This window comes from Phlebotomus papatasi, chromosome 1, assembly GCF_024763615.1.
Source record: "Phlebotomus papatasi isolate M1 chromosome 1, Ppap_2.1, whole genome shotgun sequence".
In the NCBI taxonomy this organism is placed as follows: domain Eukaryota; kingdom Metazoa; phylum Arthropoda; class Insecta; order Diptera; family Psychodidae; genus Phlebotomus; species Phlebotomus papatasi.
The window spans coordinates 71,023,786-71,095,874 of NC_077222.1; the positions used below are offsets into that span (position 1 = coordinate 71,023,786).

General features: G+C 33.0%; 3 protein-coding genes across 8 annotated transcripts; 1 reads left to right on the top strand and 2 right to left on the bottom strand.

The window, feature by feature from the left end:
* Positions 1-3,187: 3,187 nt before the first annotated feature.
* On the bottom strand, positions 3,188-34,869 carry LOC129799969 (potassium channel subfamily K member 4). 2 transcript variants are annotated; one of them, XM_055844298.1, is made up of 10 exons: positions 34,698-34,869; positions 16,119-16,559; positions 12,262-12,409; positions 12,010-12,155; positions 11,091-11,192; positions 10,179-10,318; positions 9,926-10,071; positions 9,332-9,455; positions 4,301-4,405; positions 3,188-3,679 (listed from the first exon to the last, which is right to left on the bottom strand). In XM_055844298.1, exons 2-10 carry the CDS (start codon positions 16,261-16,263, stop codon positions 3,611-3,613), a joined length of 1,125 nt encoding a protein of 374 aa, XP_055700273.1. In that variant the 5' UTR covers positions 16,264-16,559; positions 34,698-34,869; the 3' UTR covers positions 3,188-3,610. The 2 variants fall into 2 exon arrangements, with proteins under 2 accessions (XP_055700273.1, XP_055700281.1); XM_055844306.1 differs by having other exon boundaries at positions 34,826-34,860.
* A 9,807-nt stretch (positions 34,870-44,676) lies between these two features.
* LOC129800033 (uncharacterized) lies at positions 44,677-69,823 on the bottom strand. 5 transcript variants are annotated; one of them, XM_055844426.1, is made up of 9 exons: positions 69,759-69,823; positions 60,299-60,557; positions 60,141-60,215; positions 59,518-59,764; positions 48,769-48,895; positions 48,542-48,643; positions 46,339-47,039; positions 45,714-45,974; positions 44,677-45,600 (listed from the first exon to the last, which is right to left on the bottom strand). In XM_055844426.1, exons 2-9 carry the CDS (start codon positions 60,431-60,433, stop codon positions 45,404-45,406), a joined length of 1,845 nt encoding a protein of 614 aa, XP_055700401.1. In that variant the 5' UTR covers positions 60,434-60,557; positions 69,759-69,823; the 3' UTR covers positions 44,677-45,403. The 5 variants fall into 5 exon arrangements, with proteins under 5 accessions (XP_055700401.1, XP_055700367.1, XP_055700392.1 ...); XM_055844392.1 differs by having other exon boundaries at positions 69,264-69,823; XM_055844417.1 differs by having other exon boundaries at positions 69,564-69,807.
* LOC129800106 (uncharacterized) lies at positions 54,451-56,849 on the top strand. The gene is made up of 4 exons (XM_055844488.1): positions 54,451-54,546; positions 55,217-55,373; positions 55,499-55,754; positions 56,083-56,849. Exons 2-4 carry the CDS (start codon positions 55,364-55,366, stop codon positions 56,735-56,737), a joined length of 921 nt encoding a protein of 306 aa, XP_055700463.1. The 5' UTR covers positions 54,451-54,546; positions 55,217-55,363; the 3' UTR covers positions 56,738-56,849.
* Positions 69,824-72,089: the final 2,266 nt, after the last annotated feature.

A 72,089-nucleotide genomic window follows, 5' to 3' on the forward strand; every position in this document is an offset into this window, starting at 1 on the left:
GTTTGAGTGATGTATAAAGCGGTTCGAAGTTCGAATCGGTAAAAAAATGTCGTCTATGCTGACTATGGGAGTCATAATACATTTCGACTTTACGCAATAATGCTATACGGTATTATTATGTTACGACTGACTGTAAATGTCAATTTTTTAGAATAATAATTTGAAGTTGATATGTATAATCATATGCTTAAGTGAGTCATGTCATAAGTATCATAAGGATCATAAAATACTTGGCTGAATGACGGGTAAAACAGGGAAAGAGAACGAAATGTAAAAGAAACTAAAACAGTTTCCAACTAATTTTACAATTCGCCAATTAAACCGATATTTCTTAAGATTTTTCTATATCTTTTCGATCCCAGGTGGGTATTTTACATATTTTCGCACTTTATTAAATATTTCCATGGTCTTACAGCCCTATCGTCCGATTTTGGTATTAAACTTTATGATACTACATCAGTTCGTAAAATCTTTATAAATAATTTCGCTGCTTTTTTGCCTATACAGGGTATATAGGCTATTCAGCCGGGTAATTCATGGCTTAGTTATCATACCCTGAAGCTGATGTTGCTTAGGATATCGATTTTGATTAGTTTGAAAGGCTATCCAATAGTTTTTCACCCAAATACAGCAATAAATGGTAATAAACTGTGATTGGAGCCCGGATTTGATAGTCCTACCACTGGATCACGCTTAGTCTAATCTCTGTGACATGGCCTACGTCATGTTTTGCAGCCATTTTGTTGGACAAAAATCACTTATTGATACACTTTTTTCATATAAAAGCGTATTTTACTCAAATATACCATTACTTAGGTTAAAAGTGAAACAATTCCGGCAGTGTTCATGCAAAATGCATTAATAACAGCAGGAAGTCATTATATTAAATTCCTTTTTACGTAAATAGTTCATTAAATAAAATTTTACAACAAAAAGTAGCGTTTAGGTACATGTGACAAAATTGTACCAATGCATTTTTTTTAAAGTTCTATAAAAATATTAGTCCTTCTCCTAAAAAATTCTAATAAGGCACAATTTGTAGCTTTATAATAAAGCTCTATAAGAAAAAAAGTTTCAGTCAAAATATTAATTAGATCTTCAGATATTAAATCCTTTATAGAGAGTTTTTAAGCATTGGTACAATTTTGTCCGGCACTGCATATAACCCATGACGCTAATAACATTAATGAGATTCTCCTGAAAATACTTACCAAAAAATGATAAATGTCGTTTCTATGAAAAATATTATATATAGTTTCTGTAGTTTCTAGTGTCAAAAGGTTATTAACCAAAAAATGAAAATATAAAAAAATATTCTTTTTAATTCCTAAATTAATTAAATTTTTGAGCTTAAAAATTTACTGTATAGCAAATAACTGAAGATTTGCAACAAAATATCCTGGTTTTCTACAACCTTCCTACTTCGTGATTATAAACTTTGGAAAAATTAGCTTTAAATATTCTGGAAAATTATTTTCTTGCAAGAGGCACCGGTTTTGGGTCGTTTTTCCTAGCGCGCTCGGTCAAATGACAAACCGCGGTAGGGTAGGCTACTCAACAAATTTTTCTTGGAAAAGATGCAAAAATTAAATTCAAACAATGAAAAATATATTACTTATTTTGAGAAATTCATAAAGTTTGATAGAGACATTATACCGTTTAAATATGTGTTAATTTTAAAAAGTTTTGAGCTGATCAATTTAACCGGGTCTTGGTGGGTTTAGTGTTAAAAGTTAATAGGGGAAAGTGACCATGCTTGATACGATCCAAGCTTAATAATAACTATTTATTTTCTATGGTAATCAATAGTTATGACTTATCGCAATATATTTCAATAGCTAGTGCTAAGCCTCACATTTCCTAAAAAAAAATAGGATCCTAGGTCTTTTTTCCTAGTTTCCCGAAGCAAAAAAACAAAAATAGGTCCAAAACTGTAATTTTGATACATGATATTTTATAAGTATTTCTTAATTAATGTCGCTGTTCAGGAAAACTACTATCATAGGCACATAGAGGGTTCATCAGTATCAATATTTATGTAAAAATATTTTTACTTGGGGACACTGTTTTTGTGGGTGGTGACAAATTCATAAATTCTACCTGTGTCCATCCTATATTTTAAGAAGGGTCCATGAATGATAATTTAATTGTGGCAACTCTATCGTTAGATGTGATTCTTTCATAATTACACCTATTGTAAACCGCCAATTATATCGACAATTGACATAGCCTTCAACCCTGTTGCCTGAATTTTATGGTTGCAGAGTGACATTTTCATGGGCTCAGAGTGAAAAAATGGTTTTCGATAGTGCCCTAATGTCATAAAAACACAGCTTAGAAAAATTACATAAAAGTGATTTAAAAACTAATAACCAGTCGTACAAACGGTTTAAGCAGATAGATTAGAGTTCCGTCTAAATATTGATGTGCAATTTTTTGTATCCGGTGAAATTTTTACAGTGAAAATAGGCCTCCGATTTGTCGAATCAATTATTATACAGGAAGGCCCCGGACCCGACTTGTATAAAAGTCGCCACTGAATTTTCATTTTCTTCTTGAGGAAACTCTAAGGATTTCCAGGAACTATTTGAGGTAGGACTATGAACCTAATAAGTGAGACATTTTTTTGTCATAGTGGAAGAATCGCTTCGGTTTGTGTGTTAATCAGAAAAAAATCACAAACCTTGGACATAATTTTACAGTATCAAGCATGGTCACTTTCCCCTACGCATATTTATAACTTTTCAGACATTTCAATCAAGATTTAACTAGCTTTATTTATTTATTTTTTAATATTATAACTGGAGAGTTTTAATTTTTGTCCTAGGAGTCTTACTTATACGATTCAAATATCTTACGTCAATGAATTTTAATAGGATATTAATTAAAATAACTTTAAAAAAATCAATTAGTTTTTTAGATCCTAAAATATTTTTTTGGTAAGATTGCAAAAATTAGATTGTAAAGAATATCAGCTAATACGAATTTAATTTTATTCATAAATTCGTAATTAAAAATTACCTCTTTACATTACGATTGAATTTCATGTATTATTCTGGTAAAGCACCATCCAAATAACATGGCTTTTATTTTCAAACCATGATTTATAACGCCACAAACCTTGCTGACTCAAGCGACGAAATGCCAAATATAAATTGAGTTTGATGTCCAGCAATAAAGTAGACAAAATTCAAATGGTCTTTATTAATGGAATGTTACTTACACTCTGGGTCTGATTTTAATTAAAATTGATTTTAATTTTTTTTATCCCTGAACTCAGAACATTCTTAGCAAGGATGGGCATTCTGTGTCGCATTTTTTTACCCCCACTATGCCAGAGTGAATAAATAGAAGATATAAAAAAAACGACCAGCTAATGAATCTTGGCAGTGCTGTTCTCCATGGTAGTCCTATATACGCGAAGACTCAAAAGCAGAATGCACCATGGAGTATTTGTGGTGACGATGAAAAGGGGCTTAATGGGACTAAATTGTCCTCACGACCTGGTTGTATGAAATACGTCACGAACACATGAACCTCTTTCACGGTTCATTCTGGATTGTTTATTGATGAATCAGGAGTTCCCTGTTGTCCTTGACTGTATACATCATCACCTGTCGCAGTGGAAGCACCGTCGTATACATCGCCTGAATGCCCTCATCTTGTGAATTACTTGTTCCTGTGTGAGGAGATATTATTAAATATTACACCATATCCAAGAGCCATTGCAAATCCTATCAATTAAGGTAAGTTCAATGTGAGATACTTAAGGATAGGTTTTACTTCACAATGTTCATGAAAATCATAGCATATTCGAAAAGGTCTAAAGAGAAATCGGGAAAGCATCCGATCAATTTATTATGAAATTCACTATTCATAAAGCCAGAGTGTTCCAAATACCTTTTTGAATTCAAGCAAAATTAGTAAATTGATCCTTTGAACATAAAATACTTCTGTGGAAATCAATATGTCTACTGACTTCTGTGAAACTAAAAAAAAAGTGGAAAACGAATTTTACTTGCCACATGCTGAAACTAACCCGCTGTCAATCGGTTTAATTGTAAAATCGATTCCTAGTGATTTTAGTTGGGTTTCCCCCTTTCTCTCACCCTTCTGAATTATCCGTAAAACTCTATACCAATCCTTTTACCAACTAACATGGGATTCATCTTGTAAATAATTCAATGTTCAACTTAATTTTCTCCGCACCAGAATATGTGCAATAGGTACAGGAAAAGAATAATTCGATTTAGAAAAAAGGAGGTGAGAAAGTGCTTCATTTAAAAATCGTATGGCTCACCTGCATCAAATTGAAACACATTGCAATTAGTGCCATTCCAAGCAGCAAATAAATTGCACAGAGGATAAAGCTCAACTCCACGCCAGTTCCTTCGAAGCCAGTTATCTGTGTAAAAAAATTAAGTTTTTTTTGTATGTGCACGAAAACATAAAACGTTGAAACATAACAAGAATTTTGCAAAGAACCTGAAGCTACAAACTACACATTTGTATCTCATAATTCTCTTTCTCTTAACAAAACTTAACAAACTTAACAAATCAAAATAACATAAATAAACCTACTTATATCTTGAGAAAAAGTCATGGATAAGCTTACAGTAGGGTCACTGAAAATCTCAAATACCTACGACTAACCGTTTAACCTGAGTAGGATTACTAAATGATGGACGAAGGTTGAAATGATGTTTAATGTGTTTGTTGTTCTTATTTTTTCCGCAAAATTATTTTATGCTAAAATGATATTATCATTTATCAAAATGTTAGGGAGTTGTGCCAAATTTCGGACAGTTGACTTATAAGCACGAATGTTCTATATATAAAGTGTCATACCAATTCAAATATTTTATTACTTCCCTCTCAGGAGAGTTTTTCACAACCTTAAAAATAGTTCATTGCCTTTATTTTCACTTAAATAATTCTCATCATATTAAGAATTAATAAAAATCTGGATATTGCTTTGTGTGCAATATCGGACACCAAGTTTCTAGAGTTTTCTTCTCTAAATACCTACACACTAAATACTTCTTCTACGGCATCTCGTTCGCTTTAGGAAAAAAAACTTAAAATTTGCAGAATTTTTAGGAAATAAAAGTGTACGATATTGCAAGCTGATACAAAATTACCCACTTCCCCTAGTACTAAAATTGAAAGATTATAAATTTTGCATTTCTATTGCAGTTGAACTGAGTTGAACTCTAAAAAAAATTAATTATATAGAGATTTCTGCTTACGTTTAAATTAACTTTCCAAAAAAAATCTGCATGGGGCCTCCAAATTAAACCCCTCCATTTCGCATGAATTTGAGCAAATAAAAAAGTGATATCTGACAGATATATAAAATAATTTTCTGTGTTTCCTGCATAACACTGAATTTAAATAAATGTGCATATCACAATATGGTGACACATTTTGAACTTTGATGCAAATGCAATTTTGACATCCAAACCTGAAATATATATAATTTAGCACAAAACAAACAGATATATGTATGCGCACATTTTTTCCCATTTAATTATGTATATGAATTTTAAAACGCAATAATATATATTTCTGTTTTATCCATTCCCAAATTAATTTGTCAGATTCAGTGGAACCTTAACTAAGTACTGAAAAATCTTCGTCCTTTGAAAATTTATCACCTGTAAAATATGCAATGCGATCTCGTAAAAAAGGAAATTTATGCTCTTAACATCGCATCATAAATATGGAAGAATTCCTGACCATAAAATACCACTCCTCTCGGGAACAGTTACTATACTACCACTTTTTACATTGCATTGGGCAATATTATAAAATCTCGTCTATTGTAATCGTCACAATATTGCATGTCTCTGCATTACTCTTATACTTCTCCCAGTAATTCTTTTTGGACTTTCATTCTAACAAAAATAAGATTGGCGAAAATTTGATCTTTTGAGTAATCATTTTCGGTTACTCTTCAGAATTTAACGGAGAGAGAACGATTAGAGATAACGTTGTAAGGGTTTTCTTGTAGTTGTAGGGCGATAGTCTTTTTACTAATTGCAGAATTTTAAAGTGAGCTTTTTTAAAGTTTACATATTAATTAGGAAATAATAAAAACTTTACATCATAATGCAATATGAAATGTTTCTATCCTTAGTTGGACTAAAAAGATTAGAGCTCCTTTACAACAAAGCTTATTAACGATTTCTAGAAATATTTTGAAAAAATACTTATAGGGCAAACAATATTTTTTGGCAGTTTCGTCAAAATATTGAAATTATTTAATGTCTCTAATAAAATTCAAGAAGATCTATATAATATGTTTTATTTAATCTATCCTTTCCTATAAAGCGAAGTGTTTAAAGTGCCAAAAGGCCATGACGGAAATTCTTAAATTGTCAATAGGTGTTCTTCTCACCCTATTTGAGTAGAACTACAGTTTAATTAAACACATAAAAATTCTTCATTCAAACAATTAAATGCATTCCCATAAAAATTGTATTTCATAGTACCCGTCACTGAGAATCACACATTCCATAAGCTCAAAGCCCATATCTTTGGCTCAGATAAGTCATAAAAGAGGAAACCCTCATGATTATTCAATAAAATGCCATACAGCTGAAAATATACATTTGGACAAAATACCCACATTAACCACTATACCCAGTAATTTTCAGATAGCAACTTGAATAAACTTGCAAGCATGTTTCTTCTGTTACTGCAATAGTCTCAAGAAAAGCACTGAATTTATTGGGGGAAGATGGAGACGCCTGGTGGATATTTTATGAGATCTTTTGGAAATGTATTATTATGTGGTGCAATATAAGCAGAAACGTAGCCCCGAAACCACTTACAGAGGCGTCCGAATGTGCAGCCAACAGAACACCACAGAGATCACAGTGAGATTCCCCAACTATGGGGTAGAGTCGTCTTCGTTTTGCTAAATAAAGTCACCCAAATTCTTCATAAAACGTACAATAGTAAAAAGCTAATAGATCTTCCAAATGGTTTTCATATGAACTGTTTTATTTGACTGAGCCAAAATGGTTTGCTATATACTGCACCAAGATTGAAGATCCTTAAATTTTCATTGGCTCCTAAAACAAAATTTATCGCCTAACTTTTTTGAAGAATTTAAGATTGACTATCGATTTTTCAAATTTGGCATTATTGTATAAATCCTATTGGTCACGAGTATTTGAACGAATTCGTGTTATAACAAAAGGATAGATTAACCATTTTACGGTCTCCTTAACATCACTTAAAGAAAAAAATAGGGTAGTGGCACCACTTTGTGCTATGTCCCATTTTAATGATATCTTAAATCGTATGTTCTATTAATCTAATAATTAGAAAACTTATTCAAAACATCTAATAGAGTTATTTACATACTTTAATTACCTGTGCTTTTTTTCGATTTTTATGCTTTTTAGGTTTAAAAATATTATTCATTTTGAGAAAGTAAATGTTAAAAATGTTGTGGATAAAAATCTTTATTCTTTTATGGCCTCTACACACTAAAGAAATTTATGTCCATATTGAGGAAAATTCCCTATGCTTGTGTAGGAAAACTCCTCAATATGGACATAAATTTCTCTAGTATGCAGAAGCCATTATGCTGTGCGCGACCCGAACTCACAACTATGATAGTTAAGCCAGAACTTTCCTTACTCAAGAGCTGAACGCTCTTATCAATTAAAATTAAACAATGGAACCCCGTTGTTCAAAATTAAATTTTTTGAAGTAAATAATGCATATTTCGAGAATGGCCAAAAATAGCCGGAAATTACTATGTTTCAAAATACAATATCAAAATCGTTTTAAAAACCAATTAAAAACTAGTTTTAGAAAAATTATTAATACGAAATATTGCGAAGGAAGCCATATATATTGTAGATGCGAGTGACTTAGCCTCCGGGAGATGCTTTGCGCCCCCTCCTCCTTTTCGTACGCTTTTTTTAAATTCTAGCACTTAACTTTTTAAGGACAAAGGGAACACCGGTTTCCTTGATAAATCTTGCCTAGATAAATCTTGCATCTAACCATGGAAACTCCAACAGAGTCTGATTCGATCTATATTGTGTTTCTAAGAACCATAAGGAGAAAAATAGCCCAAAAATTTGATTAATTTTTCTGACAATATCAATGAATAATATTTTTCGCTTTAATGAAAATTATTACGTATGAGTATTGTAGTTTTTATTGCCAAAAGGGTTTTGCTTAAAAAAATTGGAAGTATAAAAAATAAATAAAATCGATTATGAATTTGAGAATTTAAAAATTCGCAATTTTTGAGCTTAAATATTTACTACATAACGAATAGCTAGAGACTTGCAAAAATATTCTAGATTTCTTCAACCTTCTACTTTACAATTACAGTAGAATCTCGCTATAGTCCATATTTGGTTTCAGATTTGACACTTGGGTCGCACTATTTTTTAAAATTATCAACGACATTTAGTATTGACATTGCTCGATGACTTCCACTTTCTTTGTTATTGTGGTACTTGTCCTCGCTCTCTTCAATATGTATCACAATTATCACAACTACTCAATAAACTTTATCAAAAATATTAAAATAATTAAGACAACATTGCATGTCGCGTACTAAAAAACATAACCCAACTTAAAATCAGTGTTTTACAATCAACGGTCGATAAATTGTGGACTATAGAGCGATGGCCTATAGCGAGACTCTACTGTATATACAGACATAATAAAAAATAATTTAAGGTATTCAGGAAAAATTATTTTCTTTATGGAACACCGGTGTTCCAATCGTTCTTAAATGGTTAAGGATGACCTTGACTTGGCAGAACAGATATCGTAGATCGGACCGGTGAAGATTATCCTACAGTACTAGAATTAAAGAAAAGCTTACGAACGGAAGGCGAGCAAAGTCACCCGTATCTACAGTATTTAATTTAAAAAACAATCATAATGGCCTATATATACTAGAGCAATTTATGTCCATATTGAAGCAAGTTTCCTATACTTGTGTAAGAGAAACTCTTCAATATGGACATTAATGTCTCTAGTGTGTAGAGGCCATAAGACAACTCTCTTCAAACCGGACCAGAGACGGCGCAAATTTCTATAAAAGAATAATCATAACTAATTTATTTCAAAGTTTCAAAAATTTCTGAAAATTTCCTAATGTTGCAAAATGATAATAAATTTCGATGCATCTCAAAATATAGAATGATTCTTACTTGGCGACAAATTGTCGTATCATTTCTTGAGGTAGAGAAAAAGTAACCACAAAAACGCCAGAGTGTCTGACATTGCAAAAATTAATTGCCTCCTACCCAATGGCAACCCATGCAAGTAATAGCACCGAAGAACATACCTTAAATCCCGGCACCATATCACCGAAACCGATGCTGCTGAGAGATATAAAACAGAAGTAGCTCCCCTCTAGGCTATCCCAGTCCTCCCAGTGGCCAAAGAGTGTAGCTCCAAAGAGGATATATCTGCAATTGAGACGCCTTTTATTGCCAAATGTATAGTGACGCTTTGGTATTATGTTTTTCATATACAACCCAGCAATTGAAAGTGCCCATGAGCTTTCACGAGCAACCCCTCTGCTATTTTTGCTATTTTTATTGTGTCCAACCATCCGGTGTAAAATGAGAAAGGGTATGCAAATGCGGGGGGGTTAACTATGCTACGGGTGTTGAAAAAGAGCGTTACAGTGATGTAAAATGTCTGTTTTAGATTCTTTTTTTTTGCTATGGAGAAGCCTGTGCTTGTATATAGGATATGTAGTAGTGTTTATGGTACTTTATTCAGTGTTTATAAAGTAATAACATTATTGACGATGGTGAAAGGTTCTATGGGGTTGCAATACAAAATAAAACCACTCATTTCACTTTATACCATTCTCTTACATCCACATGAAATTGAGTTACTAAGTCGATTGTAAATTTCCCTTTTCACTTACCCAATCATAATAATGACACAAATTGTTAAAGGCACTATCACGGTCTGCGTATCTGTAGCAATTTCTTCCTCTTCGCTCGATTCATTCATGTCAACGGAGGAATTTGATATGGTCTCCAGTTCTCCGCCCTCGATAAAGTAACCCTCCTAATGAATGCAAGAAAATTATCATATTTTGTGTGATGGAAATATTATATGCATTTGGATATGAAATATAATCCCCATGTTCATGGTATATGTGCAAATATACAAACTGGTAGATTATCCCGTTCAATAGTCAAAGCTCTAGCTTTTCGACGTTCCCTCGCAGCTCTACGTCTTGTCACACCGGGACAAATTCTGCAGAGACACACTTTAGCATAAATCCACTTAAATGACTTGGCGAGAATGTCTCCTTTCAATAATAATTAAAATAAATTAAACAATATAAGATAATCCAGGACAACTTATTCATTGTACATTAAAAGGGAATCTAATGGGGCAAAATGTGTCAAGTGGAAAATTTTAAAATTCCATGTGTTCAAAGGATTCAAAGACGTACAAAGATCTTTCATAGCTTTGATTGAAAAATACCAAAAGGCTTAAAAAATAAAAAAATTATAAAACTTAGAGCCTAATTTCAAAATATATATTTTTACAAGAGATATCAATTTTGACCATTTTTTTTCAAAATTTGCCTGCATTAATGAATTTTTTTCCGAAAATATTTAGTGACTTAAAAAGATATTTTCCATTAGATAAAAGCGGTCTACGATAAATTTTTAGAAAATAAAACTTCTGGTAAAATATATCAAATGGATATTTTCGTCATTTGAAAACACTTGAAAAAAAGTATTGGATTAACCAGGGGGGTGACATTAGCTCTGAAAAATGCGACCGGTTTTAGTGTAATTTTATCTCTGTTTTTGTACACATTTCACGAGATATCTCCAAAACTACGTAGGTTGATAATTTAGGGTTTTCGGTTGCCTTTTCGTTATTAAATTGGCTTTTATTTTGTATTAGTATTTTTTGCTAATTCATTCTACAATGACAGAAAACAGCTAATAAACTCAAAAGTTTTTTTCGACTAGAAACATATGGGAAACATAGGAAATATCATGCCCCAGGGATTAACCACATTTGGCCCCAGATTACCCTATATACTTTTCTTTCTTTAAACTTACCGATGTTGGAAAGATAGAGAAGGAAAAGTGGCATTCCAATTATTGCATATACAATAGTAGCAATTTTTCCCCACTTAGTGCGTGGAATTAAATTACCATATCCTGCAATGAAGAGGAAAAAATTCTTTTATACGAATGTTCAACCCCTTTTGGGTGATTGCCATTCTAGGTTCTCATTCAATTTCTTCTTCCATCCTTCGTAAGATTTGTGTTATGCTTCTTAGTGCCATTTAATTAAAATAAAATTCAAATGCCATGAACAGAATTTAATGTAAATCTCTTACTTTGCATTCCCCAACTACCTTTTTCATAATGGGAAAGCATCACAAATAATATGTAGAGATATATATGCTCTATACTCTTGCCGTCAACTCTTAAAATAAGCTTTGACACTGAAAAGCACAAGCCAGAAGAATGTTCTCAAACATAATACTCTGCCTCATCATCTAATAGCTTTTAAATCCAATTGAATTACATTTTCGACATTTTGTGCGTATTTGAGATATTTTACCCATGCAACATCCTTTCAGCTGATATCGTGAGGAAAAATTATTTTCGCTAATTATCATACTCGGTTTGGAGGGGGGGGGAGGGGAAGAAAGTTTTCATTAACCGCAGTGCCATCGTCAATGTATGTCTCATTGAAGGACACAGCGGAAATGGTGCCAGAAATGGAGAAAATTGCGAAATGGAGAAAAAGGGAGAGAAATGTTCTCGTGTAGAAAATGATAAATACGATTTTAATTAGCTTACAACGAACACTCTTTGCAAATTAACTTTCAATTAACAGTGGAAGCTAAAAGGACACTGCATAGGGCTGGGGGCTAGGGATGACAAAGAAGTTTGCCTAGAAGGAGTAAAATAGAATGGAAAGGAAGTTGAAGACATTTACATGACAAAACGAACATAATTCATTTACCAATTGTCGTGATTACGGTCAATGAGTAGAGAAATGCCCCAGAGAATGTCCATTTATTGCTGGTTTTAGTTTTTGTCGTCTCGGTAATACCGCCTTTGGCTGCCCTCACTATATTATGTTGATGGTGCAGAACTTGCTGACCAACTCTATAATAAAATTTCAGAGAACGAAATTAAAATGACAATTTAAATTTTTGGTTTAGTCAAAATTTGTGATTGTTAGTATGTTCATATTTTTATTTGGTCGACTAACAACTCTATAAATGCTGACTTATTGAAAATGTTTGCTTCACAACACGAGATATTCCACAATTTTGCCGCCACGGACTTTCGGTGTCTCGCTAATTCGGCAGATCTCTCCAAATCACCATCACCCTCAATTGCTATGAACATGAAGGCACCTACAAACATGAACAAAACAGAGAAATTAATTAACTTTATCTATTGTTTGTTGTCATTCCTCCATTTTCCACCCATCGTGACTCTTTCACTTCTCTTGCAGATGGTTGAAAGTTGCACAAAGTTTCACCCTCACCCTATATCTTCTAGAAAACTTTCAATAAAGTTATCGCGACATTCAACATCGTCGCTCTTCTGTCATATCATTATATTATACAAAAACTTCAAATCTCCAATGGCAATCAATCATTTTAATGGTACGTAAGATGCAGCTATCGTCATTAACAAAGAAATGATGACACAAATGCACAAACATTTTTACGCCCAAAGAATTCCTTTAATCTTTTAAGGATAAAAATGTTGACATGGAACCAGACAAATTAATTGATTAAAAAAACCATAAGATAAGCCATTGATAAGAACCAGTGACTCGGAATTGATTCAACAAATTCGATTATAGTCGTATCGAATTTATGAATGAGGATGTGAACAGAGGTTCCTCAACAACTTCATGACTATTAAACAGTGTGATCAAAGGCAAACGACAAAAGCCTTACAGAATTAGAACTCTATTGAAATTTCATTATAATGTATGAAAAAATTAAGATCTAATTGAGGTTAGCATTTTAAGACTCTAAGAGGATAAATAAATCATTATGCAATGGAACAACTATGGACGTCGATATATCTTAATGTATGGCCTCCACGCCGATAACAAAATAAACACCGCGGAACGATTTTTTCTCGAAAATTTCAATTTCCAAAATTTTGCCAAAAACTTAATATCTTGGAAGGTGAAGATTCAAAGTACCATATAAAATTTTATAATACGAAGTTTGAGCAATAAGAACAATTAACTTTATCAGAAAAGAATAGTTTTCTTATGGGTCAACAATAACCAAATCTTCTTTAAAGGGTTAAAAAAAACATCCACGTCACACAAAATCTCCGAATATGCACATTATAACGTAGATTTTAGAGACAGATAAATATACTCTTCTGCACATTACCAAATGAATTTGTTTTTACAAGTTTTCCTGTATGTTTGTAGTGTGGCTTAAAAGTTTCAGAATTCTTTCCACCGTGAAATGTTGAACAACAAACAGATAAAATTTCAGAAAGGAACTTTTATATAAATTTTTCCGCAATAGCATATGTTACCCATGTATATGAGGTTCACAGTTATATGCACAAGTATTAAAAGTTCATCTTGGAGGCATTGGGATGGCTAATAAAAATTATATTGAAAGTATACCTTGAATATCTCCTCGGATATAGTCTATTTGGAAGCTTGTCGAACGATGTGAGAAGAAAGGTGAATTCGGAAGGAATTCCATACGGTTCAATAAAAAATGTCCCATTAGCTATAAATTTTATAGAAAAAGAATCTTGCATTAGGTCTTGGAATTTATCCTGAAAAATTCTGATACTTTCCAAACTATACTACTAAGACCAGCAATAAAAGTGATTTAGACAGAAAAAACATTGTAAGCACAAGATTCCAAATAAAGAAAACAATAACATAATTGTCTAATAGAAATAGACACTTGCATCATCTAGTATCGTATTTACATTTTATTAACTAGTTAGATCAAGAAGTTTCAGCAAGAGTTTCAGGTTAAAATATTTATTCTTTCCACCAAATGAATATTTAAGTTAAAATGTAGAAAGCATTTTTAATAGGTTTTATGTTTGATATTCTTGTAATTCTTGTAATTTTTGTAAAAATTAAATAAAATGTTGTGTACAACATACCTTTATATCTCTCTTAAATAAAATCTTCTATATAATAACTACTGACTATAAAACGATAGTGTATTTAATATTCTTTCATGTCGTTTTAATTTGAGATTTCTACTTTAATCCGTTTATCCGCAATAATTTTATTAAAACGCAAATGCGCGTGAAAGGCTTACAACACATCCACAAAATATTCCTACTTTTCTATGACTCTGTTTAACCCGTTTAACCTACTAAAGATCCCCTCGCATTTTTGCATGAAAGTCAATTCAAAAGAAGGTTATTGGGCGGACAGCTTATACAATTTTCGTATTAGATTATATATTTTTATATGAATTTTATCAGATGAAGATTATCCACTAAAAGACAAAGCTTTGCAAGTGCGCATAAAAATTTTTAATATTTTACGTCCGTCTGTCTGTCCGTCCATCCGTCCAGAGTGCTAAGGCGAGGTACTTCTGTGAATTCCTTTAGTCAAGCATTTTGTAATATATTTTAAATATAAATATCCAAAAAAGTCGCGAAGTGCAGCTACCTTTTGGCCTCCTAATTAGAAGAACCGCCTTAAGTGTGAGCAAAACGGTGTTAAATAGTTGTCCTCCATGTGGAGGAATTCCTGTGGCCAGAGATATAAACATTCACAAACTTCCAAGACCTGCGGAGAAGTTCCTTATTAAACCGAGAAACTAATACTCTGGAAGTTCAGGTTTTGCACCCCAAAATAACTTGAAATTAACAGGGACAAAAGTCGCACCATGGAACCAACCGATTTGGACTTCATCGCTACCGTAAGAGGATCCTATTCCTAGTGATTAGATTGGTGAACTATTGATTTAGGGATTCTTTTGGAATGATGAAGAAAGTCGATCCTGGGCCCCTCAATGGATTCACCCCCTGATGAAAACAGTCAGGGATATCAGGGAATGTCTACGCCTCACCTCTCTCATGATAAACCTTCTTTTTCATTCCAAAATGAGAGTAGGGGAGACTGGGGCAAAAAGTCACAAATCGAAGAATTCAAAATTCAATATCTTCCAAGGTAAAAAAGATAGCGGCTCAAATTTTTTTCTATAGATAGCCTCCATAGGTCTTCTTCAATGTCGTAAGTTTCTTAGAATTCGAACAAGGAATTTAGAAAATAAAAATATCGAAATTTTTAGCCCTATATTTGAAATATTTTCCTTGCAGAAAATAACAATTATTACCAACTTATTTTCCAAAATTGATGCACTGGTGAATATTTTTCAAATAATTTGGATTTTTTGAATACAAATCCGCTATCTATTTTAGAATTTCACAAAAGTTCTTTTCTCCAGAAATCCTTTTATTAAAAATGGCCACTTGGGGCAAAAAGTAACAAAAGGTATAGAGCAAAAGGTAACAAAAAAGCGAAGCAATTTCTGATGTCTCACGGCGAAAAGAAACGTCATTACCATGTCTCGCCACTTGTTGTATCCATTGGTCAAACGATTTGCAGTCTTTTATGTGTTTTTTTCTAAAATAGCTTGAAAAGTGATTTTCTCGTTTTCTCACTTTTCTCGCAGAGAAAACGGTGTTTTACAAACAAATGAAACATGAAAAATTAGTAAAATATAACTGAATATAATAAATTTAAAAAAAAGACCGAAAATACTTGTACAATATTATGGGATAGAAGCAACAAAAGAAAATAAGAGAACACTAACCTACAGTTTCTTTTTGAGGCAAGATTGAACATAAAATTCTCATTCAATATCTCTTTTGGACCTCCTCGATGAAAATATAATGAACTCACATAAAAGATATAGGAATAACTCTGTCAAATCTATGGGCACCATTCCATTTTATTGTCGGAAACTTTGGTTAAGTTCTTGTTTGAAACTGAATATTGCATATCCACCCACCTTATGAACTAATGAATAGAGATGGGTGAATTTGGGACTTCTTGGGCACTCGGCAATTTTCAACCAAAGTCATTCATGTGCAACTTACCAGCAATTGTGTAGAGCACCACTAGCAAAATGATTCCGACATTGCTGAACATAAATGCCGTAAACTTCCGGCAATGATCCTTCGCGCGTTCAGCAAAAGGCAACTTTTGGCTCTGGCGCCGTCTCACCGATCTCTTACGTTCCATTTATTTATAACAAATTGAAGTTTTTTTTTTCTTCCTATTGCCTTTCCTGTGTATTTATTTATCTCCGACAACTATTGCTTCGTGTGTTTTCTAATAACACTGCGTGAATATGGAATTAATTCACGGGAGCATATCACGTGTGATTGTATTCACAGTGAGTTGCGAAAATAAATGAACCAGTCTGACTTCCATCCAAATGAAAATTGTACTAATTGGCAATGGGATGTCTTTTTGCTCCATCAATTGATGGAGATGACACTTCAACACCACTGGATTCATCCGATTCCACGATATTCCTGCAATTCATTAAAATATGTTTCTTTTAGATTTATATGCCATGCTTTTGGAAAAAGATCAAAATGAACCAAGGAAAAAAAATCAGTCTGACAGGGGAATAAATAAAATCTTCAACTGAAGAAATATATAAATAGAAGTCAAAATAAAAGAAATTTCTGAGTGACACTTGAAGATTTTTCATGGGAAATGAGGAAAATTTTTCACTCTCAGCATTCTTTACTCGATTCTTCATAAACACAAGAAATATACTTCATTTTCACTTTAATAAGAAACATGAGAATCTCAGAAAGACTGCTTTGGGGGAGAATTGCGGTGTCAAATTGAGAAAAATACCATCACCCATTTGTGGATACATATACCAAATGTTTTCTGAAAATTGTTTCTATACATTGTACATGAAATTCTTATGTCTTTTGTACCATACAAACATTCAGAAAACATTGTGACGATATTTTCAGCAATTCCATTTGCAAAATGTGCAACGATTGGAAGAAAGGACATTTTAATAGCTGAATGGAAAAATAGTAAAAAAAAAACGAATTAAGATGATATCAACGTCGCGAATGCATAAATTATAAGCAACAATGTTATTGAACATAAAGTTCCTTTGTAAAATTCACATTTAAAATCTAAACTGATTTACTGCGCTTTCTTTTGCATTAAATGATGACTCTATTATAGAACAGCAACTTTTAAACAATTTTCTCAAACATAGTAATCTACTGTAGCTTACAGCAACGATAGAAACTCTACGAAAGAACTTTTCACATATACACAAATAATTCATCCATAAATCACTCATATAGTCGGAAGTTCAATCTTATCCTTCATGAGAAAGTATTCTGAAAGTTTTTCCGCATCTCTGCAAGACTATATGTAATGTACATAATATCTGTGTGCACTTTAGATGGAAATTGTCAAGGATTTAGAGGAATTTTCTGCAGCTATATTAGAAACATCAACATTTGTTAATGTGGCTTACGAACAATCTACATAAATCGCTTATCATAAAAGTTGATCATTCATTTTTCTCAACAGGAAAATCGTAATATCCTCTGATCAATTTTATGGCATGTTATCAATTTTTTTCGTAAATCAAAGGATGGACGTTCAACTGCACGTGACGCTTCTTTTGATATGGAATTTTATAATCTCCCACCAACATCAAAAAGTTTTCTTTTCATTCAAAAGCAATTGAGAAAAAATTTGATGAAACCATAATTAATAATTTCAAACACACAATTACATTATATACTTCACTGATGTGGTGATTTACGGGTATTTGCTATTCTAAGAGGTAAACTCTAACCCTAATTTTCTCTTTATATTAGATTATCTTTACATAAAAACTGATTCAAAAATTTATGTTTCTTTGGGGAACTTCTAAATAATTTTCAATGAATGGTAAATTAATTGTATATTGACATAGACTATTTCTTTTTTAATTCATTAATGAATTCTTTAATCCAAAAGTCAAAATATCTCTTGATTTACTGGTTACATTTTATCTCCATCTCAAACCAATCTCTTCATTTTGGTTCCCACTCTATTTGACACTACAAAACCTTTGGCTTTGTCAGCAATTTAGTTTTAACGTGAGACGGGAAGAATGTTTGGACAACACACAATCAATTAATGGATTAGGTGAGGTTTTACCAAGGGAATCACAACATTTCATGTCACCTGTCGTAATTTATAAAGAATCACCGTGGTGAAGGAACAAAAATACATTCCCAAGCTATTTTGTCCACACATAGGGGAAAGCAGGGATGTTTTAGACAGGGGTGGTTAAAACACCACGATCTTTTCTTCTGTTATTGAACTATGTGGATACACTAACATATTCGAGAAATGTATCAGAAATATCGAAGATGGAACGTTTATATTTTAAAATTTGTTGCTTCCAGATTAATAAATGATTATTTCTGAAAGAAAAAAAACGAGGGGAGACCGGGATAGAAAGTAGGGTGTTATAATTTTCCATAGAAAGAATAAAAAACAAACAATTTTTTTATCTAGAGTAAGTAACTCTCTCACTATTCATTGAAATATTTATCAGTATAATTCCATCATGTTTTTTTCACAAAATATAGGTAACGAAGAATTTCTTTTGCTGGCTTGTTTTGCTCCGGTATTCCCTATTAAAGTAGCACAAAGAGACACTATGAGGCACACATTTTCACTGTAACTGAATTTTAATCCTTTTTACATTATTAAAAATTAAATCTTTAGATACACCATTTATTTATAAAGTGTAAGTAATTTAAGAAAAACATATGTAACCTAGAATTCTAATAAGGTAGGAAAATAAAATAAAGGAAAATATTATGAATATCAAACTATCTATACGTAACTTCAACGTGAATTTCGGACGATCTTCCGCGAAGCGTGAAAAATTCAGCAAAATGTATGACTTGGTATATACGGCCTGCGACCTAGGGTTTCTGGCGTTTACCTGGTGACGCCGGTAATGGTAAGACGGCGGCAGACGCAACCACAAAACAGAAAAATAGGATAATAAAAATCTTATCTTATCTTATTTCTATGTCTGGCGAACTATTTTTCCTACCTAATTAAAGAACTAAAGCAGCAGGGTAAGCAAGAACCATTTGAAACCGAAAAAACGTCAAAATAAGTTTGTCTCGTCTAGGTCTAGGTAGCGTTTTGACCATTGACGTACAATTTTCATATGACATTTGTTCGGTTTCAATTTCAAACGATTCTTGCTCACCTCTGAACTAAAGTAACAAAAAATACTTTCCCAGCACTTATAATGATATCAATTGCGCAGAAATAAATTATCAAAAATGGTCTAGTTTGGGATTTATGAGATAGATGGGACAGGCTTAAGTAAATTCACGTAACATCGAATTACTACTGCTCGATAATCAAAAGTCTGAACATTTAAGTAAAAGAACTTAAACGTAGAATGAAAATTTAAATCGGTAAAATTATTATTATTAATCGTGCCGAGGCTAAAAAAAATTAGATATTTCTTGTTAAAAAACAGGCCAAGTCAATGGCAAGCGGACTTGACGATATCAAATGGGGCAGAAGACAACGGACAAACACAAAAGTGGGGGGTGGTTTGGATCACAATTGGAAAAAACCCCATCGTTGCCTATTGTATCTCGAACGCGCTACGCCGCTTCTCAAACGATTGAGAGACTTCCAGCGGTAAAAGCGGTAAAATCGGTAAAATCGGTAAAATCGGTAAAATAAATGCCCCAAATTACAACATTTTTGTCTCAATCTACCCCGCAGAAGACTTTTGGTGACAAATTCCATTAGACTTCGCATTCTCAGAAAAAACTAATTTGTTTTACAGATCACAAATAAAATTTATTTATAAAATCACTTTTTATAAAATCAATACGTAAGAAAACATCACAGACTACACATAATTCCTATATATTTTCTGGATTTTCGAAATGGTATTCCAACATTTGAATAAATATAAAAAGTGCCCGAAATATTCCCGTTCACCCCTATATTATAATGTATAGTCTGCATTTTCATGATGCATTTAGACGAATACCTCCAAAAGTTCTATATTGGGATACTCTTTGAAGATTGTTAGTGAAAACTTTACGGATTTGCTCCTGTCACTTGGTTGGAGGTGCAATTTTGTGCATGCAAAAACCACTGGCATTTTGTTTTCCCACAACTAAGCCACACATAGTATATACAATACTATATATGCATTACATATCATTCGGACTCTTACAACTGACCGTATCCTTCTTGCTTTCATTCCACACTGTCAGTCTGGATAGGTCTGGAACATTGATATTGCACTTCGTCCTAGAAATACATTTATATAACTCTAACTTCTTGGGGTATATATACTGTCGTAGCTCTTACAGACAAATTTAACATACAAAATGATGGGGTCAGAGTTTACTTCCCCCAGTATGCCACAAGAACGGAAAGTCTCTCTCTCTTTCTCTCTCTACCGTGACACAAAGTTGTTGCTATGTGTATCTATTTGTTTAGGAAACTATGTCCATTCGCAATTTACTATTGTTCAAACTTTTATAGAGATATAGAGTGTCTTGGAACTTTTCATCAAAGTTGAACTTGAGGATTTTAATATTATTACAGTGTTTCAACTCATTTGGAATCTAATTGAAGTTCAAATGAGTCGAAATTGAAATTGGCAAGATGGTACGTGGCTTGTATATATAGATAGATTGTATAAAACATATATATATACAGATCTGTATTGAACTCAGGCTCGTTATCGTTCCTAAATGCTTGGCATTAAGTGCAATAAAATTTTTGTGACAACGTGTTACGATGAAAATCAGTAGGGGGAGGTGGGGCTACTTTGAGCTGTGGGGCTACATTGTTATACGATGTTTTCGCATATTTCTAATGGAAACTTAGTTTTAACATGATGTGAGTTATAATAATAATAATGCTGGCACAACATTCCATGAAGGAACTAGGCCTTCCCGCAAGGGGATTTGTAGACACGCATTATTATTTTTTCATTTTTTTCTTATACGGGATGAGGTTGTCAGTCCCATGCCCAAGTGCAGTGTACCTCACTGGATGCAATCCGAACACCACTAACGCCACAAAAAATCCTGATGACCTAAAGAGGATTCGAACCCGAGATACTTGCATCATAGAGCGAGTGCTCTACCACTTGACCCATTGAGTTCCCTACATGATATAAGTTGGATAGACAAAATAATTGTGGGTTCTAAATAAAATAATTTTAAGCACCAGCTTCATTTAGAAATAGGTGAAAAAGACGTATAACTATGTAGCCCCACAGCTCAAAGTAGCCCCACCTCCCACTATTATGAGATTTTTATTCTTCTAATGCAAAAGCAATATAAAAACACGATCGCATCATTTCATACTGTTCTATTTCAAAATTACAACATTTCCGGAAATCCATTTTAAATATGATAAATTCATATACAGTGGCGGCCAAAATAATAGAATCACTTTGCAAAGCTTATATTTTTTTAACTTTTGTTTTTCTTCCCAATTTGTTGATATAGTTCTGAAGTGGAAATCTTCAAATTATTAGAATCGTAGAACAAGGGTTATTTTGGTCGCTAGAGGTCTCTATTTTACGCAGAGTACGCCAATAATGAAATTTATTTCGGCCAAAAAAATTGGAAAACCGTCATTTATAGTTTCTAAATATGGCTTTATTTAAACTTATTCGATTTATAGACCACATTCTTTAATTTAAATGAAAGTGGTCCTATCGTGTTGTTCAAACCAAATTTAACTATTGATGTATTCTGTGAAAAATATAGACCTCTAGCGCCCAAAACAATACTTATTTGACGTAAGGTAATTATTTGAACATTTCAATATCAAAATTATTTCAACGAATTGGAATTAACAAAAACGCTAAAGGTAAAATAGTGGTCTTTGCGAAGTTGATTCTATTATTTTGGCCGCCACTATATGTTGAAACTGAAGTTCTTGTGAAATAAAATATCGTAAATGCAGGCTCAGAAAAGAGCTCCTTGGAAACAGCTCTTAATTTAGTTCTTGAAATAAGATCGGGCATTTGTGTGTTGAGCCTAAGACAATTTTACTTGAGGGAAAGCATTTATTTTAGAATATGCTTTGACTCAAGAACGTACAGTCTTTGAATTTTCTTAGATGGAAAAAATAATCTCTGAAAGAATTTTAAGTACTGGAGCAGTTCTTGAAGCAAAGCATAACGAGTTTTGATTCTAGTATCAAATTTTCTCTGCCGTATTGCAAAAAAAATCGACGTATACTCACAATTAAAAATAGCATTTGAATTTTACGTTTTTTAGTGAACTATCACCGTATATTCTTTTAAAACTAAATTTTTTCATATTCACTAATTTTCTACTACAATCTAAAAGCGAACTTGATCAATTTTTTGTACAATTTAAAACTCACATTTGGGAAGATTTTTTCCGTCTGACTATTGCTGAGCGAGCTGCCCGACATTCCCGACATGTTTACATTTTTTTGACATGAACCACCTCGCAACTTTTTTCTTAATATTTCACTATATAATTTCCTTAAATAAAAAATCACTGCAGCACAACACTCCCAGAGACTCGAGTGATTTTGTGAGCCACAATATTTTATTTTTCAGAAAAAAATATTTTACTATTTTTCCAACATTAATTCACCAAATTTCCACATAATTCTTATCGGCACTGTATTTTTTTTTCCAAAAGACATTTCACTACTTGTAGAGGCTTCTCCCCACAATTCTCACTATATTTTTATTGGGAAAACTCGCGAAAACAATCACAACTTTGCGAATTAATTCCACTGTGAATTATTTTGTCTGCCATTTGACAGCACTGGAAGCCACTGGAAATTTTCTAGTGAGACGGTACTTCGCTCAAGTCACACCCTGTCTTAGTTGTTCTGTTTTAGAACACAGATCTTAATTCAAAGCACGGCATGTTTAGGTTGATTCGGCTCTGAAAATATTCTTACAGACAAGAGCTGTATTTTTGCAAATCCCATACATAGTTAGAACTGCCTTTTTCTGAGTGTGCCTTTGCATTCGGAGGGTGACTTTGCATCCCTATTTATTCGTAAGCTTTTTTTAATTCTAGAACTTAAGGAAGAGCTTTGAAGCATCCTTAAGGACCGTTATGGTCACTGGACCATCCTCAAGCCCTAGAATTACAGCAAAGCTTGCGGAAAGCTAGGATGCAAAGGCACCCTCGGAGTGCAAAGTCACCCGTATCTACGGTAATACGTTTACCAAGTTTTGTTTAAAATAAGGTTATATTCTTTACAATTTTATCTTGAGTGATACGAGGATAAAATCCAAACTTATTAGATCGTTCCTAAACTCGATAAATTAACAAACTCATCTATTACAATCATCACAAAATTTCATGCTTGATCTCATGTCCTCCGATCGGCTCCAAACTTTGCCAAAATGTATTTGGTCACTTCCTAATCACGAATATGGCTAAAAACGTTCAGAAAGTATATTGTTCAACTGATCAAATTTATTTGATTCGATATAAAATATTAATTGTAATTCCACGATATGATTATTTATACAGTGCCCACTTCGTTATTCGAATGATTGGGAGACAATATGACAGATGTCCGCTTCGTAATCCGGATGGATTTTCTTGAATTTGTCCAACGTCTCGAAAATATAATACAAGGTTTTTTTGTAGAATTAGAATAAAGGTTTTAAAGATAGAGAATTCTATACTATTATACTTCATTTATTAAACAAAAACATCACAGGATAATTAATTTTCTTTGCTGAACAGATATGCATACATGACTTTAAAATTATTTTAAACGTAACTGTCGATAACTCGTCCGGATTTCGTCGATCCGGATTAGAGAGCGGGCACTGTACATATCGTCGTTTGCATCAATTATTGTCGTATCTGCATTTAGCGTGAACAACTGTGCGCGAACGAAATGTTCCATTTTACATTAAAATGCTGACGCAAAAATGCAGAGAGGACAACTATATCATGATCAACGCTAAGACGGCAATGTCCACTTTGAGAGTGGGACAAAAACAGAGATGAATAATAAATCAATCCAATTTAATTTCCGTGAAATAATCAATGTTGAATACTTTTACGGGATATGAATCAAATCACGAACATTCCGCAAAGTCTAGTCTACTTGACATCCCCATCTATAACCTACTATTCCAATCCCTGGAGAGAACACATGGTTGGTAGAGTGCACAAATGCGCGAAGCATTCATCTACTAATTTTCTCCCTCATCTGGTGTGAGTAAAAGTGGGTAGAACACAATAAATGCTTGTCGTTCATTTCCCATTTGCTATGCAATTACACACATTCCACTATTCGTTCATCAATCTACTCAGTGGACATGAAAGACACCCTATACGGACATTTAGAGGCCACAGAAAACTCATGGATTCCAGAACCTATGGAAGTATGCACACAAAGTCAAAATTTATTTAGTAATCGGGTCACTGAACACTGACCTGTGGAGCTTTGCTCCATCACTTGGGATATTCTTCCTTTAAACACTGTTTGCATTCCAAATGAAAAACTTTAGATGTATGTGTGTTCCTTTTTTTTAAGGTACAAAAAATTTCGAAACAGCTTCGAGCTATCAATACTGAAGCATTAGGTGATGACACCACTCATAATTTGGCAACGTCAATCATAAGTTGTGAATTCATTGAAGATTACTCTGCCACCGATACATTAGTGAAACCTGACGACTTTGAAGTTTCGGCGATGTAGCCAATTTATTTTACTTGACTCGCCATGAAAATCCATTAAGCAGAATGTATAAGGAATATATTGAAGAGAAAGGGGATATTTTGCACACGATAATCGCCATATTTTCCTATGTAATGCACAAGTATGCAAGCTAACAAAAGTTTTAAGCTAAATTGAAGCAAATTTTACTATATACAAGAGTATAACAATACACATCAGTGGCAAGAAACTTTTCTCTTTGACTTCTCTCTCAGGCACACGAACTTCAGATATTTTACCGCCCCTTATCCTATGTGCATGTTTTTCATATGGTTAGGAAAACTTATACACTGAATGATGGAGAATTTTCCCAACGCATCTCAACTTTGTAATTATGTGTGAAATTACACGAAGGTGCCGATTTACTAACAACTACATGCTCAATAATTTTGTACATCCCCATGTAGGGAAGAGCTAGGTTGATTGAAACAAATTTAGGCAGCAAGACAAATGTAGGGGAACTTAGGGCAAAATATGATAAGACGGATTATTCATTAGATAAGACCGAGACAAATAAAATTTTTCTTTGCATAAGTGAAAAAAATACTTTAACCCATTCCTTACCATGGTATTATACATCATACGCAAATTGAGTGATTTTAAATGATTTATTCCTGGGCAACTGATACTCGAATTGCTGTCGGGAATGGATTTTTAGTAACTTTAGTTCTTTAATTACTTGGGAAAAATAGTCCGACAGAGATGAAAATACATTTTGTTATAGTTTTCTTGCTTCGCGAACGGTTATGCAAAATTTTTGCTCAAAATGGCGAACGGAAAATTCGACATCCCGTCAAATTTATTAAAATTGGCCTCTTTCCTGACTTGAATTCTGCTTACCAATTTGTTTTTCTGGATAGCTACTCTATCTAAAGCAATAGAGTTTATAATGAATTAATGCACAGAATTTAAATTCAGTGACCGTTAAGACGTGTGTTTGAGGGCGAATCCCCGCGCCCCCAAAATAGATAATTTTTTTTCTCTTCAAAAAATTCATCTATTGATCTGTAGGAAACTAATCATAAAATATGAACATTCTATCTCAAGTATTTCTGGTACATTGACTGAATGGGTTAATTAAATTGATCAGTGCAGTGGACTAATCAAGAAACAGACATTACTTCTGAATAAATAGTGGATTGATCAATAGTCCTTTAAAAACAAACTATAACATTCCATTGTTAGTAGTGGATTTTAAGTGTGTTGTAGTCCGTTTCTGTTATTTATTGATTATTTATTTATTTTTTAAGTTATTGACAGTTTAATCCTTTTTAGGTTTTTTATTGGACAGGATTTCGGTCAAAATAGGCCTATGGCCTAAGACCTGAGCACTGGGATTTAAGGGGGGGAACAAAAAAAAACATTCCATTGTCTATGTTTTCCCTTGCTCCCTAATTCATTAACTTCCAGAAGACATCAGAGATTTTTGATCAGGAAATTCTTATAAGAAGTTTACCGCTCTAAAACATTGTTAAAACCATTTTTCTACATATATTTTGAAAAATATGCTTCGCGATCAATTTTCTAAAAAAAAATTTTTTTCAAGTTCAAAACATATAAAAGCTAATGACGGACTCGCATTTAACTAATCCCACTTAATCTGAATAACTTTTGAAAAATAATCTAACCTAAATTGATAACTCTATTAAGGTTCTTTTTTAATGATTTTAATTTCCAATTTCTTATTTTCCATATTTCTTTTTCAATAACCTTATTAAGACTCTGAACATTTAAATAGCTTCACGAAGGCAATATTTGATAAAAATTTAAAATCGTAACCACTTTAGTTATAAAGATATAGAATTTTAAAAATTTCATCTTGCTATATATTTTGCTCCTAGGTTTTCCTAATTTCTAACAAAGATATTCATGACTCAAAAGTGAGTTCAATATTTTTAAATAATCTGAATAAAAAAATTATTCAAATTTTGTTCAGCTTAAGTACAATTTAGAATTATTTAAAAATAAATCTAAAAAAAAGTTAAAAGATAGGCCCTCTCTCCCCTACATATACATGTACAACAGAGTTATGTCTGATATATTATTAAACATATAGTATCACTCTGGGATAGTATCGTCAGCCCCATCCTATATTATGTGCACAAGAAGATTGAAATTTAAGTTCTGGGGAAACATCAGGAGTCCCGAAACTATTAATAGATCCCATAGTCCCCACCCCTAATAGAATACCACATGGGATTATGGTGAAAATTCAGATTGAGCATTTAACACCTATATCAGGTGTTTATATGAATATCGTACCATTATGTAGTAACTTTAAGAGAATCTGTTCTTTTTCCGACTTAATTTAATTTCATCCGATTTTCCATGGTGTACACTAGAATTCTTTTTAATCACTGCGTATGCGATTTCCCAATTATATAGGTTGAACGTATTGGCATTCATTGATCTCGAATACAATATCCGCTAAAATTTATTAATGGCCATCCATTTAAATGCAATTTCCTCGAATTCTATGGCTTTTGGTATGAGTGAGAATGCAAAAATATTATTGCAATTTAATTTTTTTCTCTTCTAGAGATAAGTTAAACCGTTAGAGATAGCGACTTTGTAGTCTTCGGAGACCCTACTTTACGTAACTTTGAGATCGTTAATGTGACAATACTTAATACATTTTTCTTTTCCCATTCCATAATATGATTTTCTTATCAAACTCTAAAATAAAAATCAAGTTTACAAACCCAAATCTGAACTTTGAGCAATTCACAAAGTTCAGGTTTTATTCCACGGTGTGGGATCTGTGCTTAAGACTATAAAGACAGTAGGAAATTCAATCTCCATCAACAATAGTATATTTACATTATGCAAGGAGGAGGTTGCTAATATAAAATCTCTAACACCCACTATTGCCTTGTGAGAAGTTCCAATTAAACCACATCAAATAGCATCATTTAGCTACTAAATTTCACACGAGAAACCATCAAGAGAGAAAATTAATGGTCTCAAAACCACTGAATTTTATGAAAGCTCACAATGTTCAAAATTAAATTTGACGAGTGTGATAAAACACATTATAGAATAAAGTGTTGCTGACAATCCGGGTTATTGAGAAAGTAAAGTGTCATATGTCTAAGAAGTACCAACTGACCCTGAGGTTAAAACCAATTCTACAACAAGAACATCGTTAAAATTATTTTTTTTTAATTCAACAACAGAAGATTTGTTAAACTGACTTAAAATACTCATTTTATTTATACATATTCAATAAAAAAAATTTTCGATATTTCATAAGTTAAATTGAATGATAACACGTAAACAAATAAATATCGATATTGAAATGCAAGTTCAATTCTATGCAACCTCACCTCAACACATGGATGAATGGATGTAGAATTATCAACAAGTATGTATCATCATTCGTGCCATCAGCAAATATTATAGAAAAATACATTGCAAGGCACAATACTAGCTGATAGAAGCAGAAATAAATCTTTTGTGCACTTTTGATTCTTGTATAATTCACAACATTTATAACCCTATATTTTACTTTAAAAAAGAAGTTGTCAAAGTATCAGAGATTCATCATGTTCGATTTTATTTACGTAGATTCGTTCGTAAAATTTGTGTAGCAGTCCAACTCATAGAAAAATGCTTAGTGTTTACAAGCTTTTTGAAAAATTATCTATTGCTAATTATATATTGCTCTCTTCGTTCAAGCAATAAATTAACTCAATTTTTCTATCTGTTTCTCAATCATGACTATTTTTCCTCAGGTGCATCTTTTTGCACCCTCTGTACGTTGAATTTATCCATTTTCCATCCAGTGGTGTGAAAAAACGAACGTTATGTACAAAAGGCAATAATTGTGCACCTCGTCTTTGAAATATTGCTTTGTGAGTAATGTCTGTTACGTGAGATACATCATAATGTACTAATATACTGCAATTGAAACCGTTTTTGAACAACTCTGATTAAGCTCAAACTTTGGTAAAATATTCCTTTGTCCTCTTCGATAAGCACAATGATGACAAGCTTAAAATAGATCTCAAGCCAGATCATGTTTGAAATATATTGCGACAAATAATCCGTATGCTTATGTTTATCCAACTTTACTAAGGGGTTACGTGAGTCAAGCAGACTAACAAAAACATGATATTTTCTGAACATATTTTTGCAAGATAATAAAAAAAATAATTCTAGCTTTAAAGCATATGAAGGTACAATATTTTAACCAATTATTCTGAAATTTTCATCCAAATATTTTAAAAATTCAATCGATGGGGCTTGGTTTTCGGAGACGATTTTTGAAGAAAAAAAAACATACTTCCGGTGAACAAGATTTCTCAAAGTCTATTGATCTGACTTTAAAAAAACTAAAAATTTCCTGTTAGATTGTGAATTATACTCGTACTTGAAAGCTAGATTTTTTTTACTTCGAACACAATTTATTTTAAAAGAAAACAACTGGTGTAAAATACGCTAAAAATTGTTTTTTTTTTGTATAAAATTCCGCCAAAAATTCAATTTTCATTTGAGAAAAAAATGTGCCGTTCAAGTATGAGTTTAACACATGTTCTAACAGGAAATATTTAGTATTGTGACGACAGATTATAACTTACACTGAGAAAAAAGGGGTGCGATTAACTTTTTTTTCCTCGTAACTTTAACTCTTTTTAGGTGTAAAAATATATCAATATTTCTTAATGTTAATTTTACACCTTTTTAAGTGTAAAAATAACTTAAAAAATAGTAACGTTAACCCACAATACACCTAAAAAGCATAATATTTACACCGATTTCGGATAAATAATGCAGGGCAAAATTAACATTTCCGGAATGTTATTTAAACTTTTTCGGATTTCTCTCACAGTGTGCACTCTCAGAAATCTTTTCCACGAAAATAATATGTTTTCTCTAAAAAATGTCTTCGAAAATCAGGCCTCAACGGCTGAATTTTTAAGATTTTTTAATGGAAATTTCAAAAAATATAGTTTAAATCTTGTATTTTATATGCTTAAGAACTTAAATTAGAATAAAAATTTATTTTGTTGAAAAAAAATAGAAAATATGGTGGTTTTCGTACTATATATCATCGATAATTGATAAACGTTTGGTAAATGAATCTTAAAAGAAACTTATTCGTGAAACTGCCTCCACTATAAGAGAAATCCGAAAAAGTTAAAATAACATTCCGGAAATGTTAATTTTACCCTGCAGTATTGATCCGAAATCGGTGTAAATATTACCCTTTTTAGATGTATTAGGGGTTAAAGTTACCCTTTTTCATGTTAATTTTACCCTTGAAAAGGTGTAAAATTAACATTAAAAATTGTTGATATATTTTTACACCTAAAAAATGTTAAAGTTATGAGAAAGAAAGTTAATCGAACATATTTAATATGGTAATTGTTGTAATTGTAATAAACAGTTTTACTCGTAAATTTTGTTTGATATACAGTTTTAAACGGTAATCTTCCAAATAATCTGGATAATTTAACTCTTTTGTTTTTATACTCAATAAAAATCTTACCTACTATAAATTATTTTCCATTTTTTACTTGGTTTATATATCTGTTAAAAATTTGTATGGCTGAATCCTTCTGAATTGTCGATAGTCTGTTGCACAATGAAAAGGCGGTGAAAGCAAAAAAAAGTAGAAACTAGGGGAAGTTGGTTACAGAGAAAATAGTGCAGAGGCAGGGTAGAAAAAAGGGTATGTAACAGAAAAAGTTGTCGGTGGAAATATAGAGTTATAACTACCCCCCCATTGTCAGATGCTCCCCTATATATGAACGCTTGTAAGACGGAGGATGTGAAACAGCAACCACCAGACACAACCACCAACAATGCTTTGAAAATATTTCTTTTTGACGTACCCATACAAACGACCGGAAGCAGCATATTTGTTGCAGCTCTATAAACACAAAAATTCCTCGAGAACACAATATGCTTCCAAAATCTAATACAGGCTGCATTGTAATATCTTATCTTTCAAGAGAGAGTGAAATTAAACGATGACGATACTATTTCGAATAAAAGAGTTTTCGAATGCATAAAATATTTCCTAGATTTTGAATTTTTAAGACAGTTTGATTTTTCAATTTGTCGTCCTAACCTTGGTTTGGCACTTGCAAATTGAAATTTTAATATTATTATATGATTCACTTTTTTAATTGTCACTAATAAACGTCAAAATGTGTGATTTGAGTTTTTGAATCACGTAATTTTTAGAATTTGTTCTATTTATTGATAAAAAGGTAGACATGACCTGCAAAAGTAGGTTTAAATTGACCTACAGTTGTGTATGCATTTGAAAGATACGCATTTGAAATAACTAAAACCACGGAAAATTCGCGAAATATAAACTCATGAACTCAACCAGGAATTTTTCACTGGCACAGTTTTTTGATAAGTGCTGATTTTAATTCGATATAAAATTCTTAAATATTTAAATTATCTCCGTACCAAATTACAAAATTACTTAGTAATCATTTAATTTGAACAATTTGGTTCGTTTCCTTTTGGAACCAGTTAAGACTTTTTTTGATTTTCAAGACCTTTCGATTCAAACCTTATTCCTACACACTATGCTTGATAAAAGTGCTCATAATGAGAATCTAACACTTCATCTTCATAAAATCCATTTATTCTCAGCTGTAGTTTACCTTTCCAATAGTGTCTTGGGTAAAAGATAAATGAAACTCTATTTGCTGTAAATGTCGTAGATGTTCGAAGAATTCAACCTAAATTTCGAATTTTCAAACAAATCTTTCGAACAAGCGAGATCTGGAAAATTTACGATACACAACATTAAGAATCTGTTGAAAAGTTATTGAGTGATTTATAAATTATAAATATATCAGAAACATAGGTTTCGTTTCGTTTTTCCTCACAACAAAGTGAAGACTCATGATAGAGGAGGGCCTCTAGGCTTCGTACACACTCTGCCTTCGAATACTTCACATTTTTCCTGACCTAGTTTTTTCAGGAAATGTGTAACTTTAAACTAACTAATAAAATACGTTACAATAGGTTTAGATTCATTAAAGGAATATAGGAAATATATGAAGTGTGCGAAGCCTGAAAACCTTCCCTTACATGTTAACACTCAAAACATTTCGAAAATCGAACAGAAATTATACATAATTATAATAAAAAGAAATGATACGAGAAGTAAGAATGTCTTTTTTCTGGGTTTCTAAAACGAGCTTCGAATATTTTTTCACTTGGACAAACTTAGGATGTGAACATAGAGAATAGGGTAAGGGCTCATAATTTTGGACAGTTTCAGGGCTCATAGTTTTTGACACTACAAATAAATTGATTAAAATTATGGATTTTTATTCCCATATTTGATGAATAATGAATTTTATCTAAATATTTGTTCTTTTTGGAAGATTTTAACACTAAATACGCTAAATTTTGAATATGATTTGAGTTGAAATTGCTTTGTTGAAAATTCAGTGTGAGCAATTGCTTACAAAAAATATGACAGAACTTCGTGTTTACTTCAGTCTTATTTAGCTGTGGTGAAGTACTACACTCAAGTTCCGGGACCGATGGCTTTATGCATTGTGAAAATTTGCATACCCGCAGGCGATGTCTTTTAAATGAATCGACCGTAGAACGAATTTCGCGCAGAGTAAAAGTAATCAGAACAAAAAGAGTCAGTTTTTAAAAAAATTAATAAATAAACAGTATTTTTTGGCCAGCGTTCTTTAATAAATTGTTAGAATATTTAGATTTTTTACTGTAATAAAAGAAATTAAAAAGTTTTATTCTGAAAAATAAGCAGTGTTTTCAAATTTCGCGCGTCACAAAATAACATGACTTCACAAATTGACTCCCAATGGTAAGCAAACTTGCATAATTGTATGTGAATAATCTCATCAGGTGCATAATCCCGAAGTGCATAATGCCGGGACTGAGTGTAACAAGCTGTCCAAATTTACAGCCAAGATGTCCAAATTAACAGCCAAGATGTCCAAAATTTGAGTCAAATTCATTTCTACGGATCAATTCATTTTTAAACGTATTAAGACTAATTTTAATAAAAACAAAGACGAGAAACAGCTTGCCAAGTTTTTAAACAACCCTTCTGAAAAAACAGTAACACAAAAAATCAATTAGTATTGAAAATATCGCACTTCAAACTTGGAACATTGATGCTTATAAGCACCCTGTCCAAAATTATGAGCCAAAATTGAGAGGTTAAGATGGTAACGAAATGTTGACTGATGAGAAGTCGATTCGATATCTCTTACTGTTTGACACTAAGGGCAGAATCACATTAAGAATAAAATGCTCGCCGTATAGCCTCGCCGTATTTCGTTAATTTACGCATTTTCATTGAAATTCTACACAAATTTTTCATTACCGTATTACCTTATCTCATACTCGGTGGAACTAGGTGAAAATAATATAAGAAAATTAAAAAAAATAAAAGGAAAATGCGATAAACGATGAGCAAAAAAAACTGACCGATTAATTTCTCGTACAGTTTTTCTACTGAAAAAAAAATCACGACAATCTGATCGATTTTCTGTATATAACTCAAAAGCCATGATTTTTGACTTCAAGCCATAAAAATGTCTTATTTTGAATTTCTTACAGTTAAAGTGCAATTGGATGATGTCAAAAGGTAGTTCTTTTCATTGAAAATTTGAATGGAATTTGTAGCTTTCCACTCAGTTACATTTTGCATGTCTCAAACAAATCACATAAAATACAGGCATTTAGAGGAATTTTAGATGGTAAATATTGGGGAATACTAAATTTCTAAATCATACAGCATTTATCAATGTTTATCTGGAAGCACCATCATCATCGACTACCTGTCACCATCAGATTGATGAGTTATGAATGTTGGGCGTATGCAAGAGAGTTATACAGACAAAGACATCGTAAGCTCCAATAAAGTGAATACTGTGGGGATATGATATGAAAATGGGACGAAAAGGTCCCATTTCAATGGAGACCAAATAGAGCCATAATTGGACTGCTTCTCAATATTTGTATGGGATCACAAGACACTCTATACTAGAGGTTGAAGTTTAAACTTATGGTTATTTTCATCTTTCGGCATTTCATGGTAAAATTGCCCAGAGAAAGTTTTCCCATTACAGCAAATTCCTTTATTATCTTAGTTCCAATTTCAATTGGTCGCATCCCATCCTAAAGGCATTTTATACTGCCACTAAAACAATCATGTTCTCATATTTTCGAAGAAATTTCAAATAACTATGATCCTATGAAATCCACTGCACTTTCATATTACAACGATACACGATACATCATTTTGTAAATCAATACCATTGAGTGCATAAAATAAAAAGAATCAACAAAATATTTGTTATTTGAATAAAACAGACATCAATATTAATGGCATGCTGCATTAGCATGGTCTCTACAAAGTAGAAATAAACAATTCCATGTACAATTTAATATCGTTCTTATGTCAGGAAAATCTTTATCTTCGACTATATAGCTTCGATACAGACCCTACACCATATCCACATAGGATACACATTCACTCTGGCATGAGATTGCATTTTGTGAGAAACATTATCGATTTATGGGCTTCTTCAAGAACAATTTCACAAGAAAATTGCACAAATTCCATAAGATATAAGGTAGAATTTCCTGAAGCTAGTAATATTATTCACTCCCCCATAACCAATGTTCATTTACCTTTATGCTCTCAATAATTAAGCACTGATTGGTGTTCAAATATAATCACAAGGGGATTTTATAATACAAAAATATATTTAATTAATCACACAATGCAGAGGACTACCGCTTTAATTTTGAAAATTTTAAATGAACTCTAGCCCAACACTTGATTACAATTTAATCAATTTTTTGATAATATATAGAACACACATGGTTTAATACCATAATTTCCAATTTATGGACAATTTATATACCTTTTTCATATACGTATTAATTTATACGTTTTCCCACTAATTACAAATTTTCACTGATTTTACACAAATATGTCTTTGAGGCAAATGTCTCATTGCTTTTCGGACCATACGTCAAAACTGTGCCATACCTTTGGAGCAAAGTTCTGCTTCTCAAGATTTTTACACATAGACTGAATGAGAATGTTACTTGGAACTTTCAACAGAGCATAGGAAAGAGATAGAATAGTCGAGAGGATTATTTTTAAACACGGAACGATCATTTTATAAATAGACTCCGCACATGTCTATTTCATTTTCTAAATTAACACAATAAATTTGAACCATAAATTTGTAACACTATCAAAGGAAAACTTAGAAAGGGTCCCCCCTAAAAATTATATATCTACCAGTATATGTTTAGTGCCACGTGAATGGAAAATGATGCGATGGAAGAACAATTGCAACACATTTTGTGATATAAAATTCACTGTTTATTTTCACGGATTCGCGTAGAGTGGTGAACATGATGAATTTACACTTCATTTATTTATATCGTCCAAGTATAAAATGATTTAATTATTATCTTATGTAGTGGAATACTGTTGGGTGAATTGAGCCAGTAGTGTAGAGAGATGTTAATAAATTGTTGAGGTTTGAGATTTGCCCATTAACTTTGTCCACAAAGTGCCAAATGACTTAATATAATCGTGTCTGCAATTTCCAAGGTGATTGATTACCACATTTTCAAGTAATTTCTCATTCTAATTTTGTCGTGCAACCCACTGAGAAATGGCAAATTCACCAAGGTAGCGTGACACACAAAATGTACCATAATATTGACATGAAATGAGACAACAAATTGTGCATCTTCATGTCCCATCCAAGATATGTGCATCCTATAAAATAATTGGACAGTGAAATGTTGGAAAAGCATCATACTTCTTTGCTATTCAAGACACTTCAAGTGGATATTCTCCCAGCATCTCATATCTCATATGGATTACGATAATATATTCTAGTTCTATTGAGATATTTTCTGGTAGAAGTCTCACAAGATGAGACTCTTGTATATTAGATAGGGGCGTCGAATGATTTATTTGTTTTAGGCCAAAAAACTCCCATATCAAAATCCACAAATGTCTCCATTACGCAATTTTCCCATCGACCGTATTTTTCCCCACCAATGTCCATCTAATTGACTTCAAATAAACATTCTTTATCCGCAGCATACCACACGCTTTTGAATTATTGAAGCTTTGTAGCAGAACCGAAACCACCAGGCGTCTCCATCGGACTGCCGCATTCACCAATAAACTTGTCCATCAATCTTAACTTTGTCGAGCGTTACGTGTGTAAATTTAAAACTTTAAATCCAGTAAGATAATATATTGTCACACATAAGAGTCGTGGCCTCTGTTTTCCATTTTTTTTTCTCACTGACTGTCTCATCCTTTATCCTCTGTTCTTCAACACTGGGGAAAATTATGTGTTGTTGACTTTCAAACGCTAAAGTTCTTATACCGATGCGGGACATGGGAAAATTGTGGGAAAGTTCTGTAGTATTTCACAGGAAATTTTCAACTTAAAAAAAACAATTTTAGAAATTTTCAACTTTGGCAGATGGGATTTTATTTTTGCGAAAAACGGTCAGTAAATTATGAAATTCGGTCTAAACAAAATATGAAAGGCAAAATTGTAAATAGAGTAAATGCCCTAATTCAAAACCATTTCCAGACGCTTTAACTTGGACAGAAGATTCAATACATTAAGTTAATATTTTTCTGAAGAGAATTACATAAATTTTCTCCTTGACTCTTCTAAAATGTTACTGTTTAGTGAAAATTCTTTATATAATTTGAAAACTTCTTAAATACAAGAAAAATACGTGAGCGTAAAATGCTTCTATTGGAAACAAATTAATCCAAATGGAGACAAGGGAAAGTTTCTAATTGGAGACAAACAGTGGAAGTGAAACCGCGATGAAAGGCTTTCAAAACCTTATTAAGTTGCTCTTGAGTGCAGGATCTGTTCTTATTCCTGGTCTTTTCTCCTTTCCCATCTAAAACAATAAGAAAATCTCACCAAAAAAAATGATATTTCCGGGGTTTCCTATTGAAGCATTTGCAGACACTTCAGAAAAACCGTTTTTGTTCACGATATAGGTAATTATTTCATTTGAAAACTTCACGTAATGTTAACAATAAAGATTAGCACTTAATTTAGATAAAATTAGCCAGAAATATGACATAAATGTTGAACAAAACGAATAAACAACAGTCACCTCATTGTGTTTTTCATTGGAAAACATGGTCGATCGATGAAAAATTCAATAGTGAAAAGGTACGCTTTTGATTTTTCAGAAAAATGAACAAATTAAAATGTGAATATGAATATATTTTCGCTTTATTTGGAGCAAAATTAACTAAATAATGAAACTGTGGTATAGAAAATATATAAATATAATAATTTAGTACTGTATTTATCATGAAAACAATAACATTTCCATTTGGAGTAGCGAAAAATTTCCATTTGGAGCAGGTTTTGAATTAGCTTAATTTAGCCTAGCCGTGGTAAAAACGAATGGTTGATTTTGTTCCGTTTTGGTTCATATGATCCATATGATCCATCTTTTCAAATGATTCATTTTGGTACATTCGATAGATTAAAAAGTAACTCTTGAGATTTTGCGTATTAGTTTTTTTTTGTGTTTTGCGTATTTTGCGTACCCTCTTAGTTCTTAAAGACGGTAAATTATCACTTTTCATCCCTTCTCGCCAAACCATTCCTTGACCCATCACTTCTTTACCTTTGCTTCCTCAGTATTTATCAGAATCAATTTTTAGTATCACCTCAAATTGCTATATCTTCAATCTACGTTTCAATAAAGGAAACCCAGTTAATAATAACTTAAAATATCTACTAGCCCATATAAAGCGTTTTATTCTCTCCTATATCAATCCCCACAACATCACAATATTGGTACTTATTATGCCTTTGTGTGATAGGCTAAGTGACTAGGCTCTTTGTGTAATAAGCCCTGTGCTACAACGACTCTGACACTGATCCTTTTAGGAGTAGTAGAAGTTATTTCATCTATGAAAATTACAACGATCATCCTCTGAAATTTCCAATCATTTCCCGTCGCTAGATTGAGACCGTAAATAGTATGTTCGTGGACAGGAAAATTTTCCATAGGAGTATAGAGATTTGTGCAATAGGATTTTAGGAGTGAATGAATGGTTATCCTAGAGTTCAGGCTAACAAAGTTTCTAGAAATTAGCTGGGGTTTTAAGTATAGAAGTGAATTTTTCTTACTCGTTCTTTTAGGAGTAGACGGGAGAGAATTCTGTCTTCCCTAGTAGGGCGTCTGAAACCACAATTCATGGGAAGTAGGAAGATGGTAGGTACAAAAGTTAATGTAAATAAACTTTATAAAACATAACAAAAAAGAATTTAAAGTGTAATTGAAAATAACTTGAAAATTATTAAGACAAAAATTATTCTCTTGGCTCAGCGTACTACTTTTACTCTTCGAAAAAAGTAACTAAAATAATAATTTAAAGCTCTTGAAATTTGATTCATATATTTCACAAAACAGGTACATTGCGTTAATTCAAGAATGTATTATTATGAAATTTGAGCTTCAATTTTTACTCAATTATCCTTATCTGAATTGTATACGCTGTGTACGGTGTATACGAAAATGCCACTTTTTAACTGATATTTAAAAAATATATATATTGGAAAGGTAAAGGTTATAATATATGTTAATTCAGGAAAATCTATTAATCTGGGCCTTGGTATATCTAATTTATCCACGTTATCAGACCCAGGACACACAGTCCAATTCATCCTCTTCTTTGCTCCATTCAAGAATCTAGATTGACTTCCTCCTCGCCTTACTTAGCACGCTCTTTTAAGTGCTGTTCTATGGAGAGGAAAATAATCGTAACTTTCAAAGCGCGACCATTGCAATTTTTTTAGAAGAACCATGTTTCACAGATCCTTGCAACTTCTTAATAAAATCGGATTCAGGAAATGCGTAAAATTTTCTTTGAACTCATGTAAAAGTTCCAAAGTCTTCAAGCGTCACTGCAATATACCATGTGCGATATGCATTATACTCTGTAAGGATCGAACAATACTAAGAATTGTAGTAATTCTCTATATTATTTCATATTTTTGATATTTCATTATATATTTATCTCAAACAGATATAGAGCCAGCCCCTCTTACATTGTTTGATAAAGAAAAAAAATGAAAAAAGGGATAAGAACCATAGAAAAAAATAGCAAAAATTAAGCAAAAAGAAAAATAATGTTACTAGCTCCCATCCGACCCAGACTGTATTACTACTACATTATGTATGGGGTTTAATGTAATAATTTGGAATCGGTTCTCAATTGTAATTTTCAGATCTTGTCATTGTTTCAGATGAGCAACGAGAAAAAGAAAACCAATAAGAAGTACAAGCCCTACATTCAATAGTAGGGTGGAGTAAGTACTTTTGGTCACTTTAAGATTTTATGTGCTTGTAATTTTTATAATCTTTGTTTAAATAAAATGAAATTTTGTACAAAAATACCTTAAAGCCGTTTCTTCCTAATAATCCAAGAGAATTCCTAAAAATTTTTGGATATTTTAGTGAAAAATGCATTTTATGCAACTATACATATTTCAGTACTTTTGGCCACTTTGTAAGCACTTTTTGCCATTGTGTATAAGCACTTTTGGCCACTTGTTTCCAATAGAATTTTAATAAAATAACAGAAGAAATAACTTTCGAAAACTTTCACACAGCACAAGTAATATTCTTATTTAACAACAATTTTATGTGATTATTAGAGTATTTTAAACGACCTTTTGCACATTTTCTATTTCATATAAAAATCAGTCAAAAGTCACGATTGTTTTTACTGAAATCCGCGAGGTGCTCCACGTGTAAAATGTATTGGAAAATGAATGGCCAAAAGTACTCACACAGCCGAAAAAAGTAATCTCTTTTAGCCACATCCGATTTTCATTTAATTTGTTAGAAAATCTTATTAAGGATGATAACACAATAAAATTTAGTAAATTAAGAAATGGACTTTCATTGAATAACATCAAATATTTTCATCAAAAATATAAAATATTGCAAAACAATTTCTCTTAACAATAACAAGTTTCTTAAGAATCCCATGTTTTTTTTTTAGTGATTGTTCACCTTGTCGAGAATTTCTTTCAATAACTTAGAATTAATCAAATCGATACAAAATCAAATATGGTTTTCTGATTCGTTAGATTAGAGGTCACGAAATAAGACCCATTTTCCTGTTCTAAATAAACTCATAATTGCCTTACAATGTGATTTTACTTTAGTTAGGTGGCCAAAAGTGCTTACATGGCCAAAAGGACTGACTCTACCCTACGGCCTTTTGATTCTTTTCCTAGTCCATCTAATTGGCTCTACACATTAGAAAAAATATTGAAGTAATTCCTTCAATAGACATAAATTTTTCTAGAGTGTAGAGACCATAAAATAGTGAATAAATTACAAAAAGCTCCAATTTAGATTCGATTCCAAATTACCCCATTGAACCCTATTCTATCATAGTAATAAATTTCCGCTGAAAATTGTCGAAACCATTCAGACAACATATGTTTCAAAGAATTGTAAAACCTCTGTCTAGTGTCTTTCTAAACTCTTCGCCATACATTTGGAGCGACAGACAAAATTATTGCAAAACACTCCCACAGGAGTGATCGTTTGATCAAAATCCTCTTTTCCTCCGAGGTATATATGGGTTCGACGTCCCAGTTGCGAAATTTTCCGTCACATTTTTTTTATACCACCATCATGTTCATGGGTGTTTGTTGTCTTCTTCTGTGCCATGAGTTTTTTGCTATGCTCCAACACCATGTGGTGCTTATGCCGTCTCAACAGCGTCAACTCATGCGATATCGTCACTAAAGTGAACGCGTATTCACCTCCAAACATTAATTTTCTCATTTTCAGTATGCCAAAGAATTTTCACATCTATTTCTGCCGTTTACCACACAGCCCAGAGAGCCATGTGAATATTGTGCCAATTGAAAATGAAAAAATCATCGTTATGACGTCACTTTTTGCCGCTATAAATCTATTATTGTTGAACATAATGATGAAAATACGTGCCCCTGAGGATATTCTGTTGACGGCTTGTGAATGATTTAATGGTGCATCTGCTACAATTTTGATAATTATTGGTGGAATATTAATTAACAAAAGGGGGTAAAGTGGGGCTGACTGACTTTAAACATATTGTGTATTGTATAGGCATTTAATATTAATATTCTTACTATGACAATGATGATGATTCGTGAGGGAATGATAAGTATATGAGATTAAGTTAAGTGATTTGAAATTGTTGCTCATGACACTCGCTTCATCCGATAGAGTAACTTTTCACTCATACAGTATGTGATTCGTGCGAGCTTTATTTATTCCATCGAGATGCTTTCTTCAAATGTCGTTTAAAATTTCCACCCTCTTGAGGGTTGAGGTGAAATCAATGGGAGGAAAAGCCATTGAAGGGATCGTGAGTTTTGTTGAGTGACATCATGGAGAACTATTGAAACACTGATGCATCAAGGGAAAAACCTTGGCATCGTATGTATTTGCTGACACCGATTTTTCCTCACCATCTCCCAAAATCAATAGAACATGAGTGGTGAAAAAGAATATGTATGTAGAATGGAATGGAACCCGTGGAGACATGACTGACTTTCAGCGTAATATATACATAAACGTCATTTAATCTGTATAGATTCCACCAGTCAATAGAACATCCACCAAACCAAAGTGCTAAAAGGTGATGTGCAAAAGAGAAAAAAACGTATTCCTTTTTAAGGTAAATTGGATATCGCATATTTCAGCAATGCGAAGAGCGTTACGTTTTCATATTCTGCCATTTTCAGGGAAAAAAAACAAACGGTGAAGGGAATTTCATAGATTATTCGAACCCGCAAAAAAAACGAGCATCCCGCGAATTTTTCGCTATTGTGTATACTCAGTGTATGCCAGTGTATACTTATCAAAAACCAACTAAATTCATTGCCGTCACTATTGTCGAACTCCACCCACAACACAGAAGTACTATGATAAAATTAGGATAGGGAGAAGTGGAGCACCTTTGAATTGGGGCACTTTTAAAATTGAACTTTTTTCCTATTTTTAAATAGAACTCAGCCTTACCATATTGTAATGCAGCTTCACAATAGGTTTGTGAAGCTAAAGATCATTATAACACTGAGAGAAATCCGAAAAAGTTAAAATAACATTCCGGAAATGTTAATTTTACCCTGCATTATTGATCCGAAATCGGTGTAAATATTATGCTTTTTAGGTGTATTATGGCTTAAAGCTACCCTTTTTCATGTTAATTTTACACTTAAAAAGGTGTAAAAATTAACATTAATTAACATTAAAATTAAAAATAAAAATTATAATTAAAATTAAAATTAACATTAACATTAAAAATGTTGATATATTTTTACACCTAAAAAGTGTTAAAGCTGCGAAGAAAAAAAGTTAATCGCACCTTCTTTTTTTTCTCAGTGAAGGTCTAGTCTTATTTAAATATGGAAGAACCAATTTCAAAGGTGCTCTATTTCTCCCTACTAATTTGAAGTCAATATTGAAAGGAGGATGGTGTAGATTCAAAAAGAAGAAGTTTCATTTATTACAATTCACTCTTTTTTTAAATAAAAAAGATTAATTTGGTTAGTAAAATATGAATTTCTAGTCAATAAAACACTCCAAATATTTACCAAGATGGATACAGAAAAATAAATAACTTTATTTTTATAAAAACTTTCATAATGGTTCTACTAATTATAATGCTGCTCACACACCTATTTTCAGTTAAATTCAATTGATAAAAATTATACCTCTCTCTCTATTGCTCAAATGTCGGATTTGCTTGTCTCTTTCAATCAAATTAAATTAAAAACTTATTTTTTCTGGGAAATTTTAATCTATAGGCCCCCAACATAATGGAACACAAGGAAAACTCATAAAATAAAAATTCACATTACTATCTTTCGCAAACACATCACATTTTATTTGTTTCAATCCAATTTGGAGTGCCAAAGATATATTTAGTATATCAGAGGCATGTACAATATAGTCAGAAAATTTTAAAAGAATAAAGTAAATGAACATTTCCCATACCAATTTCTGCTGCTTAATGATTAACTCACTCGTTTCATGAGAATCTAAAGTAGGATGGAGTCATCTGGACAGCTTGCAAAAATCTTAAACTCTTATCAAAAACGAATTTCGGAAAATTACTAAATTGTTAATCACATCATAAACAGTAATTATAAAATTTTTCGAAATCGGGTTTAGGTAAGAATTCAAGATTTTTGCACGCTGTGCATAAGTGTGCCCATAACTGATGACTCCACCCTACAGTTTAATTATTTTTGAGTGACAAAGTTTGATAGATTGGGATTGACTTTATCTACCGACAGACGAATTTCATTAAGATGAAATTGAAATTCAATAAAATAAAGAGGTGTGCTGGATTCATAAAATTCTAAATTGAGTAGGGGAGACCGGGGTACAATTAGCCAGGGGTAGAAGTAGACAATAGATTTTTCTCGTTTCCCTTAAAATGTACATTGAGCAAAGTACTTTTAATGAAAGCAAGAATACATCCCCATATTCCCAGAAATATTTATAAGTCTGATCCTATTATCCTACAATTTAGAATCATTTTTATAAAATGAGTATAAAATTTTAGTTTTGATGTTACAGTTTTGGCCCAGCGTTTGGTTTTCTAAGTTGTTAGTCAAAATCTCATAGTTTTATTTTGCTTCTGGTTTAAAAAAGTTAATTAAGAGATATTTTTCACTTGGACAATAATTATCTACTTTTTATATAAGATGATAAACACTGAAACAGCCCTCGGGGCAGATGTAGCCACTCTTCCGTGGTGGGATAAAACTATTGATGATTTTTCACTAATGCATGTGTAATTGTTAAATGAAAAAGTACTATTGATATTAGAAGCAATATTTCCATTCGAATGAACAATTTGTGAAATAGATTTTTTCAGGATGTTTGCATAAATTTTGCCTAAATTATAAAAATGTCATAAAAAAGTCGCCTAAAGCCTTTTTATTTAGGTTTTAGTGATATATGTAGCATCATTGGGCTTCAGTGTATCAAGTGGAATACTATTTGATACCTACAGTTTAAAATTTCGTCTGGAAAACTGGTGCCAATTAGTACCCCAAAAGTGGCTATATCTACCCATGCCGGGACCGTGTAGCCAAAGTGTCATTAAAAGCAAAAGTGTCACTTTTTTCATTATCCTCTCTAGAAAAAGTCAAGGATTTTAGAGCATGTATGTTTAATGAACTACAATGTTTCATACAGCCAATATCCTAATGTTACTTATGAAACATAAATATATTAGACAAATCTTATCATTTTTTCACAAATCATGCGCGAAAAAAAGCCTCATTTGCTGGCTAAAAGTACCCCAGTCTCCCCTACTGCTCAAATTAGATTTTTTGCTGACCTAATTTAAATTTTTCTTGCTTATTTTTACAGTGCCCCATGAGACACTAGTGAGGGATGGGCTCAAGGATGGGCTGCTAAAACATAAAAACAAAATAACATAACTTGATAATAATAATAATAAAGTATCCAATTTGAATGAATTCTAAGAGTTCTGAAAATATTAATTTAAATCTGTAAATTATTTATAATTTCAAGATAACTCAAACCATTCATTTAGAAAGCTCAGTAAAGTTACTCTTGTTTCTTTTTAAAAAGCCAACATAATTCAAAATGTATAAACATTTTTTCTAAAATGGTATCGAAATATAATTTGCAAGTCTTACTTGAAACTGCCCCACCCTCCCGTATCTGAAAATTGACAAATTATATATGTATGCTCTTTTTTTTAAGTATGAGCTAAAATACCACCGATAATACCTTTTGCACATCTCATTGAAAGAAATAAAATCCATTTTACTATATTCCTTTTTATTTTACAGTCAATGTGAATATTGTATGACATCGAAAAGTGTTGGTAAATATTGTGATAGCCAATTTCTGTCATATTTTGCATGAATAATATGCGTAAGGGTGTAACACATAATGGCTATAAAATCAATCAATAAAACAAATCATAAATTTTCGTAAAGTGGTGTAACCGTCACTTAAACGAAAAAGCGCATATTTTACACATCCTCGCGCCAATAAAATGAGAAACTTTTCTCATCCAATGTGTATATTTTATCCTCTTTCTGTTTCTCTTTTTTTTGTGCATCAGCATATTTTAATGTGACCCCATAAAAAAACAAGCTTTATTATCATCTAACATCTTTCTACATCATATTAAACATTATATTAATATTAAGGGAAAATGCGAGGGTGATTTTCATATTCATGAAAGCATTATTGCGTTTATGCTGTTCCTCACATTGTTGCGCATGTTAGAACAATGAATTTAGATCATGATTGAAAATTCAAATGATTTGCTAATAAAAGTTTACGAGTATTTTATTGGTGTCTAAAGGTTCCCTACTTAATCAAACAATTCATTAAATGGGAAACTCCCATAAAATGTGTCATATTTTGTAAATAACACAAAACTAAGATTTTTCCACCATTGGAGAGAGTGGATGATGAAAATTTCATAAAGATGTGGGAAAATCGAAGAGAGAGCCGAATCGTCTTCCGGTGAAGTCTAATCATCAATTTCCTCTTCCTTGAGTATCCCCAAACGACGAGCAACACTCTTTACATTGGCTATTACCTCTTCCTGTACAAGATTGAAGCTCATGGCCAGAAGTGCGATGCCAAAGAGTAAATAGAGTGAGCATAGTGCTATTGACACTTCCGAATTGGCTTTAACACCCGTTGCTGGCACAAAATCACCAAAACCTTCGAATAAGAAGAACTATTACCATATATATTCTTTTGAATAATTGATGTATAGAGAGAAAGATTTTCTCTACTTGAGAATCAGATATCGGAATACAATGGAAGTGCCTTACCAATTGTTGTCAGTGTTATGAAACAGAAGTAAGCAGAATCGAGAAATTCCCATCGTTCCCATCGAGCAAAGAGAAATGCTCCTGCAATAATATAGCTGATTACGAGGAAGACACAGAGCCAAATGGGAACTGGACGTGATCGGGGTGGCATGTCACCATACGAATCCCAGTCATCATCATAGAGTGAGCCCCCTTCTTCATATCTCGCCTGTCGATGTACTGCAAATCCCATTGGTGACATGATTCGTGGTGATGGTGGTGCTGCATAGAATGCACTTTACTGTAAATATCTACAACCATAATCTCCTTCTCCAAAAAGCATTACTCATGAGAAATATGAAATTAGTATTTGCCCATGTCGCGAGATATACACAAATTTGTCAGCAACTTGGCACAAATGTGTCAGTCAAATTTTAATTAACCGCAGAGGATCACATTAGTTATAGTGAGCATCGAAATAGCCTGAACCACTTGCCATGTTACACATCGGTCAAATTGGGCGCGATATAATATGACTATTCTTCTGCCACCAAAAGAAAAGCCCATGTACGAGTTTAAACTCAATTAATTAGCATAATTAATTAATAAGAAACTTTAAAATCAGAAGATCAGTTTTCGCACTCACCAGCTCTGTCACGCCTCTTTGCCTTCCTAATTGCTTGTATCTGCAACTCTGCATCTTCAAATTCATCCAAATCATCTGCAAAATGCTTATGCCGAGATGACGGAGGAGATATTTCTGGCAACTCCAGGCGGTTGCTGTATAGGGGCCGGGGAACGGACTGACTCCTGGGACCAGTCATGAGCTGTCTCCCTCGCATTCGTCTCCTATGTCCAGCTCGGTCAACATCACCAGGAGGCTCCATGTGACCCTTCTCCATATCACTAATGGCATATCTGTTGCATAACACAGGTGTCTCGGCATCCGACGTGTCGCGCTTATTGTGCTTCCGATCGAGTGACTGGCCTCGAGCACCATGAAATCTAGGGTCAATGCGATGGTGGGTGGGGTCTCGATTTATCCGACCGGTGGTGTTATAGCGACTGCTACGTGGAGAAAGCTCCCCAAATTCATCATCATTGAGTTCTCGAGCTACATTTCGCTCTCGCTCAACTGTATGCCGATCCCTAAAGCGATCCTTGTCGCGATTGAACCGTGGATGTCGCGTATTAGCCCCATACCCATACTGATTACTCCCACTCACACGTTCCGTGGTTGTATAGCGCAATTCTGTATCAGAATAAGCGTGACTGAGACCGGGCTCAAATCCTGAATCCCTTGATTTTTGGGAAATAGTACGTTCTGTCTTCCGAATCGATTGTCGTCTATATAGAGAAAAAGGGGAAAAAGAACAAAAATAAAAAAAGTCCTAAAGGTATGATAAAAATGAGAAATACAGCTCGTAAAGTCAAACTTAGAATTAGCTTTCGATTCAATAATAATATTTCTGAAGAATGAATATAACTGTGGCCCATTAAGATGGAAAATAAAACTATGCTGTAAAAATTGCAGTGCTATATTCTACGTGAGAGGGCTATAAAATAACCTTATACTTATGTGTCTTTTGACCATCTATAAACGTTAACACAAGTCATGTGGCTTTTTTCAATGTTAGAAGTTCTAACTATGCATAAAAGTTTATAGGAACATTATGCAAAAAAACTTAATCATGCCAAAAATGCTTTTTTGCCCATATTTCCAGCTGAGAAGGATTGTGGTATAAAAATTATGCAAATTATGTAGCGCAATTAGTCTGTACAACACCATAAATAGGTATATGTTTAAAAGCAAAATAAATATCCATTTTTTTAATCTGTGAATAAAAAACTACATATTATTAAATAATTTAGTCAAATAGAATAATTAAATAATGTTTATATTTTTCAAAATCGGCAATATCCATGCTTCAATAATTCTCTTCCTTAACCTTCTTGCGGAAAAATGGGGTTAAATGGATTAAATTAATCCCAAAGGATTTATTTTTCATGAAAATTTTAAAATTTGCTCCATCAAATATTAGAAACTATGTTAAAGACTTGCTATAGACTAAATTCTTAGCAGCTCTACCATGTTTCAAAAGAAATCCAAAGATAATATATACCGTTGTAATATTTTTCATTGAAATTAATTTATAAACAAAAGTTCATAAAAAATAAATTTGATCTCTTTTGAACGCTACATTAGGAATTTTATGGATACCCGAAAATTCCAAAATAACGTAAAATACAGTTTTTATTAAAACTTGTTATTGACCGCATAAAGTTTTATCCTTCAGGCTATCTGAAAACAAGTTAATTTTTTGGCAAGATTCTACAAATTGAAGCCACATTCTACTATCATTAGTTCTGTGACCTGAATCACTTTGAAAAGTTTTAAAATTGCCATTTGAAAACCAAAATCATCTTTTGATTATAAAATTGATAATTGATTGGAATTAGAATCCATAGAAGGAATTGGAATTTTTATGTATACTTTCCCGTCTAAACTCAACCTCTTTGAGATTAATAATTTTAATTACTGCAATGCTCTTAACAAAATTAGAAAATTAATCTTAAATGCTAATACCAAGTAATGTAATTGTAAGTGACACTTATGTAAATGTTTACTATGTCCATGATATATACGCTACAAGATCCTCTACCGACCTACATCTCTCAACGGTTGTTCTTTTTTTTTCTCTCATCAAATAAATGAAATTGAAGAAGGATGTGTACATGGTGAATCTGTACTATGTACCATATGTGAATTGTTTATGAACACTTTTTCAGTGAAATTGAAATAAGAGTTGGGGAGAGTAAATTCAATCATGAGAAAAATTGTAAAATACCCAGGCTGACGAATTGTTCCTCTGCCGGGACGTAAGCGTCTCGACGGTGAACGTTTTGGTTCTCTGGTGCATACAAAGCAGCACACACGCCAGTACAAAAATCTGCAATGTTAACAAATTTATTATTAATTTCTGCACATTGCTATGCTTTGGTGGAAATCCTATCCTGAAATATACGACTTGCCCCAAGAATATTTGATTACTAGTCTAGGGAGGATGTAACTCACCTGAAGGATGAGGCCATAATATCTCCAATATTTGATAGACACAGCAGCATGAGTGGAATCCCGAGTATAGCATAAAAAATCGTTGTCACTTTCCCCATGTGAGTTTTTGGTGCAATGTGACCGTATCCTTCAATAGTGTTCACAAAAAAAAACCATTGTAAAAACTTGCAGACACACAAATTATTCTATTACATAGGGAGGTAGTCTGTGATAAAAAAAAAGGTATCGTGTGATTGGACGTGCGTGTAACCTCTGGAATTTCCAAGCTACTGAAAATCCTTCACTCTCATCAATGATCTTTCTTTCTCTTTACGAGAGAAACGTGGTATAACTTGAAAATTCATACGGCTTGTTCCCATGCTAGCTCATTTTGCAACATTTTGTCCCTGTCTTGAACGCAGGAGAGAGCCTCATCTAATTTCCCAGATGATGTTTCTATACGAAATTCCCCATCTATTGTGGTTTGTGTTGACTTCATGCTCCACAGAGCTCATACAATAAACCTTGCATTCAATAACATCTACCTCATCTAATTCTATGACTCTCAATCCCCCCAAACTGTGAGAATCCAATCGTGTCTGCGATGAAATGTTAAATTCGAAGTGAGATTTTCTTACATAATTGCTGTATCAATTTAAAAAGTGTAAAAAAGCTCTAAGACAAGCAACGCCGGAAACTACGGTTGAAAAAGATATCGCAGAAATAGATAATTGCTATACAACAAAACGAGATATTGAGAAAGAGCCAAACACTTCAAACAACCGTTGAGCTCGCTTCTTGTCTTCTTGACTTCACCTCAACACTTCTATTTTCCTCGCAAATATTTTGAACGATTTTTTTTTTCAAGAGATTGTGGAGACAACATTTAACAGTCATCCAATTCCAATTCACAACAATCTTCTCAATGGAAATGCATTGAGAGTTGAAGTAGAGGTGAAGAATTCGCAGAAAAAAATTTACTACATTGCCATGGACATTTTTCGTGTGATTTAATACAAGGCAATGTAAATCTCTCAACATTGTTTGTTTATTCATGTCTGCCGAGTATTTACCTGTTCAAACACATTAATTATTTGCACGGCGAGGAAGTTGATTAGAAATATTTGGAGGAAGTTATCCAGAAACGCAAAAATACTTAGTACACATTCACTCCTTAATGAATCTATAAATTACCCTGATTACTCTACCAATCCATTTCGACCAAATGTTTTTTAAATATTCATCAAATGGAGTGATAATTTAGCATTCAGAAATGTTTATTGATGATTATCAGATGTTGCTAAATTAGTGGTACTTCCCATTAATTTACATCTTTCTTTTTCTTTTACTTTTTCTCAGCTTTACATCCAAAATCAAGGTGATGAGGAGATACTTTTAATTACGAGAATTGACAGAAAGAAATACCAGAGGAGATTTGAAGAAAAAATAGAGACTCTTTCTCTCATTGAAATCACACCTCATTGTAACATCAGTGATGTTCAATAAGAACGCCCTGTTAAAAGTAGGTGAAGGTCGTCGTCTTACTTCGCGGGAATTCTCACAATAAACTCAAAATGTAACCACACAATTGTCATTATCAATCGGCAAAACACTGGGTGGATGTGTGGGAATTGACCATCTGAATTCTTTAGTCTACTGCTGGAAATAATTGATTTTTCTTCTGCACCAATTGAACTGGAAAATACGAGATTATATAGACTGCTCCATTCTATACTATCATATCTCAGAAAACCGATATTTCAGGAAAACTATTTGTTGTTATATATTTTTTTGTTTTAAAAATTGAACATTTCGTTACACTGAGCAATCTAAAGACCACCAAAAAAGTTCTATAAATCTGCTTTGTGGGAATAGGGTAATGTCCTAGACAACCTTATGACTTAAGCCGGGAAACGACTTAACGAAATTATAATCAAAATAATATATTTGACTAAATTCTCATAAGTTTCCCACTAAAAAGCCGTTTCTCGGCTTAAGTCGTAAATATGTCTAGGGCATAGCATAGGGTAATTTAGGACTATTTCTAATTTGAAACATTTCAGATTTTCCCACTATGTCAAATGTTCAAAAAGAAAAACAGAGACCGAGAAACAAAAGAAAAGTCCAAGAAGGGAAAAAGTAACAGTTTTTTTCTCTTCATTTTTTTGTTTTGAACGTATAATAAGGTAAAGTATCCTCAAGTCGGCTAGTTCCTCAACTCGGCCAGTTGAATTGGTTAAACATTTTTTTCACGTTTTATAGTCAATTTCTATAAAATTTTCACTGATTTACGTTGTATACAATATAATAGACCTTATAATGTTAGATCTGTAAAACCATATTATAGCAAACCTAAGTAAATTGAATAAATAACCCCATTGGCCCAGTTGAGGAACCGGCCGACTACAGGATACTTTACCTTACTTTAAGAAAATACCGAAATAGGAGAAAGCACTCTACCTTCAGACGATTTATGCTTCGCAGAATTTATATTTTTCAATGTGCTATAAATGAATTTGGCCCACTCTAATATTATATTTTAATAGCTAGTCCAATGTCTCAAATTTTCAAAAAAGAACTATGTGTGAAATCCATAAGGAACATAGAGAAAAAAATGAATTGTCCGAAGCTTGAATCGTCCGAAGGTAGCGCGCTTTCCCCTACCAAAATTCCAAAGTGGAAACTGTTCCAAATGAGCCTATATTTTGCCCTAACATAATTCTTGAAACAGAACTTTTTTATTTCGACTTAGAATAATATGGAATGGAGCCATCGATATATAAGTGAACAAAGTTTGTCATCAACATAACATTAAAGATTATGTTAAATTTGAATTGCTGAAATTCTGCAAATGTTATCCTGTATTTGCATCGGCTACATATATACAGGAAAATTGACAAATTTTCAGTGCTAAGTGCTCATACATTAACCATTAAATAATGTACGAGTACTTAACTGTAAATATTAAGAAAGCTAATCTGTCCTCTAATCCATTTACATTTGGATGCACCTTTGTTACCTTGGAGATAATGATCAGTCATTCCATTTAGGCGTTAAAATCGAAAATTCGTCCAATGAAGTCTATAACGTAATAACCATATAAATGCCATGCTTCATTTAACACCACCCCTAATAAATTAATAGTTTTATTACTCATCATGATATTTTAAAAGTGCACTACAAAATATTGATTTGGGGGAACTGGAGCACCATCCAATTAGAGCAGCTTTAAAATAAAGATTTTTCCTCCTATTTTTAAATGGAATTGAGACCTATTATTATGTAATTTCAATGTTGTAATTCTGTCTCAAAGAAAGAGCTATTAATTCTTCAATTTTAAGTTGTATAAAAACATGTTATAAGTCCTTACCCCATTGGAGAATCATATTTTAACACATTTTTCTAAATTCTGAACTTTTGGGTTTTATAACGTGACGCTGTTTATCTGGTTTTTCAACTGTCTATTACCTCTCCAGGAGGCGAACGGTAAGAGATATTGACTTCTGACCTTCGGTTATTATTATTATTAATCGTGTCGAGGCTTTAAAAAAAAAATTAAGTATGTCTTGCCTAGAAACGGGCCACGTCAATGGCAAGCGGACTTGCCGACATCAAATCTTCTGCTCCACAAGGGGCAGGGGACAACGGACAAACACACAAATGGCGGGTGGTTTGGACCACCCCACAGTCACAAAGGACGTCACAATTGGAGAAACCCCATCGCTGCCTGTTGTCTCTCGAACGCGCTACACCGCTTCTCAAACGTTTGAGAGACTTCCATGTCTTCCAGTCTTGGTCACTACCAGGAGGAAGGCCTTCCCTTAGTTCGACAAAATCTGGTGGAAAGACTTCCTTCCACAGATTAAGTCTGGCCTCCTCTGGAGATTGGTCAAGTGGTTTGACAGCGTGGCAAAAGCTCTTGCGAGACTTCAGCCTTGCTCTTGGTTTTTTTGTGACCGTGGAGAAGACGCCTTGGTTCGGAAAGAACCTTGGACATCTTTCTACTGGAGATGATTTGTCTCCTCACCCGTAGTGGAGCAATTCCTGCTAAGGGATAGAGTTTGTCCACTGGAGTGCCCTTTAGGCACCCTGTTACTATACGGGCGGTATCGTTTGACCTTCAGTAATAAGCCTCAAGTCAAAACCAATATTACAGGGAATTGTTTTTTTTTAGTTTTCATTTTTAATTCCATCCATTTTATAATCCATTCTCTTGGTTTGATTTATAAATTATAAACTGTTATATGTAGAAACTTCTCTCAGTGTAATATGTACATGTTACGGAGGTACATATCCTAGTGGACATTTTGTCCACAAAAACTTATAATCATAAAATCGGTTTTTTAATCCGTCAATGTTAATGTATGATCTTAAAAGACCTATGTTTCAACTAATTTGTTAAAAAGAAAGCTTGTTACTGGAATAGAGTCCAAACGGTAAAAGATATCGTCTCCTGGTTTTTGGGGACATCTCACATAATATGCGGACATTATAAGGAGGATAAGGAGCCTTATCTTTTTTTCTGTCCACTCTCTTCCTACTCATTAAAAACTACAATACTTTGCCTTATTTTGGAAACGTCTTCAACAGGTTTTTGCATTTTCGGGTGTGATTTAAAAATCGTTTATTCGAAGATTTCATTCATCCCAAATAATCGCAATTCATTTCTTTTGATGATTTTTCAATGTCAAATGTAAAAATTCTCATGATTTATTCAAGGTAAAAGGTCAAATATCTAAAAGCAATTTTGGTCATCATTATTGAGTCAGTTTAAATTGGTAGTAAAGCGATTTGCATCTAAAAACAATTGTGGTGTAGGAAAATTCGTAAAATGCCCTATCTCGTTAGTTAGAATATTGTGCAAAACTGGGATACTTTAGCGCTGATTTAAACGCTTTGCATGATATTATCTAAGTTATTTAAATGATGATGCAAAATATGCAATTGTCATATCCGACTCTGTTTAATAAAACATATCATGAAATATGAAAATTTTGTAATATATGCTATAAAATATGGTATATGGAAAATTATTTTAAGAGAATGGTAATTGTTCTTAAAATCCTATCATTAAATGAAATTAAGTTTATTGATATAACCACTAGGTGAATTAAGTTTTTTTATTAACAATATCTAATAAAATTGACTCAAAATCAATTTCGGCCTGTAGAATTCATTTATATTCATTTTGAATTCTAAGACTGTTAACGAAGTTCAGCAAGTTTGTGGAAAAAAATTCTCATGATCAACTCATGGTATGGTTAACTAATGATGTTGCATATGAGATTCGGAACTGGAAATGAATTTTAATTGATATTGAAGCAAAAAAAAAAGTAAAACTGTGCTGATTTCAGGTATATGTATGGGAGAGTTCAATTCACTGAATGGTATTTCTTTGCGTGGATATCTTTGAAAGCGAAAGTTGAGACTGTGACCAATTCATGTATCACAACTTTTGAGAGTCATCGAAGTATTAGAGCGTTGATCTTGGGTCTTATGTTTCGGTCTGTGTTAAATTTTATCCACGTAACAGCTATAAAAGATAGTCATAATGTGGTACAATGCGAAAAAGAGTCGAGGTATATGTGTTGCACACGAGTATGAAAATTATCAAGGCTCTCCCCCTTAAACTTTTTTCCAAGCTCCACCAAGTGTATGGGCATAGTGAAGGAATATCTCTATATTACGAAAAAAAATATATAAGATGTTGGTCTCATTTTCGATCCACTTCAGTTTTATTTCTGCAAAGTTCACGCTAACATCAAACTGAGCAGACGGAATTTAGTGATTATTTTATGGGTGAGAAGTTTATTACATTTAACACTCGAATTTACTCCTTCTGACTATATGTTCTATCGATTCAACGGGATAAGCTGTGTGTGGAAAGTTAGTGAAAGGGAAAAAATAATGTGAATGGATTAAAGGGCATGGGAAAAGAGACATATATACATATATAAAAACCATGTGTAAAAGATAAATAATTGATACTGTGGATTAACATGCTTATTGGGATTAGCAAATCCAACAAAGATTATAAAACCCGTGCTGGTGAAATACAAAATGCTGTTGGAGTACAGACGGCCGTCATCGGTCGAATTGGGATAATTAAACAAAGCATCAAAATTGATTGATGATCACCAAATTCCGAAGCGTGTGCTGAATGGGCGGGAAATCTAATAGGATTGATTGAAAACAATTTGTTTATAGAGTCGTAAACTATTTAAGTACACTAAATTGGACATAAAGTGTAGAAGTTTTTCTCATCACAAATCAATTTCCATGATAAAAGTATATAGCTTGAATGTTTTGTGAAAGATTACGTGGTGAAATGTATGGTGAAGTGGATTTCTGTACTTTTCCTTTTTAGTTTAGTTTTCTGTGCTGTTTCTGTCATCTCCCTGAATGTTTGCAAATTCACAACACACAATGTCCTGTATTTCTCATTCACAATAAATTTTCTATCCTTCAGGGTGCTGGCGAAAACCTCAAAGAAAATTCTTGAAAACTTGACACCGTTTGCCATAGAAAATTTTGGTGTGCAATAGTTATAGCGAAAAGTTCGAAAAGCAACAACCAAGTATTTCACAGATTGTGAATACTTTTATAATAAAATATCATGCATAAATGTAAGTTAAGTATTCACTTTACAAAAGACCTAAAGAGGTGTTTTTTTTTATTGGAATTATACAGCTGTGATATTTTATTCTTCTTTTTCAATCTCCTCATATTGTGCTCTTTTTTTGTGTTATAGCGAAAATTTACGCAATCCTCCTTCTGGCGGTGGCTCACATTAATGCTGCAGACGATAAATGGTCTTGGTCGAAGAACAATCCAAATCGCGATAGTGATCTAATAGACCGTGCGGATTATCAGGGTGGAAGTGCACGGATACGTGTACCAACCAATTCTCGCCCATATCAAATTGAGGAAGATCGAGTAGAGCCAACAACACCACGACCTATTGGCTCTCCTAATTCCCAGAAGGATGAATTCTACAATGAATTTGGGTAATTTTGCTAGAGCTACCCCATTCAATAGTGTTTATTATATACGTGTGTTAGCTATAATGCTGGCGATGAATGGGAAATTTACTGTTCATTTTCCATTGTATGTGCTCCACACGGGCTTCAATTTCACACCCAGAGAATTTCCCTTGCCATTCAATTGACCCATTTTGAAGCTCTTTAAGTTCATCATTCAAGCCAACCTTTTCAAATTTAAGCACCTCTTTGATTATCATTAACTCTCCTTATAATCACATTGTTTTCCAAAGTTTAAGTTGTTAGAAAAACAAATCCCACAATTTTAATTGATCATTTCTCTCTTACTCAAAAGAAATCAACAAGGTGGACAGAATGGTCAGCGTTTCAATGGATTCGGTCTAGCAAATGGTCAATTTCCACCCAACTACAATGGTCTGGAAGGTGCGGGCGCTGGTGGACCTAATCGATTTGGCAATTTTGGTCCCGGTAATGGAGTCAATACACAGCCAGGATTTGGTGGCTATGGAAGACCTGGTGGCGGCTTTGGGGGTGGCTTTGGTGGACCCGGAGGACCTGGTGGATTTGGTGGACCTGGTGGACCTGGTGGATTTGGTGGACCTGGTGGACCTGGTGGATTCTTAGGTCCTAACAGGGGCAATCCTGCCAATGGTGTTCTCGTAGGACCCGGTGGACCCACTGGTATTATCGGTCGGCCTCCACCTTTCAATCGTCCAGGTGGTTATGGAGGAGGCTATGGCTATGGAGGCTTGCCAGCAGGTAGTGGATTTGGCCCAGGTGGTCCAGGTGGTCCAGGTATACCACCACAAGCCGGCTTCTATCCACCCGGTTCTGGTCTCGGAAATGGCCCATTTGGCGGCTTTGGTGGACGTCCAGGTGGTGGTATTGGTGGCTTTGGGGGAGCACCCTTCAACCGACCATATGACGACTTCCGATCTGGTGCTCCCAGTGAGCAAACGAGGAAGGTGGAGAAAAAATCTGCCAATTAAGTGTCTGTGATTCCAAAATCATCATTCTCTCATCTAACCAAAAACCAACAACATGTACAATGTATTGTAGGCTTCTACCAATTTGCCGAAATATACCACAATTTTGACCAAATCCCCATTTCACTCATCAACCATTCCAATACGCTCCACTTCATAATTCATTGGAAATTAAAAGAATGAACTTTCTCTGGTGTAAAATAGGAGAGAAATCAGACAAAGTAACAAAAACTTTAATTTTAAGATAAGAATATTGCCGTTTAAGAAAAGTACTTGTGAGTAAAAAATAAAAAGAATGAATCGGGAAGTGAAGCAATGAGAATCTATTGAGTCGGAAATTTTCTTGGAGCGAGAGGAAAGACGTAGAATATCTGGAAGGAAGTGAAAAGAATCTTGGGTTGAAACTTCAACATTTTTTTTTTTACTATTCATCCAAACATACAAGAGAACACTTCTTGCAATTCTATTTTCTTAAGCGCAATTGTAAAATAAAGTGTTTCTTATAATTTCTTCGGAAGTCGCCGACGAAAAGAAATCACACAAAAGAACCATGGTATATCTTTTGCCAGTACGATTTTATTTTAGTATACTAAAACCAAAAAAAAGTTTCCTAGAAGATTATCTTATAAATCTTGATAAAAAAAACGAAAGAAAAGTAATACTGGTCGTTATGTATCCTCCACGCAGTTAATACTCTAGTTGTTTCAAAATATGAATTTTCACACAGAGATTATATAAAACCTAAAAAATTTAATTAAATTTTTAAACATTTGTGTATTATCATGTGTAATTAGTGTAACTTCAACGCGAATAACATGCTAATAACGAGTTATTGCAAGTCTGATTTAATAAAAATTAATTTTAAAACAAGTATCAATATTCAAATACTCTTGGGAAGTCTCATAGATATATATTGCTTCAAAGAATCTCTAATAACAATTCATTATAACCTGAAAAGAATTTTAAGTTTACAAAATTATTAAAGGTTAAATGTGGCCAAATGTATTGACTCTACCGTACAATCCCTTTTAAGTGAGATATTCAACGAAAACTACCCATCCAATGCCTAGCGAATTTAAAAAAAAAATACTATGGATTTAAGTCTGGAAAGTCTGAAATTTTTAGGTTACAAAATTGAAAATTACAGAAACTTCCAACCTTCAAATACTCTACATTGAAAAATATTCTTAAAGTTCAGTTATTAATTTGCAAGAGTTTTCTTAGACGTGAAAAAAAAGCACTTTGATTTCCCAAAGTAAAACAACAACTTATGTTAATAAAACGGAATTCGTTAGTTAAATCAACATTTGTCGTAACCTCCTTTTGACATATTTTCAGTAGATAAAATTATCAATTAATTTTATTAAGCTTAAAATTTGGACCTCATTGTGATTTTTTTGCTGAAACGCATCAAAATGGTCTAATTTTTGAAACCGATGGTGACTAGCGAAGAAAAATGAGTCAGATACGACAACAATAGTGGAAAAAATCGTAGTTCAAGCGTGATGAGCCGGCTCAAACGATCGCCAAGCTCGGATTAACGGTCAAAAAACCTTTTCTGTGTTTTCGGTGGGATTTCAGGGGGGAATCATTCACTGTGAGCATTCAATAGCCAAACGCTCAATTTGGACCTCTATTGTCAACAACTGACCAGATTGAAGCATACGATCGACCAGAATCGCCCATAATTGGCCAATAGGAAGGGTTTTGTATTCTGACAACGGCAGGCTGCACATATCTTTAACGACGCTCAAGAAGCTGCAAAAGCTTAAACGGAAGATTCTACCGCACCAGCCGTATAGTGCAGATCTGGCATCAAGCGATTATCACCTTTTCAAGAATTGGCAAAATTTTCTTGATGGTACAAAACAGTTTTCAAGAGAGACTGTGAAAATGAGCTAAACAAGTTTTTTACCAGTATGAACCAGAACTTCCACAATCGTAGAACTATGAAATTGCCTTCAAAATGGACAAAAGTTATCAAGCAAAACGGTACATATTTGATCCAAATCAGATAATCCTAACTATGTTCATTTCACCTTTAAAATAAAGGTTAAAAAGGCTCAAGACTTTTCACTTGATCTAATACTAATACCTAGAGAAAGTATTTAGAAAATAATTTAAGAAGTAAGATATAGATATATTAGAAGAACACACATTATAGATTTTATCTTAATTTTTTTTGTCGAAAATTAAGATAAAATTTTTCAATTGGGTGTAATCCTTTAACCCTTTGAGGACGAGTGAGGCACCGGTATCCCAAAAATAAAAACTAATTTTTCGGGTTATTCAAAATAACTATTTATAGCCAAACAAATATTTTTGTTTTTGGGACAGCAGTGTCTCACTTGTCCGGCTTAATGATTAATATTACACACATTTTAAATATATATATAAAATTATATCAAAACCAAACTTACGACAAATGCTGACTTAAAAAAATGCAACATTTCATCACAGTCAAGAGTTCAATGAAAAGATCAAAAGGATTCTCAGTCAAATCAGTTATAAATTATATATACATTGTTGCTTGTATATAACTGGCTTATATAGTATTGCATTTAAATTGAAAGTTTTTTTTCCTGTTACTTTTTGAATATTTCTTTTACGTTTGAGATTGTCTGAATAGTACAGAGTGAGTAATATTTAAACGGAAATTTGTGTAGTAAAATAGGGTAGTGAAACGGTAGGTATGTATTATATCTTATGGGATTCAATGTTGAATGATGGTGAGCAGTCTCGAGAGATAGAAAAGATTTGCAAAGTATTGCCATTCCACTGACCAATTGTTGTTATAACGATTATTGAATAGAACAGAGCTCCGGCAAACGTCCATTGCATTTGCTTTTCATCTTCGTTTCCATCCCATCCTCTGGCCTTCATTGCTTCAAGAAGCTCTCTTTCAAACTCCAACAATTTGAACTCCATTGTCATGGTCCAGTTCTCTGGATGTAGGACTGCAATTCCGGATGTGGTCTTCCAAATATCTTCCGTCAGATTGCCACGAATGTATTCGATGCTTCGTTTCACCTGAAAATGGATGCCAACGAGGATGTGTACAATATATTGTTCAACATAAGGTGTAGCACCTAATATATGACTGAGTGTTTATTGATAAATCCTCTCAACAAGTATTTATCATCATCATCGTCGAACGTCTCTATTTACACAATGAACATTCCTTCGCCCACCCAAAAAGATGAATTCGTGCTGACAAACATTTGCCCGTGAACAAATAGTTTTCTGGGTGATTTTCACATGGCGGGGTGGCAAAAATGGTACGAGATTACAGGCGTTCTTCCCAGTATATGAGAAGGTGTGCCAGAAAAATAACTATTACACCAACAACAGTGCCTATTGATATTCAGGTTGAAGAAGATATACTGCAGTGAATATTACTACTCACCGAAATTTCATTGGCTGCCTCCAGATGTTCAAATGTAAACGCGCCCAGAATACAATAAGACACAACCAGAGTCACCTGAAAGAGGGAAAACCAGGAAACATGGAGAGCAATCATCTCACCTCAACCATTCCTCCTATTGAAAAGCATGATAGTCATACAAGCGTTATGTGGGACAGGAGACATGTGAAGAATTTCCAGGACATACACAGAGCGGCCGTACAGCGGTTCCTCTCATTTCCTGAATTGGCTTCGTACACGTAGGGTGGCATCGATTGGCCGCGTCTCTGAGACATTTCTTTTTACCACCTTTTTTCCACTCTTCGTTTTTTTTATATTAATCCATCCAATTTCCCGTATTACACTCTATTACGTCACATTCACTGAACCGACGGTGGTGGGACAGCCCCAGCTCAATTGCTATGAACACGGTGAGTTGAAAAATAATAGAGTGACAATGACTATAAACCACTGAGGAATACCAAGGGACAAAAAATACATGTCTTTTGTCCCTATCCCAACTAATTGACCGAGAAGCGATGGTCATAGAGAAAAACATTGTAACCCCTTTAACCACCCCATTGTAAACAGCCACAAGGTTACGAATAGCTATTAGCTTTAATTTTAAGCTCTTGTTACAGCGTTTGTGTTTTGTAAATTCTCGAAAAAAATATTTTTGCTTCCAATTGAAAAATTTTGAAACCATTACACCAACAAATTAACCAAAAAGAAACTTCTTCTCTGATATTTACCACACATGGTCCAAATAATATTACATACATATTCCTCCTAATACGGATTTGCGGATAAAAGAATTTGCGAGGGAATTTGTAAGAATAGACTCTATACCTCTTTAATTGTATTAAAGAAAGCTCCCAAATAGAATCCAAATCCGTGTCCGTCTTATTCCAAATCGTATTTCTTCTTTCCCATAATCCGTTTGTTTGTATGTAACATATAAAAGAAGGATGGAATAAGAAGTGAAAAGGTCACAAGGAAGCATGAGCGAACGCTGAAATGATGGAAAAAAGGCGGAAAATTGGTAGGATAGAAAAAAATGTCTGGGAGGTAAACTTGACACATGAGGATGTTTCAAATCAATTGATGCAGAAATGATGACGTGAGCTTTGAATGTCTTTCTCTATGTCTTAGAATGAGTAACAGATGGTAAGGATTGATCATTGTACCATAGATGATATGAAAGGAAGAGGAAGGAAAATAGCGATTGAAAGACAAATAGGGCTTCCTTCGATAATTCCTTTATTGATATGCAGAAACAAGGAAAAATAATAAAACTTCAGGTATTTATTAAGAAATTTGTGTTTTCATTTTGCACTTTCTCTATTTCAGTGGCACTTTTAGCGACGGCACTGAGAGAAATCCGAAAAAGTTAAAATAGCATTCCGGAAATGTTTATTTTACCCTGCAGTATTTATCCGAAATCGGTGTAAATATTACCCTTTTTAGGTGTATTGGGGGTTAAAGTTATCCTTTTTCAAGTTGATTTTACCCTTAAAAAGGTGTAAAATTAACATTAAAAAATGTTGATATATTTTTACACCTAAAAAGTGTTAAACTTATGAGGAAAAAAAGTTAATCGCACGCGCACCCTCTTTTTTTCTCAGTATGGGTATTTTGAGATAAAAGTAGCCCTCAAATAATTAATTATTGTTTTTATGTATTACTAATAAAATTAATCTGAATATTAATATTAAGACAAAACAAGCAGCATATTTTTCTCAATTTTTTTCGACATAATAAACTACACTTTCTGAAATTTATATTTACAAATTTTAAAAATTCAGCCTCTGATACTTGATTTTCGTAATTCATTTTCGGATAACTTTTTGATAAAAATAACCTTTGCGGTGGACAAGATATCTCAGACAGAATTGGTTTATCTGAAATCTAAAAACCAAATATTTCTTGTTAGTAGATGAATTAAGCTAGTCCTTATGGATGATTTTTGAAAAGAAATGAAATTTTAATTTTTGAGCAAATTTTATATAAAAAATACCATTTTTGACATGTTTTATATCACTTTTCGCCTTGTAGAATAATTTGTGATCAAATAAAGATAAAATTCTACGTTCAAGGACTCGTTTAACTCATAAGGTATCAGGAAACATTGGCGATTTTTTTCCATTTCAAATGAACCAATTCTGAATAATCTTGAAATTAGAAAATCGGGTCTCACTAGTTTTTAAATTTTTTAAATTTTAAATGAAAGTTTAAATATTGTACTTTTATACGCCTAAGAGCTCGAATTACATAATTTTTTATTATGCTGAAAGAAAAATTATAGGTAATAGTATGTTTTTTTTAGTCTTCTTGACTCACGTATAAGTCCTTAAGTGTCCTCCTTTCCAAATCTTACCCTATGTCTAATATACAATAGCATAACAAAAGGAGTAGCAGCTTAAGTTAAGAGATTTCTTTTTAAAGAAATTAAACTTTTACGAATTTGTCATTGATCTGCTAATTTTATATTCAATAGTTTTTTCAAATCCTTATTCAAATATTTTAATGTACTTTTGAGAGAAACATTTCAAATTTTGCCAAGGCGCCCTTTTGGCTCTTAGCATAATATCTCGTATACTTACAGTCTTTCAAGATTTTGCGTCAAAAAATCAAAAAAAAATCTGAATGATCTCAAATTTCATCAAACGTGTTCTATATAGTGCCAAAAATTGCAGATAAGACATTACAAATTCTCTCAAAACGTCCTTCTAATTAATTCTAACAACTATATGTTTTGGCAAAGCGCTCTTCTGGCACTGAATAAGCTTTAGGTACTTATATTCTTTCAAGATTTTCCATTAAAAAAAATTTAAAAGACATTTCAAGGCGCTTAAATTTTATCGACTATTCTAGAACTCCAAAAAAAACTTAAAACCCGTACAAATTCTCTTATAAATTCACCAAGTTTCAAACATGCAAGCTTTCCCCTGTATATTAAATTTTTATGTAAATTGCAAAAATTATTATTTTTTTATTTATTGAACTTGTTATAAAGTGTGACAGTAACACGTAAGCTTTAATTTTAAATTGTCTTATTTCGTATAATACTGGTTTTATAAAGGCAAAGCTTTAAGTTCGCACAAAGACAAAGGTTTCGAAGTCATTTTAAAAAATTCAATTCTATGCAATTATTTATCGATAAATGAATCAATTCAATTTCATTTTATTTTAATTAACTGCATTGCACCTGGCGAGCGAGTTCCCAATCTTTCTCCGCAGGAATCGCTTATGAATCGACTTCAAAATGAATTGTCTCATTTATGCACTTTCTGGAAAATATTTTAGTCGATATAAAAATCAATTGTGAACCTGTTAATTTAAAAAAGAAGCGGATAATAATAAGCATATAATAATAATTAATTAATTATTAATAATTATTAATCGTTCATCGTTAGAGGAGACTGGGGCAAAAAGTCATAAAATGGATATTTTATTTTTTTTACAAGCTACCCGAGCACCTCCAAAATTCCTAATTAGCACAGTTTTATAGGAAATTTACCACTCTACAACTCTGTGAAAGTCATTTTCTTCTATTTTGTAAGGAAAGGGACAGATAATCCTAACCGGCTTATGTAGGTGAGATTCTTAACGTGAGCTAACTCGGAGTGCATGCAAATTCGATTTAGAGCTGAAATTGTGAGTCGCCATTCAGTTATCTTGAATAAAATTCGTGAAATTATACAAATTTTGTATTTAAACCAAAATATCAAGGATTTGGATGAACTGACAGAAAAGTGTTATATGGGTGAAATGTAGACCAGAATGTTCTCTATAATTTTCTCATAGAACATGATCTCATCGATTACTCAGAAGCCAAGATAAGCGAGGTTTTTTGTTTCTTAACTCGTTTTTTCATCCAGAGTTCCCCAAGTAGTCATTTGTTGAACTTCAACTATATCAAAGAATTGTTGTATTTTGCGGGACTTTCCATTTAAACCCCTATTTTAAGTGTCTTGGTGGAGTAGAAGCAGTCAAATTGGCATCTGAGTGATTTCAAAGCGTTATTATGGGAAAAATCAATTTTTTCACACTTAAACGGCAAAATCGGAGTGATAGCGTAGTCTGAGTGGAAAATGATGTATGGACGAAATGTAGAGACAAATGTGCTCTACAATTATGTCGAAGTAATCATCAAAATCGGTTAAGCGACAGTCGAGATAATTGAGGTTATGTGATATTGAAATTCGTTTTTTGACTGTGGCGCCCCTGGTGTTGGTCCCACGAAGTTCAAATATTCTAGAAAGTTGTAGTATTTGGTGAGATCTTTCGTTTAAGCCCTCATTCATCAAAATCGGTCACATAGATCCGGAGATATGATTTTTTAAATTTTGTGAACTTTGACCCCTCATATCTCCGGTTCTATTGAAACCACAGCGCACATACGCACCATTTTGGAAACGTCCTAGACTGGACTACAACATACTAAAATTTCATTAACTTGCACAATGCCGTTTTTGAGAAAAGTGACTTTGAATTTCGATGAATTTTGACGCTATCACAGCGCCACCTGTAGTGACTTTTTGAACTTCCATCTGAAAGTGCTCATCGAGACGAAACCAAAAAGGTAAAATTTATGTCGATATGTTAATTAGAACCGGAGATAGAGGCCGGTCAATGTTCGAACTTTGACCCCTTATAGCTCGGGTCAGGGGTTATGGATCGACTTAAGGTTTTTTTTGTTTGATAGGTATAATCAACGGCTACAACATACTAAAATTTCAGCCCGATTGCATAAGGAATTTTTGAGTTATTTAACTTTTAAGATTTAAAAATTTTCTTTTTAAAAAAAGCGCCCCTAGCGGTGGTTTTATGAACTTGCGATGTTAGAAGGGGAAGTGGCATTTCACGAGAGCTTTCCAAAAAGCCCTCACTTTTTAAATTCTGACAATTAGAACCGGAGTTATGGCCATTTTAAGAAAATTTTTTTGGACCCTTATAGCTCGGGTCAGGGGGGTCGGGGGACCTTAAGTTTGGTATTGATGGAAAGCTCTAAGGCCCAGCTATAACATACTAAAATTTGAGCCCGCTCGATGCCATAGGGGCGGAGCTATTGAGAAAACAAAAAAAGGGGGGTCTTCAAAATGGCGGAAGGAGGGGTGGGGGGTGGGGGGTCAATGCACCAAGTTGCAATTTTCATACGATATTTAACCTTTGCCGAAAACCGCAAGTCGATATCTTTTTTAGTTTAGAAGCTATTAAGCTCCAAAGAGCGGCCGGACGGCCGGCCGGCCGGGAACGTAACTTAGCCCCCCATATATTCGTGATCAGGAAGTGGCGAAACACATTTTGGCCAAGTTTGAGCGCGATCGGACGACATGAAATTTTGTTAGGATTATAGTAGGTGAGATTGTTAAGAATCTCACCTAATATATTTATCGAGCCGTTTTGTAAAAAGTAATTTTGTGATCATTCTCAAAAATGCTGGGGCAAATAGTATCAGGCATTAGATACTATCATATTTTGATTCGCTTTATTACGGGATTCCGTAAATTTAAGTAAAATACCTAGATTACATATTTTCATAGGAAATTTATTCTTCTACACCTTTGTAAAACGCCGTTTTCTCTATCTGAGCGAGAAAAGCGCTTTTCAAGCTATTTTACAAAAAACACACAAAAGACTGCAAATCGTTTGACCAATGCAAACAACAAGCGGCGACACATAGCATTGACGTTTCTTTTCACCGTGGGACATCAGAAATTGTTTCGGTTTTTGTTAGTTTTTGCTCCATAGCTTTTGTTACTTTTTACCCCAAGTGATCGTTTTTAATAAAAGGATTTCTGAAGAAAAGGATCTTTGTAAAATTCTAAAATAGAGGATTCGTATTCAAAGAACATCCAGATAATTCGGGAAATATTCACCAGTGCATCAAATTCAATATAAGTAGCTAATAATTGATATCTTCTGCACGGAAAATATTTAAAAAATAGGGCTAAAAATTTCGATATTTTTTATTTTCTAAATTCTTGTACAAATTCTAACAAACTTACGACATTGAAGAAGACCTATGGAGGCTATCTATGGAAAAAAATTTAATCCGCTATCTTATTTATCTTGGCAGATATTGAATTTCAAAATTTTCGATTTGTGACTTTTTGCCCCAGTCTCCCCTATCATCAATTTATTAATATAATAATAAGCATATTGAAAACAAATATAAACATATTGACACTAATATGCTTTTGTTTGTTGTCCTACAACTGAAGTTTATCGCAAACTAATAATTAATTTTTTTCTAAAAATATTTTATTGGTGATATTGGTGGAAGTAATTAATGTATTAATGTGTTTTCCCAGATTTTGCCCTTAAAATTAACCGTTCGAATAATCATCTTATGTCTGTACAAAAAAACTGCTTAATAAATGTTAAATGAATATTGTTTAAATAATGTTATTTTACTAATTGTTAACGTGCGTGTTTAAGGAGCTTAAAAGGTACCGTCGTTGCGGGTGACTTTGCACTCGGGGGGTGACTTTGCACTCTGCTGTCCGTAAGACTTTCATAAATTCTAGCACTTATTGATGGTCTTCGCCGATCCGGTCTACCATGTCAAAGTATATAGGGATATGTTATGTACCAAGTAAGGTACAATGATCCTCAAAAGGATTCTTGTAGTTTCAGTAATAGTCAATGAAATGCTAGTATAGGTATTTTGTCAAAAAACGCCTCCGTGAAAAAGTTATCTGAAGGTGCAATTCCAAAATCGATTTCAGAGCAGTAAATTGCCCAGATTCAATCTAAATTTATCTGGCTGGAATAATCCACTTTGATTTTGTTGATTATTTTTATTAAAATATTTTTTTCCCCTATTATCTTCCTAAGAACGCATGATTTATGTTATAAAATTGCATATAATGGCCTTTCTAAAGCTATATTATAGAAGTATTTGGCTAAAAATTATCCAATTTTGTGGGAACTTAAGATAAAATGACCGAGATCTACAAGATAGCATGGTCGCCATCTTGATTTGACGTTTCTGTCTGCCATTTTGAATAACTGTCAAAACAAAAATCTCGTCCGATTGAGCTGACATTTTAGTATGTTCTAGCTGATACCAAGGCCTTTTCAGAACATATATAAAATCCGACCTAGGTCAAGTTTTTGTCTGGATATAGGGGCTCCAAGTTCAAAATTTTGACATTTTCATGAATACAGAACTATAGGGAGCTTCTTTTATCAAAACTATCACGAAAAAGACAGCGCTATCGTTAGGCGGTGAGATCAAACAAACAAAAAAAAGTAATGTTTTTGTTTATAACAGCGCATTATTTAATAATCTTAAAAACTGCTTTTGCAAAGATGAAAAAATAAAAAAAATAATTAAATGCACTTTTCGTTTATTTATTTATTTTTTTAATTATGTTAGAGTAAATAAATATATAAAATTAAAGCCTCAACCATTTTTAATGGTTACTGAGGCATTTCCTTTAGGTTTCAAATATTTAAGATTAAAAAATAAAGACCGCCAAAACATGAGTATTACAAAATTTTAAACTTTGAGCTTCTGTATCTAGGTAAATACATGACGTCGACTGGAACATAGATACGCTTTGAAAAGGTCTTGACATCAGCTACAACATACTAAAATTTCAACCCAATCGGACCAGTTTTAGGGTTTGACAGTTATTCAAAATGGCGGACAGAAACGTCAAATCAAGATGGCGATCATGTCATCTTGTAGATCTCGTGCATAGTACCCTTGGATGTAAAGATCTTCATTGTCGTTTATTATCAGAAATTGTTGATTTTTTAGTATTTATTAAAAAGTGCAAAGTCACCCGCACCTTATCCCCAGTGCAAGCCTTTTTTCTTGATTTTTTTAAACATAGTAAAATTTTATAAAATTAATGATAGTGGCACAAAATCCATTCATTAACAACTGAATACAAATAATTTTACTCAAAACCCCCCTCCCTTCACTTTAACTATCCACTCTTAGAGGGTAAAGTTGAAAAACAGCGAAAAAACGTGCAAAGTCACCCGCAACGACGGTAACAGAAATGTTGAGAATCTGTGAGGGATTTTTTTTTATTTTAAATTCTAAAATCAAATATCAGAAGGAGCACTATGGGATATTAAAACTTAATCCCCAGTTTAGTTCTAATACTCACAAACCCCACATTCTCCCATGTCTTTCGAGGAAATTTCCTTTTCAACTCTTATGGGTATAATATGTAGAAGGAAAATTCCTCGAAGATTTATGTGGCATGACTTTGATTTATGTTTCAAATGGACTCAATCGTGGTTAATTAATTGGTTGTGAGGGGTTTCATTTTATGACCAACATACTCATGGATGCAGTATATTATATGGGTTATATAAATATCGCGAGTCCTTTGAGCTTTGCGCATATATGTACCTCTCTTGATATTATATTACTAAAAAAAAATTTATTTACGTTATGATTAAATAAATGTTGACATTATTCAATTGAGAGTGCTTTGGGTGAAGTGAGCACGAGTTAATTTACGCTATTGAATGTCCATGGAAAATGGTGAATTTTCAAATTGAAAAAGGAATTTTCCACTCGGTATTTAGACTTCTTTTCCGCCACAATGAATTGATATCAACAACAAAGTTGTCAACCTGTTGCTTTCTTCATTGCAACTGAAATAATTTGTTGAATCAAATAATATTAAATTTCCATTGGCAATTTAACACCAAGCGAACGTGCCACTAAATTTTGTTAATTCTATATACATGTGGCGAAGCTTTACTATTAAATTCCTCGTTCTCACGCCGCTCTCCATTTTCCACATCTACCCAAATTATTGTGGTACATCTCTTGGAATCATTGAAATTGAGGTGGTTCCGCTGGGAAAATCAATAGAATACCAAACTAATAAAATTGCACTGTCGCACATGTGTGATTTTTTGTAAAGCCGTTTTTTGGCACAAATGCTCCCCAAATGGTATTCCTGGTTGTACATTTTCACATATGGATATTCGCGCGGACACCCATGCTAGATTATGCAATGAGGTGGTTCAGAGGCGAGGAAGAGTTTTCAAAGCGAGGAAGAACCGCCGATTTGAATGTAACAATATTTTCCCCACACTTTATTATCTCGCCATGTACGTATATATAGTACTAGGTGCAACCCATACATGTACACTTGCCACATTTTCCTATTTCAACTCTATTTTTAAACTGGAATATATGGTTTTTGTCGTATTTGAAATTCTATATAAAATTTCAATAATATACTGTTCCCACTCTCTCAAAATTGAATAAAATTTTGCTGGAAAATTTTACAACTTGACTAAAAGTTTCTGCATTTTATTATTTTATTTTGTCGGCACACAACAGAGCTTTTGTTATTTTGCTTTTTCACTCCCCGTTGTGTTTGCCCTCTCTTTTTGGGAGCAAAGGAAGCTCCAACACAATCCACATTATTACACACTCACAAAACATCACATGAACGTGGCGAAAATTTTCACTTGTGAAACAATCAATTAACTTAATTATTTATACGCGTGACGTCACCATAAAATTAACCAGTCACTATTTGTATTAAACTTGAGGAAATTCAATTTTACAAACTCCATTCCCAAATAGATGCTCTCTTGTTTTGCATACAATATTTAGATCTTTAACGAGACCTTTAGTGTGAATCCATTCACTTAAAATTGCGCGACGCGATCAGCTCCAATGAGAATCTCAGACTGAAGAGGCAGCGTGTGTAAAGAATTATGACAATTTGGAATTGGGAGTGTAAAGAGTGAGAAAGAGGAGAGTTTTCACGAAAATTCTCACTCCGCTTTTGACTCCTCCACATCTCAATTGATATGTGAAAATCTAAAATTAGGCAATTTTACTTTATTCAATCAGTGATTTTTCTATTATCCATAAGGAATAGATAGATCTCATACTGTCTCTTCGCGGTTTTAGGCCAGAGAGCTTCATTTATATGGCTCAAGATCGGAAGAAGTATCACTCAGATTCTTAAAATTCAAACAAAATTTAAGTATTCAAATTCCAAAAGAAGTAGAATAAAGAAAATTTAAAAAAAAAGTTAGGGAAAATTTTGAAACCCTATAGGGGAATTCTGTAACAGTATGACAATGTCATACGATAAATTTAAAAAAATTCTATGTGGTATACACTCTGAAAAATTAATCGTAAACCAGTTTCATATGAGTTACTAAGAGCTTTACAGGGCTCCTTGTAATAACCATTTAATGCTCCTGCTCTTTAGTATTGTCCCACTCCCGAATATTATGAAAATTTGTCATTATGACAGTATCATATCGTTACAGAATTCCCCTACTGGACAAAACCAAATACTACGAAACATCAGTCATGCGAGACTTCAAACCCTTCATCTCAAAACTAATTTAGAACTATTTCTTGAGATATTAAAATACATAATATGTAAATATATTGCGAATATAATTTTCAAAAAAAAAAAAAAACTTTAGAAATACCTAACACTATACAAATGAGTAACACGAAATTTAATTTGCTTAGCAAAAAAAATCAAAAATAAGCAGTAGGGCGAAAGCCCAATTTCAAAGGGCTTTTTTCTCCTATTTTTAAATGAAACTGGACGTTATCGTGATAAAATAAAACTCCATAAACCACTTAGAAAGCTAAAGTACATTATGAAAAGCTCCAATTCCTTTTAAAAATAGGAGAAAAAAGTTCAATTTCAAGGGCACCCGATTCAAAGGTGCCACACTTTCCCCTACTCAATTTATTTATTTATTTATTTATTCATTATCTACCTACTCAATTTAGAACTTTAAAATCAGTGAAGTCATTGTGCATGTTTTTTTGGGAAAATAGAGTGGTTTTCATTTTATCTGAACCTGAATATTAAGGTCTCTAAATATTGGGCGCATTTTTTTTAGAAATTGGTTTTTGGAGGAAATCCCCCCTGTACTATTTATCGAATAGGGGAGAGATATCATAATTCAGTCAAAAACACGTTTTCTGACGAAAATTGCTACCAATGTGTATATAGACCACGTAGATGTGGCTGAATTAGGATTCCGGGAGTAACATTGCCCCCTACTACTCGTAAGGTTTTCTGTAATTCTAGCAGTGGACGGTCTTCACCAATCCAATTTAACATGTCCGATCGGTAAAGACAGAAAAGAGCATCCTTAACTTCTAAAATTTAAAAAAAAGCTTACGAACAGAAGAGAAAAAACGTTAGCCCCGGAGATCAAAGTCTACGGCATATCAATTAGATCAATTTTTGTAAACTTTTATGATTTCTAAACCAAATTAAAGTCCTTACCTATCAAATATAAGTTTTCATTGACAAAATTAAATTTTTTGCTAACGAATTGAATTTTTTACTGGAAAAAATATTATTTTACTGACCAAATTCAATAGAGTCTATTTGTTTCTTTTTTTTTTGCCTTGTGATTGTGACAAAGAATAACTTACTCCCAATTTTTCTGGCAAGGGTTTCTGATTTTTCGTACTTCGCAAATATTTTCATGGACTTTTTCGGTTTCTCAAAACAAAACACTTTTTAAGTTTGTTGGGTTTCGCAAAGCTAGTTTTGTATTTCTCAGGTCTCGTGAAAAATGGTTTTCTTGGATATACATATTTTAAAAGATTTTATAAAAATAATAAAATATTTATTTAGTTGAACGAAATAATTTATTCAATTGTCTGTCAACATTACTTATAATTTTAATCTGCCAAGCTCTCCTATATAAATTTAATTTATTTGTAATAGGAATATTGAGTAAATTTGATGTATTAGATCCAGGCTTACGGTGATTAAGTTAATTAGCATAGAATTCCTTATTAAAATTCCCATTGAGAATTCTTAGCTTATTAGCTTAAGATTCTTTATTTAAATAATAATCGAAAAGATAATTTTTCCATCATTTCAAAATATTATATTATCATCGAATCAGTAAACTTCTACTCATTTAAATTTACTATTCGAAATTCTATTAATCTTAATTTTC

What these genes read in the sequence shown, in the direction of transcription:
- LOC129799969 (XM_055844298.1), bottom strand. Translation starts at nt 16,263, where the DNA reads ATGGAACGTAAGAGATCGGTGAGACGGCGCCAGAGCCAAAAGTTGCCT. An exon ending in AAGTCAGCATTTATAGAGTT is followed by an intron (nt 12,156 to 12,261) that starts GTTAGTCGACCA and finishes ATTTTATTATAG; the next exon opens with AGTTGGTCAGCAAGTTCTGC. An exon ending in ATATGGTGCCGGGATTTAAG is followed by an intron (nt 4,406 to 9,331) that starts GTATGTTCTTCG and finishes TTTTTTACACAG; the next exon opens with ATAACTGGCTTCGAAGGAAC.
- LOC129800106 (XM_055844488.1), top strand. An exon ending in GAATTCTACAATGAATTTGG is followed by an intron (nt 55,755 to 56,082) that starts GTAATTTTGCTA and finishes CTTACTCAAAAG; the next exon opens with AAATCAACAAGGTGGACAGA.
- LOC129800033 (XM_055844426.1), bottom strand. Translation starts at nt 60,433, where the DNA reads ATGTCTCAGAGACGCGGCCAATCGATGCCACCCTACGTGTACGAAGCC. An exon ending in TCCTGTCCCACATAACGCTT is followed by an intron (nt 60,216 to 60,298) that starts GTATGACTATCA and finishes TCCCTCTTTCAG; the next exon opens with GTGACTCTGGTTGTGTCTTA. An exon ending in CATAACACTGACAACAATTG is followed by an intron (nt 45,601 to 45,713) that starts GTAAGGCACTTC and finishes TCTTATTCGAAG; the next exon opens with GTTTTGGTGATTTTGTGCCA.